Raw genomic sequence first — 72,089 nt, 5'->3', positions numbered from 1 at the left:
CTATCTGGTCAAAGTCCTCATCGAGACTTGACGGTTCAACGAGCTTTCCAAGACAGAAGTTCTCGTAGGCAGTCATGAAGAACGCCAAAAGACTCATGTTTTCTTCAATCAACTTCAAACAGCTTGCATCTACCTTTGGAATGTTCAAGCTTGTTCCTTGAGATTTCTGAGCTCCACTAGAAGAGTACATTCCTTGATTGGAATTGGTTGTTCTACTTGAACTGACATTGTTACTTATAAAGGCGTGTTCACTTGCAGGAACTTCATTTTCTGAATATAGGGCAACACCGGCTCCACCATTACTACCTTTATCCGTCGGTTTTGAAGCTTTATATAGCTGAGGATCTTGGATCTTCTCAAAATCAGATGCTTGATCTTCCATATTCCAAGCATAACCCTTTAGTTTTTGAACAGCTTTTTTCCAATGAGAGCTCTTCGTAGAGAACACCTTCTCTAATCAACGCGGTGTACATATTCCATTCGTTGGAAAGGCAATTCAGAAACTTCTCCACCTTCTCAAATTCAGTGTAGATACCCTCTTGACTTCTATCAAGTTCGCTCAACAGATGATAAAATCGGTTCACTGTGTCATCAAATGATTCATTTCTTAAAGCTTTAAACACAACGAATTGAGTCTTCAAACGTTCGAGTCGTCGTTTCTTGTACATTGCATTTCCTTCATAGCGCACGATCATGCTATCCCACAACTCCTTCGAGATACTTCTCTTACGGAAAGTATGAAGTATAGATTGTGTCATAGCCATCGTAATCATTGACATAGCTTTCTCTTCACAATCATTAAATTTCTTCTGGTCGTCAGTGAGTGCCAAATAAGTATCAATTGTTAACGTACGCACTGGAGTAGCTCCACAACCTTCAACGATACACAACCAGATTTTGATGTCTTTCGCTCTTACATACCTTTCGAAACGCTCCTTCCACTCAGGAAAATCAAGCTCGTTTATCAACAAAAGAGGTTTGTAGTTACTCCCTACCTCAGCATTGTGCTTGAGGTTTTGCACCATTGCAGTCAGATTGTTGTTTGCCATTTCTAGGTAGTTGTGAAAGAAACAGTGAGTGTAACAGAAAACAACAGTAGGTTTCCAAGCAAGAACTGTGTCACTGGGAAGGTTTTCTAAGTCCAAACTCGGAGAGAAAACACAGAGTGAAATGTCTGAGGCTTTAATAAGAGTGTAAAACCCGGATCAAAACCTGAAATGAAACACAAACCTCGGACACAACACTAAAGTTTTAAAAATCGGACAAGTAGAATTGTATAACACAATAAACTCGGAGTAGATTTAAATACTAAAACTCGGATCAACACTAAGAGAATTAAAACTCGGTCTCAGACACTGAATTTTAAATACTCGGACCAAAGTAAAAACTAAAAATTCGGACAGTAGGGATTTTAAAAATTCGGACTAAGATGAGAAGTTAAAAATCGGACCTAATGGAAGTATAAAAAGAAACTCGGACTCAATGTGGTGTTGAAAACTCGGATAGACTTAAATTCGGACTTAAAAAAAAGATGAAAACTCGGACCTAATGGAATAAAGAAAAACTCGGACTCTATGTGTGAAGAAAACTCGGATCAATAGGCATATGGTCTTAAACTCGGACTCAAGAAAAACAAAACTAAGGTGAAAACTCGGACATAATGGTGTAAAGAGACTCGGATCATTTAAGTGGAAAGAAAACTCGGACTTAATACTTAAACTGAGACTCGAAACAAGTAAAGGTTTCTCAAACTCGGATCCAGTAACCAATCTCCGGACTATCTCCCCAATGTGACTTCACACTGGTTCAACAATACCCCGGAAACACAAACACAAAATTTAAACCACGGACAATGCTTCCAAAGATCAAACTTAGGAATCTTTTTCAACCTTCAACACTGTATGAACAAGAACCAAAACCCCTGTAAAAACCCAGATGAAGATCAACACTAAAAATCACCAAACTACTCAAAATCCATCACCAAATCACTAGAAATGAATGAAGAATAGAGAATAATGCACAAAAACTCACTAAACACTCACTAAACCCTATCAAAGTTTGAACTTATCTCACAAAACCTTCAAACTAAGAAACACCTACAGTAGTATGAGCACACTGCTCTGATACCACTTGTAAGGCCTCCTAATCCAAGATCTCACTAAGCTAATGCAACCAACAGGTGTGCGGAATCCACCTGATGATCAACCACTGTAGATGAAACACTAGAATGCAAAGATTTGTGAGAGAAATCAAGAATACACTGAGTATTCTTGATGAGGAAGATGAATGACGTCACACACACACAGTAGCCGCCAGACAAAACACACACAATGATTAGGGTTAGAAAGGTGCACGGAATTTCACACAGAATCGCCTCCTTATCTATTCCACATAAAGGTATATATACAAGGCAAACCCCGGACTTCCAAGACAAACTAGAAAGCCCGGACAAAACAATCTACACAAAACCCTGACTTTTGTCCTAAACATAAACTCTGACAAAAGTCTACCTAAAACTTGGACAAAATGTCCAAGGTTAAAACTTGGACTAAGTTTCAATACATATCCAATAAAGACCCTACAAATAGAAGGCATGCACTTATCACCCAAAGTGCATTAACAAATCGGGTGCTAGTTTCGTTATTGGACCGTTAAGATGTAACTTATGTAAGTTGTATGGTAAAATGGGTCCATATATCCTTATGATATTTTCAATGTCTTTCATGTTGTTTATGATGTTTAACATCATTTATAGGCCTTGTATAAACCATACAATGCTGAATTTTGTTATTAGTTTGCTAAACATTGTTATTTGGTGGCTCAGATCGGACAATTTTAGTGTTTGTATATTTTTCGGAAAGTATTAACATGTATCCTTGTTTTCCCACTTGGGGTTTGGTATGACCTTTGATGTTGGGCCTAATTCTAAGTCCTATGTTTGTTGTTTAGGTGAGTACCGGAACCGTGCTGACATAAATATTCTAGTCGGACAATCTACCAAGTTTTTGTGCATAGTTTAAATTGTTTCGCGACGCGCAACATAAAAAATGTGACATGCCAAATAAAATGTATTCCTTGAGATTTCTAGACTCATGAGACTTAAATGCATAGTAATTAAGTCTAATGCATTAAATTGTATAAGTAAATAGTTGTTAAGTGCAGGGAATTTACCGAAAAAAATGCCGTTTGACACATAAGTATTGGTTTGACCTCTACTAAAGTTGACTGATTTAAAGCAAATTTCTTACACAACCTGTACATTTTGCCATCTTTTGTTCTAATAGCATTGGAGTTAATTAAGACAAAAATTATTTATACACAATAGAGAATGGTTAATGGCAATGTTTTAAAATCCGGCTTTTTTATCATACCGGATTAGGCACAAAAATGGTTTAACCGGTTGAATCGGGTTGTGCCGGGCGGTTCAACCAGGTTGACTAGTTAATTGTATAATTTCATAAATTACAACATTAACTCAAAAAATAATCCAAACTTGGATTAAAATGGAAATCTGGAACGGACGATGGGGTGATGGAAGTCTGGAACAAGTCACGAATGATGGAGTGATGAAGCAAGTTTTGAATTTTGATCGATGGAGATAAAATATTAAATGGAAGTATGGAACAAGTCATGAATGATGGAGTGATGAAGCAAGTTTTTGAATTTTGATCAATGGAGATAAAATATTAAATGGAACAAGTCACGAATTGTGGAGTGATGAAGCAAGTTTTGAATTTTGATCGATGGAGATAAAATATTAAAAGTTGTTAGGTTAAAGCTAAGAGTAAACATGGAGATAGGACGATAAAAAGTAAAATCCTAACCCAAAAACAGACCTGAGACGGTACCGATATAACGGTTCAAACCAGTATACCGGATTTTACCGGCGGTACAAAGTCTATGCTGTTTCTCCTACTTACCGGGGTGTTTCGGACTGGATTTACATCCGAAAACGATAATACCGGTATAACCGGCCGGTATTTACCGGTTTTTAAAACATTGATTAATGGCTTAATGCCTTGCCAACATTTGTAGTTTGTTAAGTTTGACTCTTCCCTTTTGTGTTTCATAATAGAAAGTAATTCATAGTTCCATACACAACAAACAACTACATTTGACAATTTTACCCTTGCAATTTTTACACTTATTTCTATAATACAAGGTTAACACAGTCATGATAAATTACTTGTATCATCTCAAAAATGTTTTTTTTTTTTAAGTTTTTTTAGTGAAATACCTGTTTTAATTCTTTTTATGTGTTTGTTACAGGAACCATCGTGGTCTTTGTTGTTGGGTTCGTAGGCTTTAGGGTAGCCGGCCCTAGTTAGGGTTAGCCGACCCTAGTTATTAGGCCCACTTAGTTAACTTGTTGACCAAGTAGGAAACCCTAATCTTGTTCTATAAATACCAATGATGTAATTGTAATCTGTGTCATTCTGAAAACAGTTGTGAGCATCTAATAAAAGTAAAACCCTAGTTGCAACCCGTGGATGTAGGTCACCTTGACCGAACCACGTAAATTCTCGTGTTCTTTATTTTCTGCTAGTGTGTGTGTGTGTTTGTTCCGCTTCCGCTCGAGCCTACTCTGATCTGATACCCTAACAAGTGGTATCAGAGCCAAAGGTTCAGTTAAATACACGGTTCACACGGTTATCGCAAGAGAATGAGAGAGCTGGACAAGAGATCTTGATCTGCTGTTGCTGCCGTCGCCGCTGACTTGTTTACGGCCCGTACCTATTCTCTGGTTACGGCTCGTAAGGTCTAGGGCTTGCGCCGTAGGGTTTGCTGTTGCAGATCTGGTGGTTTTGGGGTGTTTGGCGATTAGGGTTTCGGTTCTTGAACCCTGGTAATTTGCTGATTTTACGCTCGGGTTTGCAAGAGAAGTCGCTGGTTCGGGTACTTCGGGTTTCTGGTTTATTGAAAGTTGCTCGGGTTTCGGTTGCTTGGTTCCTTGTAGTTTTTTCTGGTTTTTCTCGTTTGCTATGGCTGAAGACGGGAAGTTCCGAATCGAGAAGTTCAACGGTACTGATTTTGCTTGGTGGAGAATGCAAATAGAGGCGTTGCTTGGTGAATGCGATTTGGATGTGGTACTGGAAGAAAAACCTGCTGGAATGGATAAAGCTGCCGAGGCAATTTGGAACTCAAAGGACAAAAAGGCAAGAGGTAAAATTACATTGGCTTTGACGAGGAGCGTTGCATTTAATATCATGAAATAAACAACTGCTCGTGATATGTTAGAAGCTCTGTCAAATATGTATGAGAAGCCGTCTGCCGGTAATAGGGTGTTCTTGATGAGGGAACTGTTTAATATGAGGATGAATGAGGGCAGTTCAGTTGTTGATCACATTAACGAAGTCAATTCAATTTTGTCCAGGTTAGCAACTGTGGGCATGAAGTTGGATGATGACACTCAGGCTGTGGTTTTGTTATCTTCCTTACCTGATAGCTGGTCAGGATTTGTGACAACGGTCACTGAAACTGCTGGAACTGGAAATTTGAAGTTTGATCGGGTCCGGGATAGTGTTTTGGGTGAAGATGTTCGCCGGAGGAACACTAGTGGAGGATCTACTTCTGGTATGCTCAGTGTTAGCAGGGGAAGAGGTAAAAACAGAAGCAGTGGGAGTCATGGGAAAAGCTTTTCTAAAGCTGGGAAAAATGTGAGGTGCTGGAACTGTGGTGAAAAGGGGCATGTTAAAAATGAGTGTCCTGATCCTAAGAAAGAGGATGGTAAGCAGCATGTAAACAGCGTTGTGTCAGATGAATCTGACGGTGACGTACTAGTTTGCTGTGAAGAGTCTATAGATTCTTGGGCTATGGATTCTGGTTCTTCGTTTCACGCCATGCACAGCGGGGAGACGATGGTGAATCTGAAAAAAGGAGACTTTGGAAAGGTACGATTAGCTAACGGTCATGTTCTTAATGTTACGGGTATGGGAGATGTCAATCTGAAGACTCCACCGGGCACTACATGGAACTTAAAGAACGTCAGGGTAATTCCAGGTTTAACGAAGAAACTTATTTCTGTTAGTCAACTGGATAAACAGGGACTAGATGTTAAGTTTGGTGGTGGGAAGTGGAAGGTGATTGATGGAAATCTTGTTGTTGCCTGTGGGAGGAGACGAGGATCGTTGTATCTAGTTGAGATACCTGTTGAGGGAGTAGCCGTCCCTGTACAACATAAAGTCTGGTTCACTGAATCTAGTAAGCGGAAGAGGGTTCAATTTGCAAACTTGAATTCTGGTGCTTTGGGGATGTCAGTTGAATGTGGTCGGGGGTCTAAGTTTAAGCCAGTCAGGGGATTTGGTGATAGTGGGAGCATGGGTCGTGTTTCGGGTACAATCACAAAGAACCGTTGGGTTTTGAAGACGAAAATTCCGACTGAAGAAAAAAGCTCTCCTGGAAATAGTTTGCAAAATGTGGAGAGTGGTATTAATTCTCGGTGTATCTCTGGAGCTGGTGGATCGTGCAAGCCGGTTGAGATAGAGAATGGGTCTGATAAGACTGTTGGGTTGGAGCTTGTGGGAGCTTCAACTGAGTTACTTGATGAGAGGTGTGGTTGCAACTAGGTGGCTTGGATGTGACTGAAGTCTTAGCTTGTTCTTGGAACTGGAGGCTGGGAAGACTTGAACGTAAAGATTACTGAAGTTACTGGTGATGGGTTTCTTGGATGCACTTTGTGGACTATGCAAAGCCTCCGAGTGGGAGATTGTTGGGTTCGTAGGCTTTAGGGTAGCCGGCCCTAGTTAGGGTTAGCCGGCCCCAGTTATTAGGCCCACTTAGTTAACTTGTTGACCAAGTAGGAAACCCTAATCTTGTTCTATAAATACCTATGATGTAATTGTAATCTGTGTCATTCTGAAAACAGTTGTGAGCATCTAATAAAAGTAAAACCCTAGTTGCAACCCGTGGACGTAGGTCACCTTGACCGAACCACGTAAATTCTCGTGTTCTTTATTTTCTGCTAGTGTGTGTGTGTGTGTTTGTTCCGCTTCCGCTCGAGCCTACTCTGATCTCATACCCTAACATTTGTCATTACTGGGGTCTCCGAGTATGTGGACAGCACACCAAAACCACTGGTCGCAGGGGAAAGACTGTTGGTGTGTCTAAGAAGAGATAAGATTTTCTTGTTTTTGAAAACATGTTACTTTTCGGGTTTTGGTCTTTTCATGAATCTAAATGGGTCAAAGACAATTTGTTTATGTTGTTTATTTTGTTTGGGTCGTAGGCCATAAACAATTAGCATGGGTCGGATATTTTAACTCCAGTAGGTTAGGTTAGGTTGGGTCTATTATGGGCTTCATGAAACGGTGTGTGTGGTATAGTACACAATAGTTATCTTCGAACGTCATCTCTATACGATGTCTCTCCCCAAGTCACACCGGTTCATGAAGTATAAATAGGGTTGCAGTTTCTAGACTCTGTAATCCAAGTTCATTCGTAGAGTTTGCAAGTTTAAGTTCCTGATTGTTTATTTCGGTTAGTTTGCAATTTCATTTTGTCATTTGCGATTCAATATGAAGTGGTGTGATGTTTGCGATGATTTTACGTATATGTGTGATCATCGTTCTTCTCGGTCCGATTGGTCCTGGGAACCCGTAAATTGTGATACCAACATCGTGTTGATGTAATGAGATTACAGTTCTAGTTCATGACACATCGCTTTATGGTATCAGAGCTATCAAGCTCCTGTGACAGTTACATCTCCAGGCAAACTCCGACGTTCTTTCCGATCATTATTTTCTTTTTCTTTGGTTCCGATTAGTAATCATGATCTTTCAGTATTTGCTTTCTGTTTCTTCTTTTCCAGTGTAGTTCCCGGCGAACCTTCATCTTCTTTGGAGGCTTCGTTTCTTCTATTTTTTTTCTTTTTCTTGATGTGTTCTTCTCATGATAACATTGTCTTATTTCAGTACTTAACAATGACTGATAATTCATCAAATATGCACAATAATATGCCGTATATCACGAATTTCATGCCGATAAAACTCGTTAATGAGATTTTTTTTTAATTGGCAACACCAGATTCTCACGATTTTGAAGACTCTTGGTCTTCTTCAACATCTAATTTGTGAAATTGAACCCCCACTTGCAGATTCAGATGCAAGAGTGACGGATGGGTCAGATGCCTATGTATCGGCTTTTATAACAGCAAACTTATCACCATCATTAGGGTTTCTCAGTTGGTGAAGAAAGGTGACGCCCTATTTGGTTCAAGATCCAGGTTTTCAATTTAGGGGTGTTCAAAATCGGATATCCAGAAATTCGGATATCTGAATTTTTCGGATAGTTGATTTCACTATCTGAATCTGTATCCGAAATTTCGGATACGGATTTGGATAATAAAACGGATATCTGAAATTCTAAAACAATTTGTTCTAAAAACGCCCGATTCTGAAGAGATTCAACTCAAAATTCACAACTTTCATCATTTTTAGAGCAAAATATATGAATCTTAATAAAATATACAAACAAACAAATATAATAAAAATCGAACCGAATAGATCTGATGTGAGAGACTTTTAACATTTGAAAATGAGGATATCACCACCACCATCGCAGCTTCTTGACCTACCGACTACCACCATCACTGATCACAGGTCACCATCTCGTTTTTTGTGATGCTGAAATCAAGGAATGTTGAAATGTTGAACGTTGAACGATTCATGATGATTGCAATCTTAATTTCTCTAACGATGTTGACAATATACTCGAACAAAACTTAGAGATCGAAGGAAAGGCATAGAGATAAGAAAAAATGCAAAATATTGAAGAACCAAAGTAGCGAATCAGCGTATTGATTAATAATAGAGAACCAAATGTTTGTTGATTGAAGCAAATATATTGAAGAATCTTGGAATGAGAGCATGAAGAAGTGAGGCATAGAAAAACTAAAGGGGATTTAGGGTTTTCAGCATATATGGTTATAAATATTCAATAATTAAAAAATAATAATATTTAATATTTCGGATATCAGATGTCAGATATCCGAAATAAAGTTTTCAAAATCGCTATCCGAATCTGAATTTTCGGATATCCGAGTTTCGGATATCCAAGTTTTGGATATCTAAACTTTCGGATAATTCGGATTCAGAATTTCAGATATTTCAGATTCGATTTCGGATTCGAATTTTTTTGAACACCCCTAGTTTTCATCTCATGTTTTGAGTCAGAGTGGACATGAAGGTATATTGGGCCCAAGACCATCTATTACACATTATTCTTTTAATCAATTTGCTCCTTGTGGATTTTCTGATGGGCCATCTAATCCACATCCCAATCAATTTTCTACTACAGCAACTTCAAATATTTTTGGGCTTGATTGTGACAACTCGTATTTGGAACCTATCTTTGTGATTAATGTAACGTATGTGAACGTGATGTGATTATGTGAACTTTGATAATAAATTGAATGTTATGTTATATGTTTATGTGTATTGAATGTATGAGCCCAAGCGCACAAATCGAATCGATCGCACAAGCCCATTCGGGCCATATCCTTTGTATTCGGATCAAGGGCAGCCCATGATGGGTTCGGCCCACTCTCTTTTACACATAACACTTAGGAGAAAGGGTATACTCCTCATAACTTGAAAAACACAATTCACACACAAAACCCTACTCTCTCTTTCTCTCCTCTCAAAGTCGACGACAACACCCATCCCATCTCCCTCGAAGCTTTTGATTCGGATCATCCTCATTCTATCTTAAATCGGTTAGTGTTTCATGATTGTTAAATGATGTTATGATTTCATGATTTGATATGGTAGTTAGGGTTGCATGTATGATGAACAATGAGGTTTATGTGATGATGTTTATGTGAATCGGATGCCATATCTAAGAACCGAATGAATGCATGTAATCGGCTGTGTGTTTGTGTGCTCGGATTAAAGCCATGATCGAGTACGATGTGTTGTTTGATTTTAATCCCATGATCTTATAAGCTAATGTTATAATCGTTGTTATGTTTTGTTCATGATTAGGGTTCTTAGAGATTTGATGCTAGAAACCCTTGTTTGATCGATTAAGGGATTGGTTAGAAACTGTAATTGTGTTGATTGATAAATTGCAATTATGGAAACTGTTATAATTGGTTAAACGAATTGATTGAAATAAGTAACTGACTTGCATGATTTAAGGAGATATACTACAATCACACAAGCTTGTCGATCGCACAAGATCAGATCGCGCAAGATCTGATCCGATCGAACAAGCTCTGGTCGAACAAGACAACCGCACAAGATTAGTGCAACTGTTAATACACTATGTACAACGTAGGACTGCATGATCGCACAAGACCTGTGGATCGCACAAGACCGTGCCGATCGCACAAGTCTTGGGCCACACACACTGTTGGACTTTATTATGTTGATTGGGCCTCAAAGCCCAATCCCAATCGCACAAGGATTGGTCAGTCGCACAAGACCATCTGGACCGCACAAGACTCATGCTTATTCGTTGGGTTGTATGCCTGTTGGGCTGCTTACGTTATTTGGGCCGAGTATGCTGATAAGACTTTTAACTATTTGGACCGAGTTTATGTTGGATCGCACAACATGTTGTGGATCGCACAAGGCTGTGCTGAACGCACAACATGTTGGGCTGGATATCTTTGGGCTTCAATGGGTGAATCGCACAGGACTGTTAGACTTGTGCGAGCCCAATCCTTTGAATCGCACAAGTATGAAAATGTCATGTTATGACTGTTAAGGTGACAATACGTGTTTGCCATGATCATTACGTGTGATAACTTGTTAGGCTATGTGTAAACATATGTGCATTACTTGAAACCAAAACCTGACTTGTATGGTAACCATGTTAGGACGTGGTTGACCCCATATAGCTCAAGTAACCTTTTCGTTTATCTGCCGAGAAAACCAAGGTGAGTTCACACTCTTACCAAGGCATGGGATTCCCGGGGTTGGGAATGGGATTGAATGATTACTTGTACTTTCATCGTTACTGGAATATGTACCACTGACCTCGTTAGGGGAAGGTCACTTATAGATATAGCTAGACTAGTAACACATGGGAAGCCCCCACTAATCTTCGCACACATGCCTGGAAGGCCGCGATACGAATACTAATCTTCGCACACATGCCTAGAGGGCCGCGACACGAATACTAATCTTCTCAAACATGCCTGGAGGGCCGCGATACAAATACAACTAGTCTAGAATACGTGGGAAACCCCCACTAATCTTCGCAAACATGCCTGGAAGGCCGCGATACAAATAAATACGATACATGGTTTACAAAACGAACATGTGAATTACGAAACGAATACTATAACTAAACAACCAGCTGTGAACTCGCTCAACTTTGTTGTTGACTCGTTGTTACATGCCTTGCAGGTCAATAGGTACTCATGGAGCTTGCATTGGGAGGCGCGGTCGTTGTGGACATGGATCGTGGATGCCATGTTAAACATTTATGACATTTCAAACTTATTACTTATGTTGGGTTTTACATTTATGCTTCCGCTAAACATTGAAACTATACTTTTGTTTTGGAACACCTTTCATATTGTTTGGTTGAATTACATTTACTATTGTTCAATATGATTGGTGGCTTGATCCTGGTCATGTCACGCCTCCAGGCGGTGATACTCCGCGTGTGGATTTTGGGGGTGTGACAGATTGGTATCAGAGCCATTGGTTATAGCGAACTTGGTTTTAATAAGGGGTAAAAGTTTTTGTTAAGACCAGACTATAACCAGAACGGTGCTCAACGATCCACAACGACGCTTCGCTCCACAACGACGCTTCGCTCCACGTGCAAGACTCAACATTCTAGGTGATATGGTTTATGTTTTATTGCCTACTTATTAGTTACATAGAACATGCTCATGGTATGCTTAGATAAACGTAGCGACTATTGTTTGAAATGCATGCGTGCTTACTCTCTTCTGTCATCGCACTTTCGCGAACCTCTCTCACTCATGTTTCCCTGTTGTTATCAAGATCATGAGTGGACGCGTTAAAATGACTCAAGCCCAGTTGACGGCTCTGATTAACGAACAAGTTGCTACGGCACTTGTACCCGCATAAGCGGGAGGTATACCCTGCAGTCGCAAACTCACTCTAGGATCTTTAGATCCTACACTCTTAAACCAATTCTTGTATTAAACCTTGTCCTGTTCTTATACACAACAGGTCAACACGCTCAGCTACCTGTATCCACCTTCAAGACTTTCATGGACTGTTGTCCTAGCACTTTCAGTGGCACTGAAGGAGCAGTTGGACTCCTCCATTGGTTTGAAAAGCTCGAGTCTATATTTGAGATGTGTGAATGCCCTGAGGCTCGTAGGGTGAAGTATGCCACTGGTACTCTCGAAGGCATTGCGCTGACCTGGTGGAATGCGTAAGTTCAGATTTTAGGGATGGCAGCTGCTAACGCCACCCCTTGGAACGAATTTAAGGAACTAATCAAGCGGGAATACTGCACATGTGATGACATCCACAACTTAGAAGTGGAGTTCTTTAATCTGAAAATGACGGGGTCAGAGATTGAGGCATATACGAAAAGGTCAAACGAGCTGGCCATCTTGTGTCCAACTATGGTGGACCCTCCTATCAGGCGCATTGAGTTGTATCTCAAAGGACTGGTACCAGAAATTCAATGTCATGTGACATCGGCCAACATTGCTACAATCCAGGACATTACTCGTATTGCTCATCGCCTCACAGATCAGGCAGTGGAACAGAACAAGCTGCCCAAACGTATCGGTGCGACTAATGCTACTACTTCCGCTACTCCCACTGACAACAAGCGGAAATGGGATGGGGATTCTAGCAAGGGTTCAGCTACAACTCAGTCCCAGGCTCAGCAGCGAAAGACTGATAACTACCAGAGCCCTGGTCAGCAATCTTCTGGTAGTCAAAGGCAGGGTGGATATCGAGGAAACCTCCCAAGGTGCAATACATGCAACAGGCACCACAATGGCCAGTGCAACAAGGGTCGTTGCCAGAGGTGTCTCAAGATGGGTCATGAAGCTAAAGATTGCAGGAGCTCATGACCTGCGAATCAGAACCAGCAACAACAACCACCAGCTCCACGAAACCAGCAGCAACAACATGAGCGAGGCAACAGGGGATGTTATCAGTGTGGTGCTGAAGGCCACTTCAAGCGAGACTGCCCCCAGTTAAACCAGAACCAGAACAACAACAACAATAATCAGGGCAATGGGAACAGCAACGGGGGAAACAATGATAACAACGGCGCTAGAGGTCGAGCATTTGTGCTGGGTCAGGGTGATGCAAGGAATGATCCTAACATGGTGATGGGTAAGTTCCTTCTCGACAACTTTTATGTTACTGTATTATTTGATTCGGGTGCGGATACCAGTTATATGTCTCTGAAAGTTAGTCAAATGCTCAAGCGCACACCAACACTTTTGAACACCAAACATGTCGTAGAATTAGCTAACGGTAAGAGTCTAGAGGCCACACACATAGTTCAGGGTTGTAATCTTATCCTCGCCGGTCAGACTTTCTCTATCGATCTCATTCCCATAGTTCTGGGTAGTTTCGACATTGTCATTGGTATGGATTGGTTATCTCAACAACAAGCAGAGATCCTATGCAAGGAGAAGATTGTTCGTATTCCCCGTTCTGGCAAGGAACCTCTCGAAGTTCAAGGCGACAAGAGTGGTGCTGTAGTTGGCATCATCTCCTTCCTGAAGGCCCAGAAGTGTTTACGAAAGGGCCACACTGCCATTTTGGCACTTGTTTCTAACGCATCAACGAAAGAGAAGAGATTAGAGGATATCCCAGTTGTATGCGATTTTCCTCAAGTGTTTCCTGAAGACTTACCTGGGCTACCGCCTCATCGCCAGGTCGAATTCCAGATCGAGCTAGCTCCGGGAGCATCACCAATAGCTCGTGCACCGTATCGCTTAGCTCCATCAGAATTGAAAGAACTATCCGCGCAACTACAAGAGCTCTTGGATAAGGGCTTTATTCGTCCTAGCTCTTCGCCTTGGGGAGCTCTAGTATTGTTTGTGAAGAAGAAAGACGGTTCCTTCAGAATGTGCATCGATTACCGTGAACTCAACAAGGTGACGTGAAGAATCGTTATCCTCTTCCACGCATTGATGACTTATTCGACCAGTTGCAAGGGTCGAGCTACCATTCGAAGATTGATCTGAGGTCAGGCTACCATCAACTGAGAGTCTGGGACGAGGACGTCTCCAAAACCGCATTCAGGACTCGCTACGGCCACTACGAGTTTCTGGTCATGCCATTCGGATTGACAAACGCGCCTGCGGTCTTCATGGATCTTATGAACAGAGTATGCAAGCCTTACCTAGACAAGTTTGTCATTGTTTTCATCGACGACATCCTGATCTATTCTAAGAGTCAGGAGGAACATGAGCAGCATTTATGACTCATTTTGAAACTACTTCGAGCAGAACAGTTGTATGCCAAGTTTTCGAAATGTGACTTCTGGCTTCGTGAAGTCCATTTCCTAGGCCACGTGGTAAACAAGGATGGGATTCATGTTGATCCATCCAAGGTAGATTCGATTAAAAACTGGCCTGCACCTCACACACCAAAGGAAATACGCCAATTCCTGGGTTTGGCAGGGTACTATAGAAGGTTTATCAAAGACTTCTCGAAGATTGCGCAGCCGCTTACACTACTGACACAGAAGGGTGTCACCTACCGTTGGGGTAGTACTCAGGAAACCGCTTTTCAGCACCTAAAAGATAGGCTCTGCAGCGCACCTATCCTTTCATTGCCAGAGGGCACAAACGATTTTGTGGTCTATTGCGACGCATCCATTCAAGGTCTTGGATGTGTGTTAATGCAACGTGACAAGGTCATTGCTTATGCATCACGTCAACTTAAGGTTCATGTACGGAACTATACTACGCACGATTTAGAGCTGGGAGCTGTTGTTTCGCGCTTAAGATATGGAAACATTACCTGTACGGTACCAAGTGCACCATCTACACCGATCACAGGGGTCTCGAGCATATCTTCAAGCATAAGGAATTGAACATGCGTCAACGATGATGGGTCAAACTTTTGAATGATTATGAATGTGCCATCAAGTACCATCCAGGCAAAGCCAATGTTGTGGCTGACGCCCTCAGTCAAAAAGATACTACACCTAGGCGGGTACGAGCATTGCAACTCACCATCCAGTCTAGTCTTCCTGCACAGATACGAGATGCTCAGGTGGAAGCATTGAAACCAGAAAACGTCAGGGCTGAAGCCTTACGCGGCTCAAGGCAACGATTAGAACAAAAGGAAGACGGCGCCTACTACGTAACAGGACGCATCTGGGTCCCACTCTATGGCAACTTACGCGAGCTTGTAATGGATGAAGCTCATAAGTCTCGCTACTCAATACATCCTGGTTCGGATAAGATGTACCACGACTTGAAAACTACGTATTGGTGGCCTAGCATGAAAGCCCACATAGCAACTTACGTCAGCAAGTGTTTGACTTGTACAAGAGTCAAGACGGAATATTAGAAACCATCAGGCCTACTCCAGCAACCAAAGATACCACAATGGAAATGGGAGGAGATTTCCATGGATTTTGTTACTGGCCTGCCTAGATCTCAACGTGGGAATGACACTATTTGGGTGATCGTGGATCGACTCACAAAGTCTGCACACTTCTTGGCTATCAAGGAAACGGATAATTTCTCCACTCTAGCAGACGTATATCTCAAGGAAGTTGTCTCAATGCACGGGGTGCCGACCTCTATCATCTCTGATCGTGATGCACGTTTTACTTCGGAACTGTGGCAAGCGATGCACAAATCTTTTGGCTCTCGATTAGACATGAGCACAACTTATCACCCTCAGACGGATGGGTAGTCTGAGCGCACTATCCAGACTCTAGAAGACATGCTTCGGGCATGTGTTATCGACTTCGGCAACGGTTGGGAAAAACATCTCCCGTTAGTGGAATTTTCGTATAATAACAGCTACCACTCCAGCATTCAAGCCGCTCCATTTGAGGCATTGTACGGGCGTAAGTGCCGATCACCTCTTTGTTGGGAAGAGCTGGGTGATAGTCAGATCACTGGTCCAGAACTTGTGGTAGACGCAACAGAAAGGATTGCTCAGATACGGCAACGAATGGCGGCAGCTCGTGACCGTCAGAAAAGCTACGCTGATAAGCGTAGGAAACCACTCGAGTTCCAGGTTGGGGATCGAGTGCTACTCAAAGTCTCACCTTGGAAAGGTGTAGTTCGTTTTGGCAAACGAGGCAAGCTCAATCCGCGGTATGTCGGACCGTTCGAAATCATAGAAAGAATAGGCAGAGTGGCCTACAAATTGAACCTACCAGCAGAACTCGGTGGGTTTCACAACGTCTTTCACATGTTGAATCTGAAGAAGTGTCTGTCAGATGAGACCCTCATAGTTCCTTTGAAGGAGCTCACTATCGACGAACAGTTGCGATTCGTCGAGGAACCAGTCGAAATCACGGACCGGGATGTTAAGGTCCTCAAGCACACCAGAATACCGCTCGTTCGAGTTCGTTGGAACTCCTGTCGTGGCCCAGAGTTCACCTGGGAACGCGAATATCAGATGAAACAAAAGTACCCCCAATTGTTCGCAAACAGTACAACCACTACTAAGGCTGAAGCTACTGTGGAATTTAGGGACGAAATTCCAAACCAACGGGGGAAGGATGTGACACCCCAGGAAAACCATGCAACTTAACTAGCTTCCTCAGTGAGTACGTACCAAATTTCGGGACGAAATTTCTTTTAACTTGGGGATAATGTGACAACTCGTATTTCGAACCTATCTTTATGATTAATGTAACGTATGTGAACGTGATGTGATTATGTGAACTTTGATAATAAATTGAATGTTATGTTATATGTTTATGTGTATTGAATGTATGAGCCCAAGCGCACAAATCGAACCGATCATACAAGCCCATTCGGCCATATCCTTTGTATTCGGATCAAGGGCAGCCCATGGTGGGTTCGGCCCATTCTCTTTTACACATAACACTTAGGAGAAAGGGTATACTCCTCATAACTTGAAAAACACAATTCACACACAAAACCCTACTCTCTCTTTCTCTCCTCTCAAAGTCGCCGGCAACACCCATCCCATCTCCTTCGAAGCTTTTGATTCGGATCATCCTCATTCTATCTTAAATCGGTTAGTGTTTCATGATTGTTAAATGATGTTATGATTTCATGATTTGATATGGTAGTTAGGGTTGCATGTATGATGAACAATGAGGTTTATGTGATGATGTTTATGTGAATCAGATGCCATAATATTGATCTAAGAACCGAATGAATGCATGTAATCGGCTGTGTGTTTGTGTGCTCGGATTAAAGCCATGATCGAGTATGATGTGTTGTATGATTTTAATCCCATTATCTAATAAGCTAACGTTATAATCGTTGTTATGTTTTGTTCATGATTAGGGTTCTTAGAGATTTGATGCTAGAAACCCTTGTTTGATCGATTAAGGGATTGGTTAGAAACTGTAATTGTGTTGATTGATAAATTGCAATTATGGAAACTGTTATAATTGGTCAAACGAATTGATTGAAATCAGTAACTGACTTGCATGATTTAAGGAGATATACTACAATCGCACAAGCTTGTCGGTCGCACAAGATCAGATCGCACAAGATCTGATCCGATCGAACAAGCTCTGGTCGCACAAGACAACCGCACAAGATTAGTGCAACTGTTAATACATTATGTACAACGTAGGACTGCATGATCGCACAAGACCGTGTCGATCGCACAAGTCTTGGGCCACACACACTGTTGGACTTTATTATGTTGATTGGGCCTCAAAGCCCAATCCCAATCGCACAAGACCATCTGGACCGCACAAGACTCATGCTTATTCATTGGGCTGTATGCCTGTTGGGCTGCTTACATTATTTGGGCCGAGTATGCTGATTAGACTTTTAACTATTTGGACCGGGTTTATATTGGATCGCACAAGGCTATGCTGAACGCACAACATGTTGGGCCAGATATCTTTGGGCTTCAATGGGTGAATCGCACAAGACTGTTAGACTTGTGCGAGCCCAATCCTTTGAATTGCACAAGTATGAAAATGTCATGTTAGGACTGTTAAGGTGACAATACGTGTTTGCCATGATCATTACGTGTGATAACTTGTTAGGCTATGTGTAAACATATGTGCATTACTTGAAACCAAAACCTGACTTGTATGGTAACCATGTTAGGACGTGGTTGACCCCATATAGCTCAAGTAACCTTTTCGTTTATCTGCCGAGCAAACCAAGGTGAGTTCACACTCTTACCAAGGCATGGGATTCCCGGGGTTGGGAATGGGATTGAATGATTACTTGTACTTTCATCATTACTGGAATATGTACCACTGACCTCGTTAGGGGAAGGTCACTTATAGATACAGCTAGACTAGTAACACATGGGAAGCCCCCACTAATCTTCGCACACATGCCTGGAAGGCCGCGATACGAATACTAATCTTCGCACACATGCCTGGAGGGCCGCGATACGAATACTAATATTCGCAAACATGCCTGGAGGTCCGCGATACAAATACAACTAGTCTAGAATACATGGGAAACCCCCACTAATCTTCGCAAACATGCCTGGAAGGCCGCGATACAAATAAATACGATACATGGTTTACAAAACGAACATGTGAATTACGAAACGAATACTATAACTAAACAACCAGCTGTGAACTCGCTCAACTTTGTTGTTGACTCGTTGTTACATGCCTTGCAGGTCAATAGGTACTCATGGAGCTTGCACTGGGAGGCGCAGTCGTTGTGGACATGGATCGTGGATGCCATGTTAAACATTTATGACATTTCAAACTTATTACTTATGTTGGGTTTTACATTTATGCTTCCGCTAAACATTGAAACTATACTTTTGTTTTGGAACACCTTTCATATTGTTTAGTTGAATTACATTTACTATTGTTCAATATGATTGGTGGCTTGATCCTGGTCATGTCACGCCTCCAGGCGGTGATACTCCGCGTGTGGATTTTGGGGGTGTGACATTGATCACTTTGCGAGTTGGGCTACTTAATAGGCTTCACCTCACTTTGGGCTGTCGGCCGACTTATCTAGTATCTGTGATAAAATCGATTCTTGGATTCCTGGCTCTGGTGCTACTGCTTACATGACAGCTGATCATTCTCTCATTTTTTATTTTGTTCCATATTCTAGTTCTGAGAAGGTTGTTGTCGGCAATGGTATGTCTCTTACTATCTCTCATATTGACACCTCTTAACTTCATTTATCTAATTATAATTTTACGCTTAGACATGTTTTTGTGGTTAATGGCTTAGCCAAGAACCTTTTATCGATTACGTAGTTAGTAATTGATCGTCCTATAGCTGTTGTTTTCTCTCATCTTGGTTTGTCTATTCAGACGCTTGTGTGGACAACTTCTCCACCACACGTGTGGTAGTCCACATCAGCTATATTCGCTCGCTTCTTTTATTTCTACTTCTCATGAGACATGATATTCTCGGTTGGGTCATCCGTCTGATGATATTTTGTCCAGATGTTCGTTTTTATATCTGAAAAACAAAACCAAACACACACATTGTAATGCTTGTAGTGTTTCGAAATCGACTAGATTGCCTTTTACATCAGTTGTATCCCATTCTACTTTACCTGTACATATTATACATTGTGATACGGGGTGCCTCACCAGTTATTTCTCAAGTTGGTTACAGATACTTCATCACCTTTATTGATGATTTTATTCGATTTACATGGATTTATTCCTTGACACATCGTTCTCGAGTTGTTGATTGTTTTCGCCATTTTAGACCTCTTGTTGAGAACCTTTTCTCCTACACCATCAAACACTTTTAGTGCGATGGTGCTCCTGAGCTTATTCATGGACCTATGGCTAGGTAACTTTCTGATTCTAGTATTCCTTATCGCAGTCCCTATACGCACCAAATAAGGTAGCTCGAGCATTATTGTTTCATGCTTGGTTACCAAAGCAATTCTGGAATGATGCATATGCCACTGCTGCTTTTCTTATCAACCGGTTACCATCACTGGTTCGTCATCATTCATCTCCTTACGAGATTCTATTTGGTTCTCATCCTGATTCTTCTCTTCTTCGCACTTTTGGGTGTTTGTGTTATTCGTTTCTTGGTGATACTCGCGCGGATAAACTCTCTCTCAGATCAACTCTTTGTATGTTGTTGGATATGCTCCTGATCATCTTGGTTATCTTTGTTACGATCCTCATACTTCTCGTACTTATACATCTCGACATGTTCGTTTTCATGAGAAGATTTTTGATATTCTTGATTCTTCCATTTCTGCTTCTTCTTCCTCTATCCCTATTTCACCATTATTTGTTCGTCCTCCTCCTTCGATTATTCCTTCCCCTCATCCTTTTTCCCTTCTTCCTACTTTTTCTCATCATTCTTCTCCTCCTACTACATCACCTTCTACTCCTCCTCCTCCTGCTGCTGTTCTGACTCACCCAATGGTCACTCGTTCTCGTGATCATACACGGCAACCTCGCCAGTTCCCTGATCATGTTCTCTTTCATTCTTCTACTACTCCCACCACCGAGCCTTCCCCATTCAGATAGGCTCAGCAGTAGTCTATTTGGTGGGATGTGATGCGTTCTGAAATTGGTGCTTTACATGCTAACCAAACTTGGCATCTGGTTCCGGCTCCCACTGATGCCAACATTGTTGGCTGTAAGTGGGTTTATAGGATTAAGCATATCCTGATGGTTCCGTGAGTCGATACAAAGCCCAACTCGTTGCTAAGGGCTTTCATCAAACTGAGGGTGTTGATTATCCTGAGACGTTCATCCCGGTGGTTAAACCCACTGCTATTCGTTTTGTTCTCTCTGTTACTTTTTCCCGTGGATGGGTCATCAGGCAGGTCGATGTCAACAATGCCTTCCGTCATGGTGATTTATCTGAGGTTGTGGAGGCTTTGTTGACTTTTCCCGACCTCATCATGTTTGTTTACTGCAGAAGGCCCTTTATGGTCTGAAGCAGGCACCTAGAGCTTGGTTTTCCAAGCTATCATCAACTCTTGTGTCTGGTGGATTCTCTCGGTGTCTTTCTAACACCTCTCTCTTTATCTATAGTTGTGATTCGGTCGTATGTTATGTGTTGGTTTTTATCCATGATATTATCATTACTAGGAGCTCTTCTAAGTTTGTTATCAGATTGATTGAGCGTTTGCATTCCCAGTTTGCGCTCAAGGATTTGGGAGCTCTGTCATTTTTTTGGGTACACAGGCTACTTTCACTGATGATGTTCTACATCTCTCTCAGCAGTGCTATCTTCTTGATATTACAGCGCATTAGTATTGCTGAGTGTCGGCCTTTATCTACTCCGGTTTCTTCTGGACGCCAAGTTTCTCATCATACAGGTATTCCATTGTGGTTGATCCTACTTTGTATCGGAGTATTGTTGGTGCTCTACAATATTTAGTCTTGACTCGACCCAAGATTACTTATGCGGTTAGCAAGGTATCACAAGTTCATACAGATACCTATTGATCGTCACTCGGTTGCAGTCAAGTGTATTTTGAGATATCTTTGGGGCACGATTTCTCATGATCTGAGTATTCGACGATCTGATAGTTTTGATATACATGCTTATTCTGATGCGATTTGGCTGGTTTTCCTGATGATCGACGATCCACTACTGGTTATTGTGTTTTTCGTGGGCCCAACCTCATTAGTTGGAGCTCCAAGAAACAACATATTGTTGCTCGATCTAGTACAGAGGCTGAATATCACACCTTGGCTCATACTGCTGCAGATAGTCGTTGTCTTGTCCACCGACTATTTGATGTAACTATATTGGTGCTACATATCTTGTTGTCAATCTAGTGTTTCATTAGCGCACCAAACACCTTGAGATTGATTTGCCTTTTATTCGTGACATGGTGCTGGCTCAAATGTTACATGTTCGTTATGTGTCTACTATACTTCAGATTGCAGATTTGTTGACCAAAGGGTTATCTATGGATCGTTTTGACACATGTAGGTCCAAGCTTCATGTTGTTGCTCCACGTTTGGCTTGAGGAGGTATATTAGAGTAGATATATACAGTTTGTATGTATAGGTGGTTATGATTCTTGCACTTAGTTGCTAGATTTAGTTGTTAGTAGTTTAGCCTCCTATATATCTCTTGTACTCTCTTGCATACATGTTGATGTAATGAGATTACAGTTCTAGTTCATGATACCTCACTTTAGTACTCTTTGTTATAAGTCATGTTTCAGGGAGTATGTTGAATGGGTAGTTGGTGTGTTCTCCGTTGTGTTTTCTTAAGGTTGAGCTGAAGTAGCTGATTATCCCTAATGCTACCTACAATCGACAAAATTTCTTACCGTTTTACTCTAGTTTAACATCAATTTTGCAAATCATAGGTGATCAGCATTTAAATTTAACTGTGAGGTAGAAATCTTGGACTCATCTTTAAAAAGATTGAAACATTGTTTCTTAGAATAAAATGACAACAATATAAACACTATTCTTTGCTACAACTCAATAATGTGTGCTTGAACCTTATGTGAGGAACCTCACCTACCAAATCTTGTCTACGGATCACAATGGGCCATGCTAATAAACTAAACCTAAGGCAGAGCCACATCGAATCACTTTTTGATAGACAAACCTTGCCGGACAAAATAATCACTAGTTAGGAACCCAATGGGCCGTGTAAAAGGATAAACCGTGTAAGCACAGACAATCTTACATACGTAAAACATGTCTGGTGTCATATTAAACTTGGCGCTTCCATACCACGTGTCAAATAGCTTACGCATAAATAACCTCAACGCCTTCGTACCACGTGTTTGATAGCTAATGCATTGATAACTGGGAAAGTAAGTGATATACACCAAATGCAACATATAAATTATATCAAATAAGGTATAAAATAAACCCTTTTTAATACTAATGTTGGAAAAGGTGTGTTTCTTTGTATACTTTTAATTTTCAGGATTAAAAGATCTTAAATGTATAAAAGGAACAAATTAACAGCAGAAACCAACATAAATACAAAAGAAGAAAAGTTGATACATTATACCGACCCTCTGCGCTTCACCCAAAGACCAAAAACAACAAATCAGAAGACAAGCACGGGGTCATGCCACCAAGGCATGGGGTTGTGCCCCACTCAAGATTCCATGCAGAAGAAGACAAACAGAAGCAGACAAGAGACACGGGGCCGTGTCCCATGGACACGGACTGTGATTAACTCCCAGATATGCAGAATCTTGGATAATACATCAAGTACAAGGACCACGGGGCCATGCCGTTGACACATGGGGTCATGCCGTAGAAGGAGGCACGAGGCCGTGCCTTCTGGGTACGGGGTCGTGTAAACAGTCAGTTTCCAGTTATAAATAAGGGTGCTTGGTTCAATTGCAATTCATCCCTTGGCAAACCACTTCTCTCACACCTGCCACCACTCCACCACCAAAATACCACCACCATCGACCACATTCCTCCGTCATCCACCTTTAGAGTGTGTATAGTAGTCTCGGGATCCAAGATTGATCGTAAGATTTTTTGTCAAACGAAGGCCATGCTTGGCTAATTTCTTACATTACTTGGTGAAGACAAGTCTATTATGTATTATTTTTTATTTCCGAGCTTTGGTTAACTTTTTAATTGGGTATGTATTAATGACTTTAATAATTGGTTTTTTATATTGAAAGTGAACTTTATTCAATCATCTCTTCGTGTTTTGTTGATTCACTCATTCGTGTCTTTATGGTATATAAAGCACGTTAACTGCCGAAAGGGGGTTAGAAGGGTGGTTTGGGTAAAGTTCTTGGCTCGTTCAGTGTATAGATCCTGCGAGGACTTGATTCAAGCTTATTAGGACTTCCTTTGAGGCAGGTAGCATCAAATCGCGGGAAGTAAGAACGGCTTGAATCTCTTATAAATAAACTACTATTAAAACTTTAAACCGGCCTTGCGGGACTGTATCCTTGCTGACTCTATGGCCGAGGGTAGCATTGCCTCCAAAAGAGGGACATGTCACATTTTGCATTTTGTATTAATAACTCACTTAATTATCTTTCAATATCCCGGCCTTGCGGGACTGTATCCCTGCTGACTCAGACCAATATGGCCGAGGGTAGTGTTGCCTCCAAAAGAGGGACATGCCACTATAACTAAGATAATCTCTTAAAAAACCCAAAGTGCGGAATTCATCAAAGGATGCGTAAAAGATAAGTCGGAACCAAGTGATTCTATCTTGTCTATTTGTTTCTTTTATCATTTTAGTTTCTTTCTTTATTTAACTATTAAAAAATCTTTTTTTCAAAATTTGGTTAGATTAGACGTTGATGATAATCCGGTATTAAAAGCTCTTGTGTCCTTGGACGATCTCGGTATCTTACCATCACTATACTACACCAACGATGGGTGTACTTGCCCTAGCGTTTTGTAGAGAGTGATAGTGTTATATCGTGTTTTATAAATTTAAAGCTTGATAAACGAGTAAAAGGGTGTTGCTAAATGCACTCCCATCTTAATTTTTACTGATCGTACTCTCCCCCTTAAAGTTTTTAAATAAGTATAATCAAACCTTTTAATTTGTATTTTTTTTTAATTGCATGTAATTTAAGTTTTTAAACCTTTCAAAAAAGATAATTAAATCAGATTGATAAAACTTAGCTAAAATTTTATACAGATTGAATCTCTGTCAATTATTGATCCCCAAAAATTCAAAATGTGCATTAACATAGTTTGTTTTGTTTTTAGTTGAACTTCACCCGTAATTTGTTTTGATTAAACACTTAAAACTTCATCTATTTTTTTTCTCATATAATAATGATAATCTTGATGATGTAGATGGCTTGAAACGATTGATCAGTCCATCACAACAGAATTTACACATGCTTTTTTCACGTGAATAGCCATTTTAGTTTAGTTAAACTTCATAATTTCTTTTTAAAAAAATTCACAAACTTTTGGGCGAATGTTTGTTTTTGAAATTTAGTTGTTAAACAAGTCCTATTTTTATATCAATAATATACAGTAACATGTAATATAAAAAATCTTTCACGTCAAATCAAATTGTTAAAAAGTATCAAAATCATCTGTGTGAAAAAAAATAATTTAAACAAAACACTCAACAAATAATACAAAACAAAATCATCCGGGAGAAAAGAGAAAGAAACTTGAACAAAACAATCAAGATTTAATAAAAAACAAACAGGGAATGAACAAAAAAAAACCGTAAACAATTGAACAAAACAATAATATATAAAAGGTAAAGGGTGGAATTTAAAATTTATAAAAGTGATATTTTTGGAAATGGGGGTATAAACAGTAAAAATGGAGGTGCATTTAGCCACACCCGAGTAAAATTGCTTAAAGTATTTCCAACAAATTTTATTTTTATATTTTCTTTTGTTTTCCAACAAAATTCTTATTGGTATATTTTCCAAGAAAATAAAAAACGTTTTATTACATGTTCTGTTCTGATTTCCGACAGATTTTATTTGTAAAAAATATTTTTATATCTTTTTAAGATTTCGTGGAATCCGTCGAAAATTAGCTTTGTCGGTGATGCTATGTTTTTCTTGTAGTGTAAGTTAAAGAGTGGTAAAAAGAATCAGAAGTGTTAACCTCCCATTAAGCCATATGTTATAGGAAACAATTAGAGAAAAGATTAAGCTTTCTACACAAGTGTGTTGGAATTTTACTTTCAATGATTGGAAGCAACGCATTGTTATTGGCATGTCTAGAATATTATATTGCGTACTGATAAGCATGCCCTTGATGGTGTTGTGAATCACGACCCATGAAGCTTCTATATATACAAATCTGCAGGGACAAAATGTATACATGATCATATCACCCGACAAGTAAGCTAGTATGTCCACCAAATATCCATTTCCATCACATGTTTCTGTCCAAAGCTTTGTTACAGTGAAGCTAAGTGATAAGTGCATGTATCCTTTATGGAAAACACAGATGTTACGTCTCTTAGAGAGCCATGATATGCTTGGTTTCATCAATGAAAGTAGCATGCAGGTTGGGGATGAGCAGAAGCTGTGGAACAGATCAGATGCGCTTGTTCATGGTTGGATTCTTGGTTCCCTTTCCGAACAAGCAGCCATAACAGTCTTGAATAGTCTCGAATCCAAACTCCGTCAACAAACGCGTTTTACAGCCAAACATATATGGGATCAAGTGCAAAGTATGTATGATCAACAAGCAGGTCAGTACTTATTCTTGTTCTATATATTCAGTGTGCTAGAATTTATTTATTTTACTAGTGTCACCTAAATTTCTATTGGCGGTGCTAGGATTTATTTATTTATTTTACTGATGTCGCCTAATTAAATTTCTATCAATAAGCTAGGCGTTAGAATTTTCGGGTCAGGTTGGATTTTATCATTAATATTCACAACAAATTTATTGGGCAAAAAACTCTTGAAAGGAAATAATTAGGAGGAACTTACATATGTGGCGTGATGCTGCAGCCTTAAGGAGAAACAACACAACTTGTGGATTTTCATATTCACAAAGACAAATCAATATCATAGTAAAAAAAACATGTTAAAATCAATAGAAAAAATACATGAAATAGAACAAGCTAACTACCACTTACTCATAGTTGTTTTCTATGGGTTTTTATTCTTTGAAACCAATTCATTACATGTTCAATCGCAACTTTCGCAAAGAACTCCTTCTCGATATAATAAATGAAAGAATCATTCATGTAATCATCACCCATCCTATTATGTAATTCTTTCGTAACTGAAAAGGGTGGGGGCAAAAACAAAACTGTCAAAACAAATCAAATATGCTAAAACTTGAATCATCAAAACGAGGTTACTTTTTCAATTTATTTTTTCCGTTGACCAGTCTCACCCATTATACATAAACATAACTGACAACTCATTAAAAAAATAAAAAGAGTAATTTATTTTTTCCGTTGACTCATCACACCCATTTACTATTTACACCTAACTTTTTGTTAGTTACACCAAGTGATATAGTGATATGACATTAACAAACTCATTTGTGTTTTTTCTTTTATAACTTCCGAAGTATAATCTTTTATTAAAAAAACGAATATGGTTTTGGGATATGCTTATTTTTATATATGTTTTGATATAAATTTTGCAAAAAATGGAGCCGTATCAAATATAGGTTTTATAAGTTGTTAGAAAATTTATATTCCATTTTTTATAAAATTTTTATCAAAACGTAGATAAAAGTAAGTATATCACAAAACCATATTCGTTTGTTAATAAAACATTACATATAGGAAGTTATAAAAGAAAAACACAAATTTGAAATTATTTTTTCATATTTACATTCAACTTTTGTCAAATGTGATTTTTACTCCATGTTAGCCTTTTAAGTTTAGCAATTGTGATTTTCAGCCGCTTAACTTTTTATGAATTTTGTAAAACGCCACTTTGTCCCCACGATAATATATAATCTGATTTTTCCTTAATACAATCGTTTGAATAATTTGTTCCATGCATATTTTTATGTATATGTTGGTATAAATTCAAGTTGGTTTATGTGTCGACGAAAATTTTGTTTGAAAATGAGTCGAATTAAATATAATACGTTTTCATGCTTACATTGTATGTACGTTTCGATGTAAATTTTGTTTTTATTTATAATACATTTTCATACTTACATTTATGTACGTTTCGACGTAATTTTTTTTAAAAGCGAGCCGGATCAAATATGATTCATCGATTAAATTCAAATTCGAGTTGGTTTATGTTTTAACGTAAAGGGTCGATAATAATCTATACATACTCACGCCAATATTCGTTAAAAAATTCGAATTGGTCTACATTTCGACATAAATTAGGTATACTTGTACGTATAAATTCGAGTTTGTCTGTGTTCGACGTAAATTTGGTGTACGCATTTGTATTTTGTACGTTTCCTATGTATGAGTCGAGTCGCATATATTATGCTTTAACTTGACAATATAAATTCGAGTAAGTCTACGTTTTGACCGGCCGCTAATACATTTTTATTTGACGGTATAAATTCGAGTTGTTGTATGTTTTGACGCCGCTAAATCTTAACGCAAATTTAAGGTTGTGTAGTGGTTAGGTGGAATCAACTAAGCAAACCAACCGGGTTCGATCTCGTTTTATTTGTACGGTATAAATTCGGTTTACTTTACTTTTTGATCCAACCACAATGCATATATATGTTATATTGAGTTAGATCGGACACATCGAAACATGTGTTTTCATTTGATTAACGCATTACATAACTGTTGGATTAATCCATTTAATGTTTACAACGGACCCGCGGCGCATCGCCCACATATCTAATTACAAGTTATACATAAACATAACCTGTAACGCATTAAAAAAATAAAAAGAAACTAGAAAGTTGCTTAAATGACTAGTGAGTAGTTGTTTTAGAACTGTTACATTTTTTTCCTAATATCTAAATACTATATTTTCATAGAAGGAAATTTAAGATACCTAAAATTTAATGAAATTTTTAGTTTAATGCATAATATACTAACCCTAAAGTGAGGGTTAAAGAATCTTTGAAACACTAGTTACACTTTAATTTCCCATCTTAATTACACTTTAATCCATCATATTTAGAAAAATTATGATCAATTAATTAGTAGTTACACTTTATCATTTTACAAAAAACTAACTAGCCCACATTTTATAAACGACCATGTTAATATTTAAGAAAAAAACTTCACCAACAATTTGTTCTCTTTAGTTTAAGTATTGTATTGCAATGGTCTTCTTAATTAAAAAATGAAATGTTATGTTATTAACAATGTATATGGATGAGCAATAACGGAACCCTTAATCGAAAACATACGGATGCAAACTGAAATCAACTAAAAACTAAATTAACTTAAAACCGATTAACCAAAAACCAATTATCGATTTTGTGTACCCGCTTTAACCAAAATTAACCGAACCAAACCGAATCATTTATATTTTCATATATTTCTATTTTATATACCTCCAATATTTCGTATTTTATATCTCCATTTCATGTATTTATATACTTCCATTTTATGTATTTATACATCCATTATATGTATTTACACATCCATTTTATGTATTTTTACATCCATTTATGTATTGACACCTCAATTTCATGTATTTTAAGCAAAAGTTTTATCCCAATTTTGATTTTGGCTATTAACCGAAATTAAACAAACTGAACAAAAAAAGTCAATCTAACCGCATAAACCAAACTGATTAACGAAAAACCAACTGATTAAAAAATGGACTAACCGATGACTTTGATTTCATCTTCAGTTGAGGATAATAACTAAACCGACTGAATCATGCACACCCTAGCAGTATTTGTGTTTTCCACCGTATCGCGAATGCACCCTTCTAGTCCAAACATCTAAAACTAACAACCTAAACCAGATAAACTTAATGCATCCAAAACATATATAATTTGAATTGCTCACCTGCGATTGAGATTCTCCTAAGTCCCCCGATTCTTATTTTGACTGGATATTTGAAGGCCATGGCTCCTTTGTTTCTACTCCTTATCTTTTTATAACTTACTAATTTTTTTACCCGCCGCGCGTTGCGGCGGCATCATACGCGAAATGAAAACGTATATACTACAATCAATCAGACTCGTTTCCAAACTAAATTGACGTCAAAACGTATGATAGCTCAAATTTATACCGTCGAATCAAAACGTATTACATTTGACCCGATTTATTTTCAAACAAAGTTTACGTCAAAACATACATAAAAACATTTAATAATTGACCCAACTCATTTTCAAACAAAAATTACAAAAATTACGTTAAAGTGTAGAAGAACTCGAATTTATACGGATATTTCTATAAAAATAAAAGCGTAAGAAAATAGTTTTAGGGTAAGCACGAAACTTTAGAAAGTTGAAGTTAGGGGGTTACCTAAGACATTATAGTAAAGTGTAGAGGTAGAATGGGTTATATGTAAAAAGTTTGAAGGTTAAAAAGAAGTTAGAAAGTATGAGGGCTTTTTGTCAAGTTAAAAAGTAGAAGGCTCATTTTAATCAGATTAGAAGGCTGGCTTTTGTGTAGCTAGAAATCTGAGAGGGGAGTTTATCAATTAAGAAAAGTTAGGGTGAATTTTATAAAAAGAGTAAGGTGGTCACCGACCTTTCATTTTCATATTATATAAATTTGTTTTTATTGGATTTTCATCTGCTAACCTCTAATGGAGTGGGCCATTTATTTGGGTTGGAACCTTTACGATGTGTTCTCGAGCTTACTAATAGAAAGCGTGAAAGGAAGTAAAAGTATGAGTAAAATGCCCGGATAGTCCCTGTGGTTTTGTAAAATAACACCTGTCGTCCCCAACTTTGACAGTTTGTTACTCGGATAGTCCCTAGAGTGGATGTCCATTAGTTTTATCCGTTAACTACATGTAAAATGACCAACATGCCCTTAGTATTAAATTAAAACACTAAAATAGATATATTAAAATTAAAGGTGGGACCCACCAACCTTCTAATTCACCATTTTAAGCCCTTGTATCTCTCCCCCTCTCTCTCTCACACACATACACACACTCACCAATACCTGCCTCCACCACTTACCACCAGCCGCCACCACCTGCAACTTCACCAACATCGACATCTCTGTCACCTGAACTCCCTCCACCATCCCAGTTCCCATTATCCACCACATTTAGAGAGAGAAACGACTAGAGAGAGAGATCGATCATAGAGAGAGAGAAAGAGACGCAGAAAAGGTCTAGAAGAGTGAGAGAAACGTGAACATGATGGTGACGATGGTTGCTAATGTTAACAATGGTAAATTCAGTCGATTAAGGTCATATCGCCTCTTAGGGTTTCGAGTTTTGAGTTGAATGTGTGGATCTAGAACTTATTTAGGGTTTTATTGGTTGGGTTTTGATGATGGTTTGTTGTTAACGGTGTGTTAATAGCAGAGAAAGATGATGATGATGGTGGTAGTTTATGGGTGTAGAGATTCAGAAGGTGAAACCACCATGTGTTGCAGCTGTTGCAGAGCTCGACCCCGTAGACCTCTCAACAGCATTCGTAACTCCTTCGTCGAACCGTCCTCCCTATAGCTTGGCTTCCTTCGCTGGAACCACGATGTGCTGCGGCTGTTGCAGAGCTCGACAGGTCGCCGGAGGATGTCGTTCTTATGGAAGCTAATGAACACCGGAAATGATGGTGGAAAACTTGAAGGGAGGAGGTGGTGCAACGATGGTAGTTTAGGGTTTGCAGATTGGGGTTTTTAGGTGGTGGGTTAATGGTGGCATGGGTAACGCTGGCGTTGTGATTGTGGTTGTTAAAGTAGTTGATTGGTGGTGTTTGGTAGATGTGGTGTGGTATGGTGGTGGTGACCGGTGGTTTTGTGGTGGCATGGTGGTGGTAGTGGTGGTTTTGAAGAGGGATTCATAGTTTTATAGAGGGAGGTGGGGCGGGGATGAGGTGTTATATATTGTATTTAATAATTAATAATTAATTGTGAGGCCCAATTGATATTTTAATTTAATAAAAGCAAGGGGTGATTTTGTCATTTTACATAGATTTAACGGAGAAAACTAACGGACATCCACTCTAGAGACTATCCGAGTAACAAACTGTCAAACCACAGAGAGCACCAGTGTAATTTCCAAAAGTTGGGGACTATAGGTGTTATTTTACAAAACCACGAGGACTATCTGTGCATTTTACTCTAAAAGTATTTTGTGTTCTAGAAACTTTATCTTTTAGTGAAGTAGAAGGCCAATCTTCCTCTATAAATATAAGATCTTACTAATTACTATTTTATCCTCTCACTTAACTTATTATAAAACCCAAAAATAGTATAACTGTAAAATTATACCTTTTTTTCTCTTTCTTTGAATTTGAACTTGAGAACACATAAAATTTTTGGTTTCTTATCCTTACCTTTAAACTTGAAAACATTACATGAAATTAAATATTTCCCTTTCTTTTCTCTCCTATATATTCTTTCTCATTTTTTTTCTTTCCTTTAGTAAACTCCGGAACACAGAATTAAAGAAATCTGAAAATGAGGCCCTAACGCGTAAACTTTTTAAACAAATTTTTACACTAAAAATTCTAAAATTGCATAGGACGATTATGAGTTCAGTATGGAGCTACCATCCCCTTGGGTTGTATTTAAGGTAAATTACATTTTTCTTCCTTTATGTTTGTATCGAATTACAATTGATGTCCTTTAAGTTCAATAATTATAGCCACAGTCCTTTATTTGGAAAATTCATTACACCTTTCGTCCTTTAGCGCTAACCAGGTTAAAATATTCGGTTAAGATTTTAAATGTTATTTTCTTTTATTTATACTATAAATAATTAAGTAAAAAGACTAAATTGCTCTTAACTGAAAATTTTAACCTGCTTAGTGCTAAAGGATGATAAGTGTAATGAGTCTTCCAAATAAAGGATTCTGTAATTATTGAAGTTAAAGGGCACCTATTGCAATTCGATATAAACATAAAGAACGAAAAGTGTAATTTACCCGTTATATTTATATCCACCCCTTGGCTAGAAAAACATCTCTATAAACTTGTCGTAAAAGCGGTATAAATAATGCTAACTTCAATAAACGAAAAACTAACTAATATGAAATATGTTTCTTTGTGTCCTCCATCTTGCAAGATGAAAAATAAGTATATAACACTCATGTTTGGCAAACATTTCATCTTTTTTTTTTTATATTAAGAATGTAGTAACCGAGCTCATGCATAAGTTCATCTCTTTGTTGATAACCGAAATCATATGGATACATTTTTGGCAACCATAGTACCTTTAAAATATCAAATGCTCTAAAATTATCATTCGTGTTCAAAGTTCCCATACATATAAGCAATTCGTTAAAATAGTTTCCAAGATCTTGTGTATGCATATCTAGCAGTACTAGTGTGTTGAAATTTTTATACTCGTAATTAACAAACAAAGTAAAGTACCTTATCCAGAGCAAGAAGAAGAAAGAAAAGTAGGTTCTGGCTCACCCTGCATAGATTTGATGCAAAAGGTAAGGGAAAAGAGAGATGGGACAAGAAATAAGCAAGTGTTGTATGATGCTGTTGAGTGTGGAAAACTACAACAAGTGGTGAGTATCATAAACAAGGAAAAAGTTGCAATCACAGAGAGTATCAGCATCAATGGCAACACAGCTCTCCACATAGCAATGGCCTACAAGGATGATGGGGATGGGTTTCTAAAGAGCATGTTGGATCTCACTGATATTCCACTAACAGAGGTCCGAAATTCAGATGGAAGCACTCCGCTTCATCTAGCTGCTTCATTTGGGAATACAAATGCTGCTAAGATCTTGCTAGACAGAAGCCCAAACTTGTTGCATGCAAAAGATAACCAAGGTTGCACGCCGCTTGACATAATTGTTTCCCGACCTTGGAATAAGGAAATGTGTCTCTTTTTTAAATCCGTAATATTGCCAGACATAGAACATGCAGATCACGAGCCTTTGGTAGTTAATGCTATTGGTTCCAAACATTTTGGTAAGTACGTACATACATACATTTCTAGCTATCTTTTTAAGTTTTTTTATGATCCCTTCTCTGTCTATATCTATATATATATATATATATCTATATATATATATATATATATATATATATATATATATATATAGGGCAAGGATCGGTTAGGAAGCACCCTTTATTGCGAGAACCGCGAGAACCAATGTGAACACAACTTAAAATACCTAAAAATACCTAAAAACACAAATTATTATTATTATTATTATTATTATTATTATTATTATTATTATTATTATTATTATTATTATTATTATTATTATTTAAAGTGAATTGCAAATTTTGTCCTTTATCTGTATATATCACATTTGAAGCAATGTCCTTTATCTTTAAAATTGACGAGTTTTGTACTTATTGTTTCAGAATCTATCTTACATGGTATGTCATTTGGCTCTAACCCAGTTACTTTTAAACGTTAAATTTGACCATGTAAGGGTAACTTTGTCAATCTATCAAATTTAATTTACTTAAACTAAATCAAAATTTCATTATAACCTCTCTCTACAAGTTCAGACCACCATCATCAACTCCATCTCTCTATCTTCTCTCTACAAGTTCAGACCACCACCACCATCAACAAATCCTCTTTTATCACCCCACCACCTACCAGCTACACCATCCCCACCCCTCTTTTCTACTAATTCCACCATCACTTCCACCACAAATACCCACAAACATACACACTTTCCTCATTTTGGAAAACCCAAAGAAAGAGTGAGATGGAGAGAGAAAGCAGAAGAGAGAGAAGTTTAGAGAGAAAGAATCAAAGAGAGAGAGATAGAGTATGATAGTGAGAGGTTAGAGAAAGAGAGAAAACGCAGAGAAAGAGAGTGTGGGAGCTCCGGTGGCCGACGGTTGTCCGACACGAAGCTTGAACAGCTCCGGTGGTCGATGGTCGTCTGACAAGATGCTTGAACAACTCAGCTTAGATCGACGGGGATGATGACAAATGTTGGTGTTGTTGTGGGTGTAACGACGGGGTGACGACGGTGGTCATGTGGAGCAACGATAATGACGGTGGACGTTGTGCTTGAAGGAGACACCAGTGATGGTTTGATTGAAAGTGATGACGGTGGTGTCGGTTGTGGTCCACGATGACGGCGGTGATGGTTAAGGATAATGGCGAGGATGGTGGTGGTGATGAACGGTGGTTCCAGTGATGGTGACGGTGGTGCTTGTATGGTGGTTGGATGGTTGTTGGTGAACGGTTGGGAGAAAAGGTAGGGTTTGGGTTGGTATTAATTGGGGGAAAATGAAAAGGGTAGGGAAATGACTGATATGCCCTTATGTGACTTGCACATTATGTCTTTTAACAATAAAAAGTAACTGGGTTAGAGCCAAAGGACATATCGTGTAAGATTTTGAAACAATAAGTACAAAACTCGTCAATTTTAAAGATAAAGGGCACCGCTTGAAATGTGATATATAGATAAAGGACAAAATTTGCAATTCACTCTTATTATTTATATAAAAATCGCCACTTGTAGTTTCTAAAAAAATTCAAGTAACAATTATGGATGCACATGTGCATATGTATCATTTCTTTGACAAATTCCGTAATTAGACAATTGCACTTTCATTTACACTACCATCAATAATACAATATTTTCTACATTATAAATATTAGAAATGCACATGTGCATCTATATGTATGAACAAGATATAACGTGTTTTTGGTACACTACTTTGAATACACTTTCCTTTTCATCTATCATACCATGCATAATAGACTACCATTACCTCATACTATCCATAATACACTACCATCACCAATATGTATAGTATTTTTCACTTTATACACATGTGCGTCAACACCCTTCATACCATACGAAAAAAACATATTACACCATAAAGTGACAAATATAACCAAACCATCAACCACTAGAGATAACTAACCAAAAACATGTATATTGGCCAACTTCATCATTCAAAATCACAAACTTTTTGTACCAAAACACGTTATATCACGTTCATACATATAGATGCACATGTGCATTTTATATATTGCTAATGTAAAAAGTAGTGTATTAAGGATGGTAGTGTAAATGAAAGTGTAATTGTCTAATACTGGTAATGTATTACGGAATTTGTCAAAGAAATGACACATATGCACATGTGCATTGATAATTGTTACTAGAATTTCTTTTTTGGTAACGAAAAATAGCGAATTTTAATTAAAATATAATAAAAAAGATTGTGTGTTTTTATGTATTTTTAGGTTTTTTTTTTTTTGTGTTCACATTGGCTCTCATGGTTCTCGCACTAAAAGTGGTTCTCAAATGAACCCTACCATATATATATATATAGTGGAATTCTAAAGTGAACACTAGTGTATTTGTGAACTGATTGAACAAATCCCGGCCATTGATTTAAACTTGTGTATACACTTATGTATTGATAAGCAATGGGCTAGGATTAGTTCACTAGTGTTTACTATCAAGGGGTTTTTTTTCACAAATGAACCTAACCCTATATATATAGAAACAGGATCAGGAGAAAACGCCCTAAAGTGTGAGAACGGTGAGAACGCATCCTGATGGAACACTTGGCGTTGGATATAATCAGGGTGCGAGGGGCTTTTTTTTGTTTTTTAATCTTCTTGTTCCCAATTTCGTGTGTCACATGCTACTTCATTTTTGGCGTCTAAGATTATTTTGGCGTTAATTAGATTCATTAACTACTTGGCGTTTTACTGTTTTTTTGGATTTGTCTCGTTGAATTAATTGTTTTGTGTCACATAGATAATTTTTTTTGGCGTTATGGCGTTTCCCAGGTCAATTTTTTGGCGTTCGTGGCGTTGTTCATAATTCATTACCATTCATTAATATTTCATAAGATTACAATAAGACGAAATCAAAACAAACTAATAGTCTTCTGTGTATGGGATTACATCAGAGGTACCCATCGCTTTGTTCCTCATTTTCTTCAGCTTCATCATCATCATATTTTGCATTAGCGTATAACGCCATCATCTCGTCTCTTCTTTGCTGCAGCCTATACTTAAATATTATTACAACCTTGGATCTTGCATCGTTTGAAGGTGCTAAATCATAGAGTTGTTCAAGGAGATGTAGCCTCTCTGTCTTCAACATTTCCTTCATCGGCAATGAATATTCCACCCCGTGTCCATAAGTCACTTCAACCGTTCCTGCTTCTTCATGCACCACCCAACTGCTAACTGTTGGTAGAGGAGTATCATCAATATCATCATCATCATCATCATCATGTTCTATGCTGGAAATTTTCTCTCCAATCTTCTTATTACCGTTCGAGTTCTTTCACAATCGTTGGCCATTGTAACCCCAAGGGCCAGAGTATCCCTCTGAACCCCTTCATCCATACTAAGTATGGCTTTGATTGTCTTGACCTTCACCCTTCTCCTATCAGAGAACTTTAGGATGAAACGTCTCTCCGACCTTTCAAACCTCCATGCAATAACCTTGGCCATTTGTTTAAGTATTTGTTTAAGTTTTATGGCGTTTTGGACAATATGTGGCGTTTTAGATAATGTGTAGAGTATTTAAGTTGTTTTTACATGTTCTACTTTTATAATGAGTTTTTTTCCCCGCGCATGTAGGATGGAGTCTATAAAGTGACAGGTAATTATGGCCATTTGAAAAGATAAATAAATTCAATTTCCTATGTTGTGGCTTTTAATATAATAAATGTTTGTAATAAAGTTTCCGTCACTTCAGTTTACTGTTTTGTAGTTACTGTTTGTTCAGCTTCATCTGTTTATCGTTTCAGTTTACTGTTTGTAGTTACCTTTTCGAGATTTTGGCGTTTTGTATTTTTAATGGGATTTAGATAAAGATAGCACTTGTTCTATTCTCTTGTACCTTGTTTTATACTTTTTTTGAGTTTTTAATAATGCTTGTCCAAAGTAATTTTATTATAGTTTGGGAGTTTTGGGTGTTTTATGGCATGATGGCATTTCACAAGCATTTGTCTGTGTGGCGTTTTATTATATTTGTTTAGAATGTATTTGTTCTTAGCTAAAAATTACATAACAAACAAAAGAAAAAAAATTAAAAAAAATAGAAGCAGTTCATCTTCCAAATCTTCACTGTCACCAGTCTCTTTCTTTTTTGGATACTACAAGAACCATTACCAATATATGACATTTTTTACTTTGGTATAATTCATTTATTTTTTTGTTGTTGAAGTAGCTTTGTTGTGGATGTGTGGAAACACAAAATGACATGGGTTTTTTGTTTTAAGTTCATATTTATCTTCATCTTTATCTTCATCCCACTTTTCAGTGTGTAGGATCGTTTTCGGACCCGAACGAGTCGATCAGAAGAGTTTTACTCAGTCGGCGGAAACAGACAAACTGAGCTCAATTCAGCAAGAATACTACATAAAACTGTCTCTTTGATTGATAGAATGTCGTTTACAGCGTGACGACACTTCGGCAGCACTTCGTTGCAAACCGAAATGAACAGTTATAAGATTTCGCTTGAGATGCCCCTATATATAGGCATCAGATTTCGCTTGAACATGTTTCAAGCGAAATCAGAACAATCAATTCAAGCGAAATCGTCACTTAGCATCTCGAGCGGAATCAGGACAATGTGATTTCGCTTGAAACTGTCCAGGTGACATTTCAAGCGGAATCACCCTAAAATCCTACTATCTCGTTTTTCGTGCCCTGATCTAATTACTTCTATACAAGACTCGATACAAGACGAAGACGACAGACGGATGCACCAACAAACTCCCCCTCGGATGTTGACGGAGTCTTCATTATCGACTCTTCGAATCTTCAATCTTTATCAGTCTTTGGGCTTGTCTCTGAAATATCTGACGCTGTAAGCATCCTCAATCTCTATCTTCTCTTCTCTATCATCTTCTCTCGGATGTTAACGTCTTCTCTATTCATGTGCACCAACATACACTCCTCCTCGAATGTTGAAACTTTAAATTCATCAGCAACAACAATCTCAGGATCAGAACCTGGCTCTTTGTAATTCAGACTCCCCCTCTCAATCAGCTGGGATCGCAGTCTGGCTTTCACAGGTTCAAGATTGTTGTCTGACTCTAACTTTGCTTAGGATCAAAAACCTAGCTCTTTCTCAGACCTGCATAAATCTCTACCACAAATATAAGTTTTATGATATAAAGATTAACACACTCAGACATCACTTGAAACAATCACAAAATGATTTATCTTTTAGATTCTGATGAACCACTTGCAAGAGTATCATTTTCAAAGCTTCTCATGACCACTTGTAAGATAGATTTTATACTCTTTTTACTTAAACTCCCCTTCACAAAGTGTCATCATGTTTAGCACTTGGAATTTTGAAAATCAGCTCTCCAACACCAGTTGTCGAAAATCTTTTTGTATTTTTCAAAATTTATGCTAAAACACACTAAAATCTTTTTGGATTTTTGAAATTCAAAAACTGACACCACATGCAAGAATACAACTATGCAGAAATAAAATCTATAGAGACAATATTTTTGTGAGTTTGTGTAAGAAGATCATATCAGTTTCTGAGACAAATCACCAACACCGTTAAGCTTCATTACATTTTAAGTTCTAAACAATTCACCTAGATTGTCAGTATACTGGTCCACTTAAATTTTCACACAAATTTCAACTGCTTCGAGATACGAGATTAATGTTTTAAGCACTTAAACTTAATCGCGTGTCCCACCACTTGAATATACTCCCGTATCCAGATCCCAATATTCAGTCTTACAGGTGAGTATACCTAGATAATATCTGTAAAGGGTTAGATGCGAAACCGTGAGAGCTCAGGTCAGAACTTCCGTTCAGCAGAGAGATGACGGTTCGACTTTTGGTGTGTCCCCTTTAGAGGATCTTTTCTTCAACAGCACATGATTAGCATTTTTCAACGTTTCATCATTTTTTATGCTGAGGGCTGCGCTTTTTCAAGCAATGCGGGGACTAGGTCAAAATTTCCATTCAGCAGAAGTCCCGGGATAATACCCCAGATATCACTAAGCATAAAGACCTAGTATCTCAGAAAGAGGGACCTTTCAAACAAGATTTCGGGGGTTACCCATATATCCAAGAAACTGTTACCCACGATCTAAGCAAGTTTGAAATTTTATGTTTATATCTCGCCACGATCTACTAAATGTGTAAAAACCTACTGACATATCCACAGTGAGATTCACATTTTTACTTTCCATTTCTTTAGCATGTTGTGACAGTCCACTGATGTACTATCATTTCCTCTTTTATACAACAAAACTCATTTTTGATTTTATCATGTTTTTGTGCTTTTTCAAATTTTCAAATGTTTTGGATTTTCTGAAGTTTTTACTCCCCCTAAAATGCAAATACATTTAAAGAAAAATTTGAAACAAACTGAGCACTTGACCCACTTAGTAGAAACAAATTTTGAAAAACAAACTATACAGGTAAACTTGACAACTGATATCAAATCGCCTCAAATCGCCATTCACTTGGCATAAACAATCGGAACTCCCCCTATCAACAAACTATTTTCTCATTAAGATTTCAAAACACTTAAGTTTGTTTTAATCGAAATGATTTTTCCGGAAAATAAGTTTAGTTGATTTTACCATTTATAGGAACGAGGATGTGGTTCATCAAATTGTCTTTCAACCACTTGTATGATGATATCATCAAGTTCAAATTAATGACCTTGACTAATCACTTCATCAGAACAAAACTCTAAACCACTTGTACGAAAAACACAAACAAATACAAAGAATTATGCCGATTCATGTTCCACGCTTACCAACCTGGGAACTCCGGCAAGTCACACTTAACCTTTTTCAAAAAACATTTTAAGAAAGATGCCGATTCATGATCCACGATTACAAACTTGGGATCTCTGGCAAGTCAGGTTTTTCTATTCAAAGAAAATATCCACCCAAGTCTGACCAGCCTTCGGTGTCATCGAGTCACCAACACTCGGTTTCTTACCTCCCATCTTCTTTTCATAAAACTCTTTAACCCCTTTGACTTTTCGATCAATCATCTTACCAAAAATATGTTTTACCTTGAGGTTAAAGGCCTTTTCAGCATCAAAAACCTGCTTATCAGAATAAAAATTGGTTAGAAATTTCAACTTTACCAATTCTCTTCTTAAAATTTTCAGCCCGAAGTAGTGGAAAATTCTCATCATCCACAGTCAGAACTGACTCTTCACTCTTAACCTAACCTGTGGCTCCTCTGATTTTGTGGAATCAGATTCATCACCAGAAGATAGCTCCTCTGATTTTGACCTATTAGAATCATCGCTAGAACTATCAACAGACTTCTTAACAACCCATTTTTAGTTGTCAGATTTAGCTTTCTTCTTATAAAACTTGTTTGAACATTCACCAATTTCAAATTTCGAATTTTTGAATAGTTTGGTTCTGTCAATTGGTGGTTCAAACTCAATCACTTTCTCTTTCAGTTTAGAAACTCCCTGTTTAGATTGAATTGCTTGCGAACAGTTCACCGCAAGATGTCCAATTCTACCACATTTGAAACAGGTTTGAGTTTTCTTTCTCTGATCAGCATTCTTCATCTCTTCTTGCTTCTTTGCAAGGAACTCTCTGTTTGATTGTCTCCAGAATTCTTTCTTTTCTTCTTCATCTGCTGACGTTCCTGAAACAAATGTCATCTTTGATTTAAAATCACGAACATATTTTTCATTTTTCTGTTTTTCTGTTGGAGTAAAACCTAAACCTTTCTTTTTGAAATTACCGTTATGGTTTGGTTTCTTTTGAAAACCAGAACCAGAACCTTTTTTCTTGTTTAATCTTTGTTGTACTCTTGAGGTGTATTTTTTAGGTTTATCAGTAAGATTTAAATCTTTTATTTCAGAAATATTAATTTCTGTTAGTTTGAAAACCTTTTTGATCAATTCAGTTTTAACACCTCTTATTGGAAATTCCTCATCAGAATATAATTTGTCAGAATCATTCAAAGTATAAGCAACTTTAAACGTTTCATCATCCAAATTAGATTTTGATAACAAGAATTCTTTATCATAAACTCTTTTGCCCTATTTTTCATTTTGACCCGGAGTGCTAGACTCAGACTTTGACTCCGACATAGACTCCGACTTTGACTCCTCTGTCTCATCATTATCTAACACATGATCCACTACTTTCTTCATCAATTGAGATTGTTGATCAGTGTCAGACGATGTAAAAACGACATCAATATTTTCTGGCAAATTGACTGAGGACTCCGACTCCCACTGTAAGTTTGTAGCTTTTTGGACTCTTTCAGAATTTGGATTTCTGGGCAAATATCCATTTTCCAGCGGGGGTGGACACTTGTTGTAACTGACACCCTGTTTCTTACCAGAATTCTTCTTGTCAGCCTTTTTCTTTGTGTCATTCTTCTTTACTTTCTTCTTCTCTGGAGTATTTTCTTCAGTCTGTTCTTCTGTCACCTCATCATCTTCAAAAGCCTTCATGCCTTCAACAGTTGGATAGATCCTGTCAATGACATAAGAAGTACATGAGTAACTTTTCAACAAACGATTTACTCTTTCAGTTTCAATTCTTTGTAACTCTAGTTTCTGTTCAAGAGCATCACACTTCTCGATGTAATTGTTCATCACTTTCTGTTTATTCATGAACGCTCCCTGAAGTGTCTTCATTGCTGTAGCTTACTCTTCACTTGTGTCATTATACATATTCATCGCTTTGTTCAGCACATCATATGATTCCTTCCATCTGTTCATATTGTGAATCAACGAACTATTTTGTTTCTTCATTGCTTCACAATTTTCACACATTACTGGACACTTTTTCGCAACAGCTTCTTCATCAATTTTGAAAGTTGAAACTTCTTTCACTTTTCTTCTCACTACTGGTACTGTTTCATCGTCACTGCTAACCGGTGTCTTTACCTTTTTCTTTTTCTTCTTGGCTTTATCATCCTCATTATCACTTTCAGCCATCATCTTCAAATGACCTCTCATTTGTTTAGCATAGTACTCAGTACCATCATCATCACTATCTTCTTCAATTCGGGCAACAAAAGCTGTGTGAACTGGAGTTTGGTCAGGAATATAATCATCCCAAGTGAAATTCTCCCAGCTAAACCCTTCAGGTAACTTCTCATCATCTTGATCTATTATCAAAGCTTTACCATCAGCTGAAATATATTTATCCTAGTTGAATCCAGTTGATGGTTTCTGTTCATCTTGATTAACCACACAAGCTCTCTTTGAAGAATCTTCAATCACATTCCTTCCATGTGTAGTTTGTGCTTGCTGTTGAGCTGGTTGTTGAGCAACTTGATGGTAGATGGCCTTCCGGTAGTAATCATTGTTGTTGTTAAAAGGATTTTGAGCTCCACTTGCTTCGCGAAAACAAGTGACTTTAGATTTATCAAAACCTAAAGTAGAAATATTAGCCTCACGTAGATCATTTCTTCGTGTGATCTGCTTGAATTTCTCAGCTCTCCTCAACACACTAGCCACACACCATTTTATATCCATAAGCTCCATCTCCTCAGCATCGATCTGATCGTAATCCTCTTTTGTAAGCATTGGATTCCCGATCTTTCCTGCAACAAAACTACTGTATGATTCTAACACCATTCCCAACAAAGACATGTGATTCTTAGCAACTTCCTCTGAGTAATCTTGATCATTCTCAAGATTTAATACAATGTTACACTGTAGTTTTCTTCCATTCTTTGTTGCTGAAATGTTCGGATCAAATGTTGGAAATGAAGAAAAACTTGTCTTGCTTCTTGATCCTGTTGATGAACTTCCAGATGAATTCTTGGCATTGAAACCAGTTTCCACTTTTGGAGAAAAACTTGTGGTTTTCTCATTCAACCCTGTTTTGTAATACAACCCAATATCCTGTTCACCATCGAAATCTTTCATTCGAACAATCTTTCGTTGCTCCATATCTTGAGCTTCCAACTTTTCAATGAATTTACTCAAAGTTAGCGTGTTAAAACCTTTCTTGCTTATGAGCATCATCAAATATGTGCCCCAAGTTTCGTGTGGTAATGCATCAGCTAACTTTTCAATCAACTCCTCATTATCTTTGTTGATACTCACCCGTCTCATGTTAACCAACAAGTTGCAGTATCTTTCTATAATCTGCTTTGTGCTCTCATTCTTCAAACCACGAAACAAATCAAACTCTTTCTTCAAAAGCGATTTCTTGTTCTTGATCATTTCCTGACTACCAACAAACTTTGATCTTAACGCTTTCCAAATCGAATAAGAACTTCCGTTATGTTGCAATAAGACCATGATGTCTTCTTTCACAGCTTGTTGTAGCAGACTCAACATCATTTTCTCATTTTTGTATTTCCTTTTATCTTCAGCACTCATATCCTTGATAGCAATCACCTCTTCATCGTCATTTATCGGTCTCACATACTTCGTCTCAACATATTCCCAAGCATCTAAATAATTAGCTTGTACCCAGTTTTCGAAACGACATTCCCAACCCTTATACTCTTCGATGTTCATGAGCTTGGGCAGTTTTTGCATAGTTCCTGTTTCGTTTTCCAACATCGTGTTCTGTGCAAGACTGATCGGGGTAACCGGAGTTGCGAATGCGTTATAAAATTCTTCATCCATTTTTCGGATTTTAAGAAATTTTCAAGACTGTATTTTCAAGCGAAATAACCCACTTAAACAAAATTCCTTTCTCAAGTGGTACCACTGATTCAAGCGGAATCAGTCAACAATGTTCAAGCGAGATACCAAGTTCGAGCGGAATTAAAATGAACTTTCAAGCGGAACCTCAGACTGAAGCGGAATAGTAACTTCAAGCGAAATCAGCAGACAATCTGAAGCGAAATATCAGTTTTCAAGCGAAATCAGGACTACTTTTCAAGCGAAATCACAATGACGTCATGATTTTCTCGAACGTTTTCAAGCGGAATTACTAATTTGTCAAGTTTTTGATTGAATTTAGACCTGAAACTTTCAAGGCTTTGTTACACCATGATTGCGCACATACTGTGGAAATTTTAGCCAATTTTAACCGTGAAAAGATCTTCAATTTGAAAAAGAAGGTGTAGAAATCATAAATCGCAGCTGAATTGGTGGAACTCCTCCTCCTGAGCTCTGATACCTCTTGTAGGATCGTTTTCGGTCCCAAACGAGTCGATCAGAAGAGTTTTACTCAGTTTGAACGGCAGAAACAGACAAACTGAGCTCAATTCAGCAAGAATACTACTTAAAACTGTCTCTTTGATTGATAGAATGACGTTTACAGCGTGACGACACTTCGGCAGCACTTCGTTGCAAACCGGAATGAACAGTTATAAGATTTCGCTTGAGATGCCCCTATATATAGGCATCAGATTTCGCTTGAGATGCCCCTATATATAGGCATCAGATTTCGCTTGAATACGTTTCAAGCGAAATCAGAACAATCAATTCAAGCGAAATCATCACTTAGCATCTCGACCGGAATCTGGACAATGTGATTTCGCTTGAAACTGTCCAGGTGACATTTCAAGCGTCATCACCCTAAAATCCTACTATCTCGTTTTTCGTGCCCTGATCTAATTACTTCTATACAAGACTCGATACAAGACAAAGACGACAGGCGGATGCACCAACACAGTGCCATCCGTCTGTTCATGCCATTCAAATATTCATGAAGAACAAAACACAGAAAATGACATTTGTCTGTCATCAGTCTCTCTTTTTTGAAGATTTGTCAATCTCATGCAGCAAAATGTTATTGAATTACACCCCTCAGCTAACAATCCATTCGGCGAAACTTCGCGTAGAACAATATTGAATATCCAAGAAACGATGTTTGCCATTTTTGATTTTTTAACTTTTTGGCGTTTTTACTGCGAAAATAGTGTATCTCAAGGAAACGTCGATTAGAATCTTTGATGTTTGGGTTTTTGGCGTTTCTAAGATGAATGGTATATAGTAAACTATGGCGTTTTGGGTTTGGTGTGGTTTATGGAAGGTCGGAGATGTTGTTTATATAGGATGTTTTTGGCGTGTATTTTAGGCAGAATTTTATTATAATAAATGCTAGTAGTTAAGTTCCGTCATTTCAGTTACTGTTTGTTCTGCTTTATCGTTTAAAAACAAAGTTTGGCGTTTTATATTTAATGGCGTTTAGATTAGGATGATGTGTGCTTTGTATTTTAAGGCGGGAATTTAATGGCGTTCTATTCATGAGTTTGGCGTTTTGTGTCGAGAAGTCTAAAGACCTTTTTACCCTTAATGAAGCGCGTCCACGTAATAAAATTGATGTTATTTACGAAAACGTCACCGGGCCAATCTAGTCCATAGATTGTTTTAATCTGACGATCCATAAGCGTTCTCACTGTTCTCACACTTTTCACCGTTTTCCCTAAATCTTGACCCTATATATATGTGCGTGTGTGTGTATAGGGTAAGGATCATTTCAGAACTCTAAATAATTGTAGAACTTACAGAACTCTTAATATATATATATATATATATATATATATATATATATATATATATATATATATATATATATATATATAAGGGCTGCTAGAATGAGAACCACCCCGAGTTGTAAGAACCGCGAGAACTACACCCCACGGAGCGCCGTTCGCCGCGATTTTTTTTACAAGTAGATGTGTGCATTATAAACACGGCCGTAAAAAATCACGGCGAACGGCGCTCCGTGGGGTGTACTTTTTTACACCTCAAGTTTGGTGTTTTTTAATTTTTTTTCTTTTTTCTTTTTTTTTTCACCAAACTTGAGGTGTAAAAAAGTACACCCCACGGAGCGCCGTTCACCGTGATTTTTTACGGCCGTGTTTATAATGCACACATCTACTTGTAAAAAAAAAATCGCGGCGAACGGCGCTCCGTGGGGTGTAGTTCTCGCGGTTCTTACAACTCGAGGTGGTTCTCATTCTAGCGGCTCCCTATACATATATATATATATATATATATATATATATATATATATGGTGGAGTTCTAGAGTGAACAATAGTGTATTTGTGAACTGAGTGAACAAATCCTGAGCGTTGATTTACATCTTCAGATCGTAAAATACATTAATGTATTTTCATCATCAAATCCTAGCCATTGATTTACACTTGTGTATTGATAATCAAGGGCTGAGATTAGTTCATTAGTGTTCACAATCAAGGGGGTTGTTCCCAAATGAACTTAACTCTATATATGTATATAGGGTTAGGGTAAAATGAAACCTTATACGAGTTGTGAGAACTTAAAGAACTCGGCTACACGAAAGGTCTTTCATCAGCTTTTTACAACTGTTGTAAGGGGCCGAAAAACACCACTTCGAAAAGAAAAAAAAAATACTTTTTACGGCAATCTTTCTAAACATTTTAATCTAGAGGTGTGAAAAAAACGGGTGCAAAACTTGCACGAAAAGACTGAGTCCTCTAAATTATCATGTGATTGTGATTTTTCCTTAATTTTAATCCTAAATATATACTATTAATAATTTCAGACTTAGCATTGACTTTAATACAAAGATGCAATAATCCGTTGAAGAGCCCTGCTGTGCTGATAGCTATAGCTCAAAACTGTCCGGCTGATTTCACACCTATCCAACTCATCATCTATGAATGTAATTAAGCTCGTTTGTTTTTTATTTATAATTAATAAATCAAAATTAATTAGTTTTTTGATCATCTTCTAATAGTGTTGCGGACGCCGGTTCTACATTTCATAACTAGAGGTACCTCGAATATGAAGGGCTGTATGAAGCTAGCAAACTTGGTCCTCAGAGCGGGTATATATATAATGAATGGTTTTCTTATTCATTCATACAATTAGGTTAAGTTATTGATCGATCATATATAACATAACATGCATGTTCTTTTTTATCTTGTGTAGTTTTGGCGTACCCTTTTAAAATGCTTATCCGGATTTGCATCAAGCTCCAAGGTGATACATATTAACTAACTAAAGAAAGTGTTACATACATGTTAACAAATGTGGATGGATGATTCATATGTGTATTTATATACCATTGGGGTGCGCACGCGATGCGACGAGGAACACAACAAATAGGTTGTTGATTTTAAGGATGAGTAGAGTGTGATTTAGTTCGGTTTTTAGCTACAAGCAAAACCAACTTATATCGGGTTGAGTAACAGTTGTCATAAGTAATTCCAAAAACATGAAAAAAAAAAAAAACTTAAAGATGCAAAAACATGTGTGCCAAAAACATGAAAAAAAAACCTTAAAGATGCCAAAACATGTGTGCCATGTAACGGATCAAAATATTTGAACTTTTGAATTTTTTCTTTAACTAAGCAATGTGTTAAAAATGATTAAAAATAAAAATAAAAATAAAACCTTTTAATTTTATTCTATAAATAAGCAATGTGTTAAAATGATTACAACTATAAAAAAAATCTTGTATATATTACCTTTGAACTTGTGAAGAAAGAAAATGAACGGAAATGCATGCTCCCCCAATAAAGGTGATTCTCAAAAGATTCCTGACCACCCTGGGGTTCTAATAGCATACGATTTGAAAAACGTCATAAACGCCAAAATGTTAATACGATGAAACCATTAAACGCCATTAATTATTAAATTTGGTTAACACCAAAAATCTTAAACCCCAATAAATAAAACAATATTGGGAAAAGCGGAACTAGAAAAGTAGAAGATGAAAGGATAAAAAAGCACCACCGCCCTTCTCTATGTCGCGTGACACGTGTTGGGCCAGGATACATTCTCATTGTTCTCACACTTTTGAGCGTTTTCTCCTGGTCTCGTTTATATATATATAGTGGGGATCCTACGAAAAGTGTGTTTTTCCTAAAAAGTGTAAAAAGTCATAAAACACAATAATTTCAGGCATAAAACACACCTAAAACTCACAAATAATAGAATGAATATTACTAAAACACCATATTCAAACTCTAATAGTCCATAAAAACTTCAAACACACCATCGTAGAACTATGAATATAAAACACACAATGCTAAACAACATAAAACACAATAATATTTGTCATTCCACAATCAGAGCCTTAACATCTAAAACACAACACAAAACCCACATACATGATGTTTTAGTAATCTTCATCATATTATTTGTGGGTTTTTGGTGTGTTTTATGGTTGACATTATGGTGTTTTATGACTTTTTATACTTTTTAGGAAATTTGGACTTTCTGACCAACTCCTATCCTATATATATATATATATAGGTAGAGGATGCTGTAAAAAGTGCTCAAAGTGTGAGAAGTGTATTATAACACCATATATAATACTATATAACACCATATAAACACCGTATAACAATATGTAACAACATATAATAGCATATAACACTATGTAACACTATATATCATTATATAACAAATATAACAATATAGGTTGTCTGATAGCATGTCTATGATAGATGTATAGTGTTATATTTGTTATATAATGATATATAGTGTTACATAGTGTTATATGGTATTATATGGTGTTATATAGTATTATATATAGTGTTATAATACACTTCTCACACTTTAGGCCCTTTTTACACTATCCTTACCCTATATATATATATATATATATATATATATATATATATATATATATATATATATATATATATATATATATATATATATATATATATATATATATATAGAATTGCGCTAAAATAAGAACCACCTCGAGTTGTAAGAACCGTGAGAACTTTTTGATCCGGGTCGAGGTGGACCAAATTTTTTTTTCAAAAACGTAGATGCGTATATTATAAACACATTTGTAAAAAAATTCAAAAAAAAAATGCCGTGTGTGTAGTTTTAAGCACCACAAGTTTGTGTTTACGGTACCCGTAAATTTTCCGGTTAGATTTACGGTACCGGTAAACACAAACTTGTGGTGCTCAAAACTACACACACGACATTTTTTTTTGAATTTTTTTTTACAAAAGTGTTTATAATACACGCAACTACGTTTTTGAAAAAAAAATTTGGTCCACCTCGCCCCGCATGGTGTAGTTCTCATGGTTCTTACAACTCGAGGTGGTTCTCATTTTAGTGGTCCCCGATATATATATATATATATATATATATATATATATATATATATATATATATATATATATATATATATATATATATATATATATATAGTCAAAAATTGGCTACAAAGTCCAAAACTTCTAAAAGGTGTGAGAAGTTTTTGTAGCCACTGAAAACATAAAATGTAACAATTGAAAACATAATAAAATGTATTCTAGGCATAAAACATCATATCAAGAAAGCTAATTAGTGTGTTTTAAATTTCATCTATAATATATTTTCTTGTGTTTTAAATTGTTATGTTTAACGTTTTCCTATATAACATTTTGCCTAAAATTTAAAACACAATATCTACATATCCTTCGCACACATTTTAGGAGTTTTTAGACTTTGTAGCCGATCCTTACCGATATCTTTTTATATTATCTTTTCGGAATAGGGTTTGGGTATGTAGTTAAAAACTCTTAAAAAGTGTAAGAAGTCTATGTAGCGTTTGTGTTCTAAATTTTAGGCACGATATTTTATATTCTTTTGGCTTTGTATTATATAGAAAAACAGCAAACATAACAATATAAGAAAATACTGAAATGTTCATATTGTGTTTTACAGTGGGGAGTTGGGGGGCATAAAATCTAACATGGAGTTAAAACACTGTCTAAAAAATGTTAACGCAATGTATAAAATGCCCCGTTCAAGGCTTTTAGAAAAGTTGAATTTTAAAAATAAAATATTTAGTAATTTCGTAATCATAGTAAAGATTTAAAAAAATACTCAATTTGGTAGGTCCTGAAATCGGAGGATCGATAACACAACCTAATCCTTGTTTATAGCAAACAAAGTCACGTGTGCGGAATCCACGTAACTAAGCCAAATCAAACATAAAAAGCAATAACAATAGTGGTTTAACCAATGAAACACACTCAGTTTATTAAACTGGATGAGAATACAAACTGATACAAACACAGTCTAGACAGAATGACTTTTTGGGTATGCTCTCATCTCTGACTCTAAACGAAACAGAAAGTGTCTATATATAGCAGCCTGGGCTAAAGGAATCGACGAAACCCAAAGTGGGCTCGACGAAACACAAGGGTCAGACATTGGGCCTGAACAAGCCCAATTAGACGATGAAACAAGTCTGTTTCGTCGCTGACCATGACGAAACACACACAAATGTTCACAGACCTGTTTCGTCATCATGTGTTCGACGAAACACATCTGTTTCGTCGAAGGCTGCAATAGTTCAGTTGTTTGCTGCAAACAGACAGCAAACAACAGTCAACATATAAACACCTACAAATGACAGAACTACCCTTTACATGCAATATGCATTGTTCATAGATCATTACACAACAAAAGGAGACAAACAAGTCGGACACAAGCGGATAGGAGGATATCCGACTTGGTCGACGGCAAATACAGACTCGATAAACGATAAAAGACCGTACAAAATACATCGTAATTACAAGACTAGTGTTAGACACAAAAGTGCATCAACAAACTCCCCCTTGTCTGTTACTCGTCTTCGGTCTTCAAATCTTCTTTCTTTAGTGTAGTTCGGACCACGAGCTGCCCGAATGTATTCCCCAATAGAAGCAAAAACAAGCGACGCGCTGAAATTTCAACGCCTGATGCGCGTCCTTGTCTTCATAGAAAATGTCATGCCGGTATAACTTGTTAATGTCGGATGCGGACATGTTGACGATCCACATCGGATCCAGCATCCTGAAATTTTCTTGATCGCCATTAAAAACGATTACTGCCTCGTGTGTGTCGGAATCATAGCACCATAATCGCATTTCACCAACAAAAGTCTTGCTTCATTGGCATCAAAGGTATCTTATCCACCACTTTTGTTGGCTCATAAACAAGCTTGTATCTGCCAGTGTTGGTTGCCAGATCAAGCGTAAACTTGATTTGTTGATAGATGGGGAACTGAGGTTTGTATGACTTGTCCTTCCACCCAGACTTCTTGTTCAACTTAATCAGTCGCTCGAATAACGTTGCACCATCATATTTTGAGCGATTTATGAGTTCTATCTTTGTCAATGCGGCCACATCATAAAATGGCAAAGATAGAATGCTCAGCAACGACCGAAAGTACTGGATTCCAAACTCCCGCTTAATGGCAACGCAATGTATTTTCCTTCACAAACATCCAACATAGGATTCGCCCACTAGGCTTCGCTTTCTCAAACCGTAAGTAGTCAACTTGAGCAACCTCTGGCACGGGCTTGGAAACCTTTGAGAAGAACCGTTGGCGCCACGCGGAGAACGCATCCGTGGCATTTTCTGATGTATCCTGGTTCTTTAGATGTTCATCAATGTTTTCTACATTTTCCTTTAGCCAATCTTCACCAAACGGGGCGAATTCAGTTCCATCTTGTCGAACATACGAAGATTTCTTCACATTTCCCTCGAAGACAATTTCTTCAATGTTTTCAACATTGGTAGATTCCGGCTCACTAGGCATCTTTTCAGTCTCATCGTCATCAATATCCCTCATTGCATTTAGAGTAATCAATTGCTGTTGTGAGAGATCCTCGACAATTTCACCTTCTTCAAGCAATTCCCCAGTGAATGGATGAATAACCTGCAATGCAAGATCAGCACTGCTAGGAACAGAAGATGTACCTTAAATCTGTTGTACTTCTTCAACTGTTCCAGAAGAGGTTCCTTGAGTAGATTCAACTAATGGTGGCTGAACAACAATAATTGCGGAAGATGTAGCGGCTGTCGGCTGCTGCGATGTAGTAGAAGGATCAGGATTCCCTTGATCCTCAGGATCATCATCCCTTTTCTTCATGTTTCTTGTTGCTTACATCGATCCTCCCACAGAGTAGCAACCCGAGTTCGAAGAAACTCATAGCCAGCATTTATCTTCTTAGCCCCCTCAAGTATTGTGGTATTTCGTGAGTCGTACCACTCTTTCATGTAGTCACATCTACTTTTAAGATCTTCAGCTAGCTTTTTGAAGTATAGAGCTACTTCTCTATCTCTCTTCGTCTGCAGCTTTCAAGCGGGCGTTTTCAGCTTTAAGCTGATCAATCTCAGCTTGTTGGCGTTGTATTACAGCTTGTTGTTCGCCAACAGTGGACTTCAACCGATCTGTGTCCACCTGATGACTGATCTAATCATTTTTCGTGATCTTAATGAAATCAGTCTGTCTCTGAATACGATCTGCAGCCGCTTCCAGTTGCATGAATAGAAAGTTATTCTTCTCGTCTTGAGACATTTCCGAGAATATCCTTTGACGGTCAGCACTAGGCTGAGAAGTAGTTGCTCTAATTGCTTCAGCCATTGATCTTTGTGGAACAGCCTGAGGAGATACTGTTTGAGTTTCAGGAGCTGAAGATACCACAGGAGGTTCTTGAACTGGTGCTTGAGGAACAGATTCCCGAGCAGAGGTACTCAAGTATCTTCGAGCTTTCTTCTTCTTCTGATGTTCAGCAGCTTTCTCTGCTTTCCTTTTCTTTAAACGCTCCGCTTCAGAATCAGAAGGAACGTATTCTGGATCATCTTCCTGTCGAATCTTCCTGTATCTTTTAACACCACGTTCATCGAGATACATTTCGTATCCAGGCTCGATTAGATGATCATCATCAGAATCAGAATCAGCCTCGTCATCGCCACCGGCTGATGTATCACCTGCTGATGCACCGCCCGCTGATGTACCACCTGCTGATGTACCACCAGTAGTTCCAACACTAGATGCACCAACGGCACCTGTATCGCCACCATCATCACCTCCATCATCACTATGACTCTCCGAATCAACTGGATCTGGACCGAACTTTTCACTCATTCTTCTTTTCAACTCCGGCTCTTCATCATCGGATTGGCTGTCATCGTTACGCCATTTATTTTCTTCAGGAGCAACGTAATCAGTGTTTCCTAGCGCACCGATCAACTTTCTTGGAGGATCACTTTCTTTGTATCTTTTGTGTGCAAGGTTCTTGATTATCCTCAAGGAATTGAAGTTCATTGCCTCTATCTTCAGAATGTCGTTGTCGGCTTTAGGAAGACCAGGATGTTGAATATTCATGATCATTTGAAGAAACCGCGGATACATCCAGAACTTGTTCCCGGTTGTTCTACTTCCAGTCCTCGTCATGTTTTCCTTCATATTGGCGAAAATGTACTTTGAGATGCTAAACGGTTTGTTTAGCACCAACGCCACCATAAAACCAACTAGATCATTGCCAGCCATATCATATCCGGCACGTCTATTGCTGAGACACTGAATGAGAACATGTAGCAGAAACTTGTATCGTAGCGGCAGATCACCCTTGTTGATTTGAGTGCTGAAGATGTCTCCTGTACACTTCATACGTAACAAGCAGCCTCGTGTACACATGATAGGAATAGAATCTAGAGCGTCCGGATGGTCTTGTAGTTGTAACACTTCGTTCAGAATATCCGGAGAGACTATCACATCCAAATCGTTCAGACGGCCCCTAATAACATCCTTTCCATCCACTTGCACAACGCTTGCGGACTCCCAGAACGCTTTGATAAGAGACTTGTAAACCGGCGTTGAGAAAGTGACAGCATAATTTATCCGCGACTCCCTGATCCATTTCGTGATATCTTTCAGTTCAGCCAGCTTTTCTTCCGGATCCAGATAAGTAACTTGATTATGACGTTTCTCAGACATAATCTCCTCTTCCGTCTTGTTCTTCTTCTTTGTTGCGCGTTTCCGTGTGCTCTCTTTTGGTGCCATCTGTATATGAAAACGTCCATAATAAGTCATAATGTCACAATAAGTGTATTAGACTTGTATACAAACATATTTGAACATCACATGGACATTAACCACAAAGTTACACATGTTCTGTGAACAAGCACCAAACTGGAAATTTCACTAAGGCACAGTCGGCGAAACAGGCCATCGACGAAACGAAATGGTCCGTTTCGTCAAGTAACTGGTCAACGAATCACAAGGATCTGTTTCGTCGAACAACTGGTCAACGAAACAAAGTGTTTCGTTTCGTCAAGGAACTGGTCGGCGAATTTGTTTCGTAGATGTTGAAGTTTCTGGTTGTTCAGATGATGTACTTGAAGAACTGTCCGGTTTGAACCCTAGGCCAGTAGTGAATTCCTCATAGTCAAGAGGCACACTGGGTTCATACAGAGGCATATCCTCTTCATCAGGCAATGTGGTATAATTATGTCTTAAAGGGGGCGGACACTTCTTATACCCTACGCCTTTCTTGCTTCCTTTCAGTTGTTGAACGTCAATGATGTGATCAAGCACAAATCGGAAGTTAGAATAACTTTCCAATTTTTGCTTGATAGCATCATGCTCGCATTTGGCAATGGCTAGTTCCTTTTTGGTTTCCTCAACAATGTTAATATAATCGTTTATGCTAACTTGTTTATGATAAACAACTTTGTTCACTTCGGAAACGCTTTTCTTTAAGGTTTCAATTACAGATTTAAATTCTTTTTCGTTTCGAACCAAAGCCATATTTGCCTCTTTGCACTTAGACAGTTCAATAACCAAACTTTGATTATGACTATGAAGCTTTTCGGATTCAAGTTTCATATCTGCACAAAACTTACAAACACTAGGAGCAGGAGTTTCAGAATTTACCTGACTCGTAGACGCTGAGACATTTGCCATAAAGGCAGTTTGAAAAGAAAAAGATCCATCTTCAGAGAAGAACTTCTCCATTTCCTTAGATGCTACAGCAACCTTCTTGATCAAAACTGATTTCTGACATTTCAACTCCTCTGCTTCATTTAATAAGTCATCAACATCAGAACTTGCTTCTTCCTTCACATCAGAATCAGAGTGATAATCACCCGAAATAGAACTTTCTTCATCAGAACTCCCAGTATAACCCGAACTGTCGTCACTTTCAGAAAATTCTTCCTTGTGAACGTGCTTGATGTGATTAATGATCTTTGCATAACACGCTGTTCCTCCTCCTTGATCGCCTTCCCCAAATTGTACAGACCAATCACACCCTTCGTCAGCTTGAACAGTCTATGCTCGATTGGTGTTTGATGGTCCAGACTGGTTCGGATTGTTATTCACTGCTACCATCCTTCTTTCGCGATTCTCTTGATGGGCATTGACATTGGAAGTACTCGTCTGATTTCTGAATGGGTTCTGATTGCCTCGTTTGGTTGGTCGGGTGCACTCACGTTTGAAGTGCCCCTTTTCGCCACAATTGAAACATGTGACTACATTTATATCAAACCCGTACTTTGTATCCTTTTTGCCTTCCAATGAAGTTCTTCCAGTTCGAGCCATGAAGTCCTTTGCCCTTCTAACTTCACTTGCAAATGCCCATTTGATATCCATTAACTCCATTTCATCCTGGTCGATCTGTTGATAATCTTCATTGGTCATATTGATGTTTCCAATTTGACCTGCAACCAAACCGCAGTAAGCACTGACCATTGTATTAATGAGTTCCATATGCTCCTTTGCGACTTCAATGCTAACTTGTGAGAGGTTTGAAGTATCGACTCTGACCGTGTTAGGGTTTAGGGGTGGAGGATTGTTGGTATAATGAGCTTGTTGTTGTTGTGGTTGGGCTTGAGGTGTGGGTATTGATTGTAAAAGATAGGAAATTTGATCGAACTGTGGTTGTGTAGTGGTAACTTGAGGTGGAGGTATCGATTGTGAAAGATAAGCACTTTGATCCCACTGCGGTTGGGCTTGATTGAACTGTGGAAACGGAGAAGAGCTTGTATTGGATACAAACGCCGTTTGAAGCTTCGGTTGCTGAACGGAACTAGAACTAGCTGAAGGACCAAAACCAGGCAAATACATTTCTGTGTTTTGAGGAGGTGCAGCTGCAATTCTTTTAGCCTTCCGAATTTCTTCTTTGTTCTTGTGCTCCAACTTCTGAATGAATTCATAGAGACTGGCATTGGCTGCATCCAGAGCACCCGTATGTTTTAGAAGCTCAATGAATGGACTCCACTTAGGAGGTAGAGCATCAGCAAACTGAGCAATCATTTCCTGATGAGTTGCATTAACATTATAAGATCTCATTTCACTAATCAAATGATAGAAACGAGAAGTCATATCATTTAGGGTTTCATTTTCCAAGAACTGAAATGATTCAAACTCTTACTTTAACAAATCATGGCGTGTCTTCCTAGAAGCTGCATTCCATTCTCCTCTCGCTACCAATGCATCCCATAAGCTTTTCGTGGTCTTACAATATCCGAATTGATGATAGATTTCTTTGTGAAGCGCTTGTGTAAGAATAGCAAACGCCTTTTTCTCCAAGTCATAGGCTTTCTTGTCATCTTCAAGCATATTAGCATAACCTGCTGAAGTTGATGCTGCTACTTCGAGGGCAGGGTTGGCTGCATTAATGAAACACGTCCAAAGTTCGGTGCTTTGCCCTTGAACGTAGGTATGGAAACGTCCCTTCCATGATGGATAGTCATTCATGTGATTTAACTTTGGCGGGCGATTGTTGCTACCCGTCTCACTCTCGCTAAGCAAGAGATTTTGAATGCTTTGATTTTGATTTGATACCAAGGCCCATTGACTTGCACTTATGGACAGTTGTTGTTGAGGTATGGAATTCGCTAAGTATGAGGCCATAGAGGTCTGATTCGGATTTTGACCTGGTCGTTGGTCCGTACTCCAGTCCCACGGACTTGTGCAACTCATCTTCGATGTATACAAGAAGAATACCTGATCAAATACTTGAAAACACAATGTTATGACCCTTTTGCAAACCTTCTTTTTAAAAATGACAACACACCCGACGAAACACTTCCCACGAAACAACTTCCATTTCGTCAAAATCACTTATGACGAAACAGCCCGTGTTTCGTCGAAGGAACTTTTGGCGAAACGCTTTGATTCGTCGAAGAGGCCTTTTGGAGAAACACTCTTGATTCGTCGAAGAGCCCTTTTGGCGAAACACTTTTGATTCGTCGTTGTTTGTTTCGTCGTTGACTTGTTTCGTCGAAAAAGTAACCAGAGAGTTGGTGAATTGGTTGGTAAGACTTTTCAACCCAAACCTTATCTAGTTACTGACAAGGTACACCCAACAACATACTCATTTCACCAACTAGCATGGTCGCCCAATTTTTTAATCTTTTATCAACTTTCAATTTAATTTTTAATTGTAAATTCAAGAAATTCTTATGAACTCTTTGAAGAGAAGTCCAGAAAATATAAATATATGAAGAACACTTCCAGAAAATATCAACTTTCTGGTCACCGTCAAATCTTCCGAAACACAAGATTGCACAAGACTTTCACGAAAAACCCAGTTTATCACTAGAACATCCAATCTAACAAGGTTTTTAACAAAACTCTTTAGCAAAACAACAATATTCAAGCAGATTTTCAAGACTTTTTCCGGAAACTATGAGTTTACAAGAACACTTTACTGAAGAACAACCACAAATACTTGATAAAACCGAACAATGTTTGATTTTAAACAAGGATAAGAGCCTAGTGCTCTGATACCACTTGTAGGTCCCGAAATCGGAGGATCGATAACACAACCTAATCCTTGTTTATAGCAAACAAAGTCACGTGTGCGGAATCCACGTAACTAAGCCAAATCAAACATACAAAGCAATAACAACAGTGGTTTAACCAATGAAACACACTCAATTGATTAAACTGGATGAGAATACAAACTGATACAAACACAGTCTAGACAGAATGACTTTTTGGGTATGCTCTTATCTCTCTAAACGAAACAGAAAGTGTCTATATATAGCAACCTAGGCTAAAGGAATCGACGAAACCCAAAGTGGGCTCGATGAAACACAAGGGTCAGACATTGGGCCTGAACAAGCCCAATTAGATGACGAAACAAGTCTGTTTCGTCGCTGACCATGACGAAACACACACAAATGTTCACAGACCTGTTTCGTCATCATGTGTTCGACGAAACACATCTGTTTCGTCGAAGGCTGCAATAGTTCAGTTGTTTGCTGCAAACAGACAGCAAACAACAGTCAACATATAAACACCTACAAATGACAGAACTACCCTTTACATGCAACATGCATTGTTCATATATCATTACACAACAAAAGGAGACAAACAAGTCGGACACAAGCGGATAGGAGGATATCCGACTTGGTCGACGGCAAATACAGACTCGATAAACGATAAAAGACCGTACAAAATACATCGTAATTACAAGACTAGTGACAGACACAAAAGTGCATCAACAAATTTTATGGTATAATTAAAAATGACAATGACGTATAATGCCATGTTATAATTTGAGATCCAGTTTGTCTAACACTAAAATGCCATGTACAAAACATTCAGTTCAAGAATTTAAAAAAAAAATATCATTTAAAAAAATAATACCATACTCATGTTAAAGATTAAAAAAAAGCTCGAATTTGTAGTATATTTAAAAAAATAACGTATAAAAAAAGTTATGAACGTTTAAAAAATAAATAACCATGCATGTGCATATGTAGAGTCCCTTCTTTTAGTTGGATGCATTTGCTCTTTTGACGCGGTAAAAATATTGCTTGCATGATTGCAGTATTCAAGGAGTTGAAAGAGATTATGAAAGAACGAAGGGATGCAAGAGATTTGTTGGATGTTGTTTGTGCTTTGATACAATCTTCAAACGAGACCTGGTCTTCCCGAGATTTTTACACGGAGGCGATGCTTGAGGCTATAAGGCGTGACGCTAGTGACGTTGTTGAAACACTTGTTTATTGGTTTCCAGAGGCAACCCTGATCGTGGACCAAGATGGCCACAACTTTGCCCAGGCTGTTTGGAAGAACCGCGCATCCAAGATTTATGCACTAATCCTTGATGGAAACCTAGCTAACCATACGAGTCTCTCTCAGGAATCATCGAAGGTAGATGAACATTTCGGGAATAATTTCCTACATTTTGCTGCAAGATTAGGGCCTTCCAGGAAACTTGATCTTATCTCATGTCCACCTTTCCGAATGCAACGTGAGTTACAATGGTTTAAGGTAGCGCAAGAAATTGTTCCTCAAGGCTGGCGCACGGAGAAAAATTGTTTGAGAGAAACGCCTGACATGGTATTTAAAAAGGAGCACAAGGATTTGGAGATTGAAAGTGGAGAGTGGATGAAAACAATATCAAACTCAGTCACAATTACAGCCACATTAATCATCACAGTCATGTTTGCATCAGTAATTCAAGTACCAGGAGGTAATGATGACAAAGGACTCCCAAATTTTATCTCCCAACCAGCATTCATTCTATTCCAAATATCAATTACTTTATCAGCGGCAGCATCTTCTATTTGGTTGTTAGTATCCATAGCAATCATAACTCATCCTCTAACCCAAGATGACTTCCTACTACGTTTACCTATAGCCATGGTAATTGGTTGGGTGAGCTTGTTCGTGTCAGCCGCGCTCTGTATGTTGGCCTTCGGGGCTGCGTTGTTCCTTCTTTTTGGGACTAACGACCCATGGATTCTTGGTTTGTTAGCTTCACTCGTAGCCCTACCAGTTATTCTGTTTTTGTATTTCTACTCTTGGTTCATGTCAGATGCAATGGCTAGCTTCATGCATTCCACAGGTCATTTTTTGATAATTCATTATTCTCGTCGTCTGAAACTAGTAGGTCGGATCTTTATTTAACCAACTCCATACCTTGATCTTCCTGTTATTTATATTTGTAATAATCGATGTGATTGACATATTTTATATGTGTGTCTATAGGGTGAGGATCATTTAGGAACCATCATTTATATGATGGGGGTTTAGGTTTTTGGGTGGTGGTAGGGTGGGGGTCAGTTCATTGTTTATTTTGGGTTTATTTGGTTGTGTTCACAAGTGGTTCGCATATTCCAGCATGAACCATACCCTATATATATATAGGGGCAGGATTTTGAGAAAACGCCTAAAAGTGTGAAACGGTGAGAACAATTTTGGTGGTGACATATTGTGTTGATGCTAACTTACACAAAGGGTAATATTGTCAAAAATCTCATGCATGCATATGCAAGTTGCATGCATATTCCACCATTTTTTAAACTCCCGTAACTTTTTTGTACGTTATTGTTTAAAAAATACACCATAAAATCGAGTGTTTTATTATATTTCCAACAAGTAAGTTATTATTATACTTTTGAAATAAAAAATAACATGAACTGGGTGTACATATAAAAACGCCATAAAAACACACAGTTCATAAAAACATCATGAAATGCTCAGTTGAAAACGTTATAAAACACTCAGCTCGGAAAAACACCATCAAAAACTAAGTTGAAAACGCCACAAAAACACCCAGTTCCGAAAAACACCATAAAAAGCCTAGTTGAAACGCCATAAAAACACTCAATTCAGAAAAAAACACCATAAAAACCTAGTTGAAAATGCCATAAAAACCCAGTTTTTGTTTTTCGAAAAGTATATCAATTGTGTAATGTTTTTTAAATAATCATGTATAAAAAAGTTATGGACTTTTAAATATGACTGGGGAAATGGCATGTGATTAGCATGTGCACATTTGCTTGTATCTTCCCATTTTACTCCTCCTAGTATGGATGAGCATTTGGTATCAAATCCCGATCCCGTCCCGATACCGTCCCAATCCCGATCCCGAAAATACAGTACCGAATTTTTCGGTACCGGAAACGATATCCACCTTTTTGCATTTTCGGTATCGGTATTTTTGGGATCGGTGCCGGTTCGGTACGTGTTGGTGCAGTTTTTGTGTCCGATGTTGTTCGAATAGATTAGTTTTATTTCATGATGATTATGTAATAGTTAGTGAAACGGTCAAACGAACGTGTATTGACCCGCTCGTTTGAAGTGGTCAAACGAGAGGGTTATTTGTTTGACCATGTGTGTGTGCAAGTGAAGTGGGTGTGGCTATAAATACCACCCCTTTGTTTCATTTGCAAGCAGAGAGTTTGGAGGAAGGTTTTAGACTTTGGGGGAGAGATCACCACTTGTCTATCCCTGGATGTATACTCCTTTGGTATGTTCGGTTAGCTTGTAATCGGGCCGCTTTGTAACGTTGTAATACCGAATTTATACAAAGAAGTTGCTTATTAGTCTCTAATCTCTCCCGTCTTGAGTTTAATCACACACTAATCACGGGTTTCGGTCCGAATCACGAACCTACAATTGGTATCAGAGCCATGGTGCCCGATTTAGTGACTCTAACAATTTGCTAAGTCACATGTGCTCTAAATATGTGATTTTCATGATTTTTGTTCAAGATGTGAAAAAGGAGTAAAGAAGAAAAACCCAGATTTGGAACTATATGTACGGGTCTGAGATGAATCAGACTGTACAAAAGGGTTGGGTTTTGTATTTCACACCACAAAATCAAGTTTTCATCATCGTTTGAAGGTTTTTTTTTGTCAGATCTGCAAATGAATAGTGGTTGTTCTTGAAGATGATGGCGGCTGCTTTAGAGAAACTAGGGCTTCTTCAGATCTGATCCAAAAGTGAACCACGAAGAATCCCTGGCGAAAATTCTCCCTTGCCGAAGAACACTAACCGAAGATTCCCTTGACGAAGAACCTTGGTAGCCGAACAAACCGATAAACCACGAAGAATGAATGGTTCGTCGTGAAAGTCCAATCATAACGAAGACCCTCCACGAAGAATGATTCTTCGTTGGCTACACATATTCTTCGTTGACCTGTGATGCCGAAGACTCCCTTCCACGAAGAATAGTCTTCGTTGGTTGTTGTCTGTGACGAAAATCCTCAGGGACAAAGAACATGCCTGACGACGAATGTTTGGATAATCTTCGTTGACTGCACCAAACTTGCCACCCACGAAGACTGATTCTTCATCCAGATGATTGTTCGTGTACACAGGCTGAGTGTTCGAGCTTATTCTTCGTCTTACAGTTACCAACAGGCTGCTGTGTTCATCATAGATGGCTTCAGGTGTAAGCGGCTATACAAATTGCTGATGTTTCTTCGCAGAGAGAGAAGGAGAGACTTGGAAAGTGGTTGGCGGCTGTACAATGTAGAGGTGATGTTCGATTGTTGGTGTGTATCGCAGAGGAGAAGAGACAGAATAGAAGATAGCGGCTGTACAAGGTAATGTCGCAGGCAACTAGGTCTTTATGCCTGGTTATTTTTTTTAATTGGGTTGGATCTTATTGGATCATTACTTTTTGTGATCCACTCATCTCATATGAATCCTTCATAGGACTATTCACGAAAGTCCCATTCCATTTCTTTTGATTGGGCCATAATGAGTGTATCTCTTGGGCTACGGATTTGTCAATTATTCCATGGGGCCACCTGAAATTGATAATCTAATCATTGGCAAATGGATATGTTCAGATAAATTTGGGATGGTGTTTTTTGGGCCCACCCAATTTGCTGAATTACTATGAACATGTGCATGGGCTAGGGTAGTGTGATGAGCCAAATCATTGTCACATTATTTTCGATGAATTATTCCTTTGGGCCCACTTACATTATGGATGTTGGTTGACTTGATGAAGAAACTGGGGTTTTAGTGGGCCAAGATGTTTCTAATGTGGGCAATTGGCTGCATTTTTTACTTTTTTGGTGGATCTACAAAATGGAAAATCTAGCACCTAAAGTTATATTTTGCTAGGTTTTTCTATTGGGCCCATTTGGTGTGAGATTTTGGGCAAATGATGGGATCCATTGGAACAAATGTTTTTGATGCAAAGTGGGGGGTTGGGTGTTCACAAAGTTTATCTATTTTTCAACGCCAAATTCGTACAAGTTCGGGAGCGCACGGGATGATGAGGCATGATGAAAACTTGATTTTTGTTAAACGTGGGGTAGTCACGGTTACCGGTGCAAATGTCAAAATTGGTGACTTGACTATTATGGGCCAAAAACGGTGTATTTTTCCGCACGTGAAAGTTTGTTTTGTTATCGGTGTTCATAAATGCTCGAAAGAATTTTGTTTATTGTCATATTCTCGCATTTGGTAATGATTGAAGGAACCTAGAGAGCCAAGACCGATCCTAACGAGTTCACAAAGTCGAAGAGTTATGCCTATGATGGAAGCTTTCGGATTAGGTGTTAGCAGAACTTTGGGGGGATACAAGTCGGATCCTACCGGGCTAGGGGACTTTCATTATCAACTAGAATATGCAAAGAAGAAAGTCGCTTTCGTGATTTTTAGAAAAACCGAGAACATTTGAAAGATTCTGCTCAGTGGAGAGAATTTATTTAGTGAAGTTGACCACAGTTCTGCTCAGTGGAGGGAATTTGTCAAGGTTTAGATATTTTACCAAAGACATGGGGGGATAAAAATTTTCATATGTTTTGAAATTTCTTCAGTAAATTTCTAAACGCAATCATAGGTGGTGGAGTTTGTGTTTTTCTGGTGATACCAAAGGTTCTGCGTGGAATGTTTTGCACATACACATATTTGAGGATATTAATTAATTCTCCAGCCGGCGTGAAGGGTTTTGCACGGAAACATACAGGTATCTAAAGTCTACAGTAGTTTCAAAGCGCTGTTCACTGAAGACCTGGGGAATCTTTATGAGATTTTACAGGGATCTGGGTGTAATTCAATTCATTGAGTTCTCAAACGATGTACCTGGTCAATCTGACATCCTGAGTACTGATGCTGAAGATCCGTAATGCATGACGTGGTCAACTTCACAAAGGCGAGACAATGAGATCCGGATGTAGTTCAACTAAGCATGCTGGTTGAGCTTGCAAGTGATATACTCGGTCTAGCCGACTTCCTGAGTATTGATGCTGAGGATCAAAGTGCATTACTTGGTCGATTCCACAAAGATGGTTTCAGAAGACAGTTCACCAGAAAACTCTACCAATGTAGTATGCTTGAATGAAATGGAGTTCTTATGACAAGATCAAGACTTGATGCAGTTTTTAAAGAATGGAACCCTTATCAAATGTCGGTTGGAGTATTGGAAAATCAGCGGAAGATCGGTCAATTCAGCCTTGTGAGGAGATTGCACAACACCCAACCGGATACGCGTACTTTGAAGGGGAAATACTATACGAGAAGCTTCAAGGGTTTGGTATTGCTATGAAGACACAAGTCAAGATACTACTTACCTGGATCATCGGTCAAGGGGGAATTTGTTAACACAGAGAAGATGACATCAACAAATACTTGACTAAAATCGATTGCAGTTGCATTTTCAGCATTCGACAGCAACAGACAAGTGGGAATTTGTTGGTGCAGTTTTTGTGTCCGATGTTGTTCGAATAGATTAGTTTTATTTTATGTTGATTATGTAATAGTTAGTGAAACGGTCAAACGAACGTGTATTGACCCGCTCGTTTGAAGTGGTCAAACGAGAGGGTTATTTGTTTGACCATGTGTGTGTGCAAGTGAAGTGGGTGTGGCTATAAATACCACCCCTTTGTTTCATTTGCAAGTAGAGAGTTTGGAGGAAGGTTTTAGACTTTGGGGGAGAGATCACCACTTGGTCTCTCCCCGGATGTATACTCCTTTGGTATGTTCGGTTAGCTTGTAATCGGGCCGCTTTGTAACATTATAATACCGAATTTATACAAAGAAGTTCCTTATTAGTCTCTAATCTCTCACGTCTTGAATTTAATCACACACTAATCACGGGTTTCGGTCCGAATCATGAACCTACAGTACGATACCGGTAAAATACCAAATTTTACCTTCAAATACCGCTACCGTATCGTACCAACATATTTCGGTATCGGTACCCAGTTTTGGCAAAATTCAGGATCGGGACGGGATCGGGATTTGCTCATCCCTACCCCTAGTAGTTCTAAGGTTCCTAATATTTACAAACACGCCACCGCGTCAATCTCAGCCACAAATCACTAAGATCTTGTGGCTGAGAATCGTTCTTAGCGTTTTCACACTTTAGGGCGTTTTATATAGGTTGAGTTATAGTACAAAAATAAGAAGGGTAAGAAGCCACTATAGAGTGACAAGTGTCCAAAGAGAAATCAAGTGGAAAGGGTAATTTTGTCCAAGATTGAAACACATGCAAGTCATATGCCTAGAAACATGCACATGCAAGTCACAGGCTATTTCCTTGTATTTTTTAAACGTCTGTAACTCTTTTATGCGTCATTTGTTTTAGAAAAATTATACCATAAAATCAAGCGTCTTTTTATCTTTAATATGAGTACCCTATTTTATAATTCTCAAAAAAAACCCAATTGCGTATTATACAATGAACATAACGTAAAAGACACAATGGAAAAGGAGACCAAAATCACAATTGATGACAATAGATAAAAAACACAATAGAAAGCAAACTAAAACACAATGGACTTAACGTAAAACATAGTGAGTATCAAACTAAAAACGCAATGGAAAGTAAATGAAAAACACAATTGATGATAGTAGATAAAAGACACAATTGGTGACAACACATAAAAGACACAATAGACAACAGACTAAACATAATGGATAACAAACTAAATAACAATGGACAACAGACTAAAAACACAATGGACAACAGACTAAAAACACAATGAACAAAAGATTAAACACAATGGACAATAGACTAAAACACAATGGATAGTAGACTAAACTAAATGACGAGAACCTATAACCCAGTGTATAGAATACCCAAATATAACGCCATCTTCATTGTAATACATTGTGTAATAGGTTCTAATAAAAATGCAATCGACAGAACGCAAATTACCATTGTGTTATAAGTTTTGATAATAACACAATATATAGAAACCCTAGTAAAAACGTCATGACCAAAAACCAGTTAAAAGACACAATGACCAGAACCTTTAACACATTGTAAATAAAACCCTAGTAAAAATGATTCTTTTATTTTAACTTTATATAACGGTATCGTACTCATATTAAAGATAAAAAAACGCTCGTTATTATGGTGCAATTTAAAAAAAATGATGTATGAAAAAGTTATGGACGTTTTAAATTGATTGGGGAATTGACATGTACCTTGCATGTGGAGAGAGAAAGTCAATAAAACTAGGATTCCCTTTATGTCTTTCCCTTATTTTCTTTTCCATGAAACAAATCTCAACCCTCCAAATCTAAGATCAATGACCTAAATTCCTTCTTACCCTTCTTATTTATTTGGCCCTTCGTATTTGATCCTAATTCATTATATATATATATATATATATATATATATATATAGGAAGGTGAATAAACACATAACTAATTATGAGATTAATCAGTTGGGTTTATGTTTCTACCATGATGGTTAATCTTCTAATGATTATCTAAGCTTCGTCTGGAACGTCTAATCCTGCAAAACAGAACACCGTTACTCGTTAAGAGGGGAATATGGGGGTTTCCCTCTTAACCGGGCTCCGGCGTGAGAATAAGCGACTGCTTGGGGAAGATAATTAAGTATTAAGAGTGAGAGTAGAGGGAATGGAATGTTTAACCTGTGAAGTGAGGTCCCTATTTATAGCCGGAGAGGTGTAAGAGGATGTGGGTTGATGGGCCTTGGGCCGGAAGGCGACAACATAGCGGATATCCTCCTTGTCCCACTGGTGCCGACCGTTAGTGGCGTCTAGAAGTTCTCCGGCGCTGGCGCGCCTTGATTGGAGCCACGTGTCACTGTTGTCGGCCTTGTTGTTCTCCTGCCATCAGCAGACAAGTGGGGATCGTGGGACAGATGTCTCTGTCCTCTGATTGGTGCCACGTAGGCGTCCTTATGTACTTTTCATCTTCTGCACGTCAGACGACCATGGCACACGATTGAACAGAGCCTGCAGGATGCGGATTGGCTCCTTTTTCCTGCCACTTGTACCTTTTGTACCTTCCTACTCTGGTCTTGCGCTGCAACCTTCATGTGATTCTTGCTGGGCATGAAACTAGGTTGCGCAGTTTTACAGGTAGTGAAGACTCTTATTTCTAAGTGTCGTAATTGTAGTTCTCTTCTGGCTGGACCTCGCGCCTCTTCATGGAATGTGGCGTTACCCGCGCTAGGTTGCCAGTAAGAGAATTGTTGAATAAGGAGTATGGCCTTTTGCGCAGCCTTGATGAAGGTTTGCACGGATTTTTTGGGGCCATACCCCTTCAAGTCCCCCCAGTCCAGTGCTGCACCATGCGCAAGGCAAGTGGTTGGAGCTCTAGACTTAGAAAAATAAAATTGCAGAGATAGCTCATTTTTTGTTTTGTAGGCGCGCGCGTGTAAGTGCTGACGATTGTTACGGCGCGACTACATATCTGTTAGCTGATGTTTTGCCTTTTAGCTGATGGCGCGCGGATATCTTGGGTACCAGGTACACTGCGCGCTCCTTGGTAGCTTCCTCTTTAAGTTTTAGGGAATTTGGGCGGGAAATTCCTCGAAATTTGGATTCTGACGGTTTGGTGAGATCGTCTCTGATGGTGACGTTTGAGTTGACCTCTGGCACGGGTGTCGTCATGTTGGTTCTGACGGTTTCGCTTTCCGTCAGGCGAGTGAGGCCCACGCGCGCGTGGGAACCGTCACTCCGGGTTTTACGCCTTATGTGGCATCTTCTCGTTGGCCACGAGATACGGAGGATTCACTCGTCCTATACTCTTTCCACCCTTTTCTCTCCCATCAACTTCATCTAGTCTTCAAATCTTTAAACCTTTGTAGCAGATCTTCAAGTTCTACTTCATATCTTCAAGTTCGTTCTTGAATATTCAACTTTTATCCAAGAACACTGATGGCTGAAGAACATCCAGAAGAAAATCCAGGAGATGAGGGGCCTGTCCCGGTTCTCCGGTGGGATATGGGTCTCTTCGAGCAAATAGTACGAGGGTTCCGGTTTCCACCGGAGTGCCAAATACCCCGGTCAAAACCAGACTGCCGTCGACGCACCACCGGGGTATATTACGCTGTATGAGGATTTCTTTCAACATGGCAACTTCCGGTTGCCGACTACAAACTTTATGGCTCACATCTTGTAGTTTTACGGATTCCATATTTCCCAGATGAGCCCACCTGGAATGGTTAGGGTTTGACACTTCGAGTTCTTGTGTCAAGCTCATGGTGTTGAGCCTACTGTGGAGAATTTTCGTGCCTTTTATCAGCTCATCAGGAATATGGGCTTCTTCTCCTTTGCTAGCCGGGGAGCTGCAAAGAAGATATTACTGAATCCTCCCAAGAGTTTCCATGATTGGAAACCAAAATTCTTCTATATTCGCGAGGAGGTTATTCCGATTGCCATGACTTTCCGCGCGTGGTCTGAGCCGATACCAAAGGAAGATCTGCCGATCCCGAAGAAAGCAAACTGGTATTTGCAACTTACTCCCACTCTGAACCGAGTGTTTGGAGAAAATGTTCTGGTTGCGGCGGGAATGAGTGACCAATGGGCGCCAGATAGCAAGGATATCCCCGTTTTGAATCTTGGTGACCAAGGTTAGGCTTTTTCACATTGTTTTTAACTTGTTCTTGGCCTGCTTATGATCTTTTCTTTGCGCGTGCAGAGGTGCAATTGTACCAGGCTGCCTTCGCAACTTTTGGAGGTGTTATAGGGTCGCGCCCACTTAAAGCGGGGGAGTAATATTGGTACGACCAGATCAAGGGATACTTCATGTACCCCGTTGCTGACGCTTTCGCTGATCATCCTACCTCTACTGAAGGTGCGCATATACCTAACCCTCGACCCTTGCGCTCCATGACTTCTGGTGGGAAAGAGATTGTCTATCTTTCCAGCGAGGAGTCTTTAGGTTCGTCAAATGGAGAGCTAAGCCCGTGGTCTTAAATCTTTGCAGGTGTGTTGCGCGACTTGGGGATAGACCCTGAAGACAAGAAGAAAAAGCCTGTGAAAAGGAAGAAAGTTATCACCTTGGATCCTGAGGTGACCAGCAAGGGAGCTGGGAGTAGTCGCGCAACCGCTACTGCTGGTGACAAAGGTACTCTCCGCCTTCGTCAAAGTAACTTAGAGGATTATGTTCTTATAAGTGACTCACTTGAGGGTTTGGCGCGCATAGGCGAGAAAAAGGCTGGAGCTGCCGGGTCAAGGAGCTCTGGGAGCGCGGGTTCTCGCAACCCGGATGCTGGGACTACCCCGTCGTCAGCTGCGCAAGAAGAAGGTGATGAAGAAGAAACGGAAGAAGAGCCGACAGTGAAGCTCATAAGGAAGAGGAGCAGGGAGGCTGCGCTTGGGGCCTCTGTGTTGTCAAAGCCTGGTGGCGCTCCTTTGATTGGAAAGAAGAGCAACTTGCACTCGCTGTACAAATTCTCTCCTGGTTAGTATATTGTTTTCTTGTACTTGTTATTCTTCTTTCTAATATTCTCTCTTTGCAGAGGCTGAAAAGACGACCCCTGAGAAGAAGGGTGTCACTATCACAGAGCCCTCTGAGCCGATGCTGAAAAGGCCCAGGGTTACCAAGGTTACCATCAAACCTTTCACTGCTCTTCAATTTGAGAAGGAGAAACATAAGGATGTCGAGAAGCCTGTTAAGGAAAAAGACGTTGAGAGAAAAAGAGCTGCTGAGAAACCTCCTACTGGGCCCAAGGAGCCCGAGGTTGTCGCCACCTTTTCAGCTGAGAAGGCGCAGGGTTTGGGGCCAACTCCTATCACTGGGCTTGACCAGCCCACCTTTGAGAAGGGAAAAGGCGTGGAGGTGGAAAAACCTGTTGAGCCCTCGCCCACCGACGCCCCTGTTCAAACTGCGCATGTAACTTCTACTGGAGAAACTGGTCCAGCGACTAAGGAGCAGACTGTTGCTGCTGGTTTTGCTGCTGGCCAAGCTGGCGCGGGGAGGCCCGGTGCGACGTCTCACTCTCCTATAGGTCCAATGGACACTTTAGGAGACGTTTATTATAAGTCCTATACTGAGGAAAGCCGGGGAGAAGCGCTGCATCAGCCGCCATGGGGCTTGAAACAGAAGGATACTTTCCTGGAGTTTGCGCCCTGCCGAGATTGGCTTCTTAATTCCATTCCTCCTGGTGAGGTTAACCGTCAAAGGGAGCGAACCCACAGCACGCTCTATCATGCTTACGTTGTTGGTGAAGCCAACACCCGCGCTGCTAACCATCAGATCATTCGCGAGTGGCGGACCATGGTTAGGGAAAGGGAAGAATGGGAAAAGTACCGTGAGCGGTTGCTGAGGCAAGTGAAAACTTTTGAGAAATCGAAGGCCGCCTTTGACGAGGAGAAGGCGAAGTTTGAAACAGATAAAAAGGCTGAGGAGTGGGGCCGTGAAGGCCTTAAAGGTAAACTCCGTGCCGCTGAAGAACTCCTCTCAAAGGAACGTGCCGATTTGAAGGCTATTTGTGCAAAGGATAACGAGCGCATGTATGCGGCTCGCTCCAAGATCACCGAACTTGAGGGTCAAGTTGCGGATCTGAAGAAGAAGGTGGAAGATGCGCAAGCTTTGAAGGAACAGGCTGAGGTATGTTAACTGCCCCTTCTTGCTTATGCCTCATTTTGTAAAAAAATTTCTAAGTCTTGTTTTTTATAGGCTGAGCTTAAGGCGCAAATTTCTGGCAAGGATAGAGATCTATCTGCCAAGGACGTTGAAATCGCTGAATTGAAGCGTCGTCTGCACGAGCAAATTGAGAGGAGTGAGTCCTTGGAGATTGATCTTGAAGCTGAGAAGTCCAAAGCTGCTACTTCCGAGGAAGCCAAGCATAAGGCCGAGGAGGCGCAAGACATTAGTACCACCGCTCTCAATGTGGCGCAGAATAATTATTCTGAGGCTCAAGGTATCATTGACACTTTAGTCTCTGAAGCTGAGTGGCTGCGCGGCCGAGGAATAGCTCTGGTATGATTTCCCCTGACTTTGGCTCAATTTATTAAAACTTGTTGTCTTATGTGTTGCATTTGTTATAGGTGGCCAACTCCATTTTGAATGCTGGGGAGCTAGATAAAGCTGTTGCTACCTTGATAGACGCTTCGCGCGCGGTTGGCCACCGGGGTGGTTATTTGGAATGTGCGCAGCATGCTTCGGAGATGTTTGGACAAGAATTTGATACTAGTCACTGCTCGGTGACTGATCAAGCTGAGGCTGAGCTGACTCGCGCTGAACATGGTTATGACCACTTGTCCCTACCTATGATGGACTTGGTTACTGAAGCGCTGAAGCATGACGACTGGTGTCATCGGTTAAAGACCATCCATGATCCACCACAGATGGTTGAAGTATCCGATGAGGAAGAGTTGGCAGGCGACCATGGAGAAGGTGGTGATGACGGCGGAAATGGTAATCAACCTGAATAGGAATTGAAGGCCTTGTGCCTTGTAATTTGTTTAGTCTTTTGAATATATCGTGACGCGCTGTCGCGCTTCACTTAGATCGAATATATGATAGGTTTTTTGTAATCGTTGCGCATTTGCGCTTATTTAAATATGATGTTTTATGTTTGTCCTGACCTGTTACAATTATTGCATTGTTTTTAAAAACTTTGGTTAAGTTAGCGCGAATAAATGCAAGTGTGACTCTTGTGGGAGTGTAATTATTCGGTCTCGCGCTATGTTCGCGGAGAACCTTGGAAGCATAAACACAAGAGCTCGTAATTCACTGAAGTGTTTTCGTGCCAATCAAAAGTTGAACATGCATTTGTAACTCACGAAACAATGACAAAAAAGAAAACATATCGTATGCCTTCATTAATTGGGAAACAGGCGCTTAGGCCAATCATACATTGCGGATGAAAAACTAAGGGGCGTTTAGCCAACATAGGAAATTAAGTAGGCGCGTGGCCAACATGAAAGAAATGGCTCATGGCCTAAAGTAGTTACATATAGCACTTGCGCAGTTGTTGCTCGTTCCACGTGCGCGG

General features: G+C 38.8%; 1 protein-coding gene across 1 annotated transcript; it reads left to right on the top strand.

Annotated features, from left to right (window-relative positions):
• The first annotated feature begins 25,837 nt into the window (after window positions 1-25,837).
• LOC110884107 lies at window positions 25,838-47,562 on the top strand. Its single transcript, XM_022131778.2, has 5 exons — window positions 25,838-26,199; window positions 32,929-33,474; window positions 46,928-47,047; window positions 47,123-47,212; window positions 47,317-47,562. The coding sequence occupies exons 1-5, from the start codon at window positions 25,854-25,856 to the stop codon at window positions 47,379-47,381; spliced, it is 1,167 nt and encodes a 388-aa protein (XP_021987470.1). The 5' UTR covers window positions 25,838-25,853; the 3' UTR covers window positions 47,382-47,562.
• The last annotated feature ends 24,527 nt before the right edge of the window (window positions 47,563-72,089 follow it).

Source organism: Helianthus annuus, chromosome 10 (genome assembly GCF_002127325.2).
Source record: "Helianthus annuus cultivar XRQ/B chromosome 10, HanXRQr2.0-SUNRISE, whole genome shotgun sequence".
NCBI lineage: Eukaryota > Viridiplantae > Streptophyta > Magnoliopsida > Asterales > Asteraceae > Helianthus > Helianthus annuus.
The sequence above is the reverse complement of the archived record's forward strand: the minus strand, read 5'-3'. Positions and strand labels throughout refer to the sequence as shown.

What these genes read in the sequence shown, in the direction of transcription:
- LOC110884107 (XM_022131778.2), top strand. Translation starts at nt 25,854, where the DNA reads ATGTCCACCAAATATCCATTTCCATCACATGTTTCTGTCCAAAGCTTT. An exon ending in CCAACTCATCATCTATGAAT is followed by an intron (nt 47,048 to 47,122) that starts GTAATTAAGCTC and finishes ATCTTCTAATAG; the next exon opens with TGTTGCGGACGCCGGTTCTA. An exon ending in AAACTTGGTCCTCAGAGCGG is followed by an intron (nt 47,213 to 47,316) that starts GTATATATATAA and finishes TATCTTGTGTAG; the next exon opens with TTTTGGCGTACCCTTTTAAA.